General features: G+C 38.1%; 1 protein-coding gene across 1 annotated transcript; it reads left to right on the top strand.

The window, feature by feature from the left end:
- Nucleotides 1-36429: 36429 nt before the first annotated feature.
- On the top strand, nucleotides 36430-54350 carry TIM8 (translocase inner membrane subunit 8). The gene is made up of 2 exons (XM_089402785.1): nucleotides 36430-36610; nucleotides 53843-54350. Exons 1-2 carry the CDS (start codon nucleotides 36566-36568, stop codon nucleotides 54029-54031), a joined length of 234 nt encoding a protein of 77 aa, XP_089258911.1. The 5' UTR covers nucleotides 36430-36565; the 3' UTR covers nucleotides 54032-54350.
- Nucleotides 54351-72089: the final 17739 nt, after the last annotated feature.

Here is a 72089-nt window from a genome sequence, read left to right as displayed (position 1 = left end):
CTATTTTTTTCAGCAATCTGGCAGTCGGCGGCATGCATCATCAAGTAGGCTGCTTGCCTTTAAATCTGAGCTGACTTATCGCAAGCATCGGCTCCACTTCGGGTGGTCTATTGAGGCGAGAGTTGAGCTGGGTGGCATAGGTGGCATCCTGAATATCGGGGATAATATACCCGATTGCATCCGTAAGGCACTTGAGGGCGGCTCTCTGTGAGTGTGGTTTTACCAAGAAGAACCAATAGGTGTCCCAGGTTAAGCTGTTAATCCCAGCAATTAATCTTCCCTTCTCCTCTAAATCTGGATAACATGATTGCTCCAATGTTTTCATCGTTGTCAATTTTCCTGGTGTGCACTGGGAGATCATGTTTGATAAGTAGAGAGTGTTATTGACTAATTCAACTAAATTGCTTGAAGTTGATTTGCATCTTGAGACTGCCCTTTCTGCTTTCATTAACTGGGACTGCCATTCTGTAAAGAGTATATCTTTATGTGACTCTAAGATTCTTGGTAAATTTGCCGCTTGTCCTTGATCAGAATCTTGCCAGTCGAGAAATGCAGCTATCGTTTCTTCAGCTTGATCCAATTCAGTTCTAGCCTTGTCTACTTTAGTACTTATGGATGCCGTTAATTCACATAGTGGCTCTGCTTGGGCGATTTGGTGACATAGAAGCTTAATTTGGGTTATTAATGCAGTATTTATCTGTAGCGCTTCTACTCTGAATTCAGCCACTTGTGGAACGCCCTTTGTCTTTTCAATCTGTGCTGATAGTTGAGCAATTTGCTCATCTTTTGATTTCAGCATTTTCTCATTCGCTGCCTTTAACTGTGCCAATGCCTCTGATAATTCTTTCTGCTTTTGGATTGCGCTTTGGTCGATTCTTTGTTTTTCTGCCTACAATTGTTGAGTTAGTTGACTGTTTAATTGCTGTTGTGTCAACAATTGCTGCTCTGCCTGCTCCGCTTTCTGCTGTGCTTCGGTCAGCTGTGCCTGTAGCAAGAAAATTTCCTGGTCCTTTGTTTTCAGCAAAAGACTCACCTCCGATGCCTTATCTATTGTTGCTACCGAATAGGCTCCAGCATATTGTGACAATTTTGTCAGGTCATCGGAGGGGTCGAATTCCTCCTTCCAAACCACATTGCCCGTGATCGTCTGCTCTGGGAAAAGGGAAGGTTGATCGATCCTTCTTCTCTTCCTCTGTCGCTTTACTACAGCTTTATGTCTTGGGCTGTAGAAGACATCCAAGGGAGGAATCTCTTCTACCTGCAAAATGATTTGGTCAGAGGGATCCTTTGGTATTACCTCTACTTCTTTTGAAATGGGTGGGCCGCTGGTTCCACTTAGAACCTGTGTTGAAGTGGTTTCCTGAGTGTCTGTTGCCTTTGAAGTTTCAGTGTCCTTTGAACATTCCAAGCCACTGATAATAGAATCAAATTGCTGCCATTCCTGGAGCAATTTTGGGTCAATATGAGTATCCACGTTTACTTCAGTGGTGGTCTGTTTCTGCCCTTTTATCTGGGTCTCCTCCTGCACTTTCTCCTGTTCTTTCTTCTGATTTTCCTCCTGTGGCTTCTCCTGTTCTACTGTTGTAACCGGAGGCTCCTTTGGCTGTTGCCGTTCAGGCTCGCTTGTCGAAGTTGTTGGGGTTGTTGCTAATAGATCTAGAGGCAGAGTTTGCAACCTCTGTTCTCTAAGTTTGTTAAATTCAACCAGCCCTTCATCGTGATATTTCATTCTAGCCAATGTCTTAACCTGCATTATTGACTCAGCGGAGGAGAACAGGTCATCAAACATGTCCTCTTTATGATCAAATTTTGACAATTTGGCCTGCTCTAGTGCATTATAGGCAACTTTATTGGGATCAAATTGCCTATTAGGGAGAGTTGCTAGAGTTAATGATTTAATCTTTGTAGCTTCTTTTTCTGCATGTTTAAGATCATGCAAGGTATAGACACCGCATCTAAAAGGAAAAGAGGGCCAGCCCTGCTTCTTATTTTTCTTGAGGGTCTGTGTAACACTCTCAGCCATGATCTGGTAAGCGATTTCCCTTGCCAGCAGTTTATCAGGTATGTATAAAGGGAGGACATGAGGTTTGGCTTGGCTACCAAAAATTCTTATATAAGTGAACTTCTCCTCCCCGAACCATCTTCCTATTGAGGTTAAGTCAATTCCGGCTTGATAAGAAATCTTGGGAGCAGGTTTATCAAAAATAGAATAATGAACAGGTAACATAAAGCCATTGCAGACTTGGTACAAATGGTGCTTATAAGAGGATTTCCATAATTTCTGATGGTATATGTGAATAGGCATGGGGTCTTGTGGTTTCCACCTCCAGCCGAGCACAGGAAATTCAGAATTAAAACACAAGGTATCTAAGATATAGGCACTGTAATAGAATGGGGGAATTATCCTTTCAGAAATGCGAGTCTTACTTCTAAAGTCAAGAAGAGCTGTGGCTAGTTTATCTGAGAGAATAGTGGCCCAATCCATTATTACACTGTTGCATGCTGCTTCCATTAGGGGAACCATTTCTATAGTGAAATTAGCAGAGTCGTGCAATCCCCATAATCTACACATCATTATTCCAGCGTAGCAATAAGGAGAAGCCAGGGAATCAACCGAGTACTTACTGGAAGATTCATGTTTGTGCTTTGCCGGATTTTGCCTCCAATCCCGGATGGGTTCGGATTCAACTTCGTTCTCATTTCGGAATTTTTCCAGGAACGCCTTATTGTATTTCTTCTCTGGCTCAGGCAAATGATACATTTGCCTTAAATCATCAGCCCTGAATGACCCGAAAATTCTCCCGTCTCTGGTGCTGAAGGTTCTATCCATAATTGGGATTTCCTCAATTGCCCACTGCACTACATCTGTATATGGGAGAATTTGTTCCCTAGCTGCTATCCGATGAAGGAAGGAGTCAGCTAAATCCTTTAGAGTACCATCAGATTTCCGAGTTAAATCTACAGTGGCTTGTACTGTTGTCACTTCCGGTTCTTCGGCTTCAATCAAGTTGTAGGTACCTTGCCAAGTAGTTCTGACGAGACCAGAACATGTAGTATCAGATATCAATCCCTTCTTTTTGTTTGAGGGATCAGCGACAGCTTGTCCTATGGCTGGTGCAACGGAAGGGCCCGTGGTTTTCTTAGATTTCTTCCCCATTTTGCTTGAGCTTTCTTCTTTGGATGAATTCTGCACAGAAGCGAAAATAAACGTAACACAGAGAATTGGCAATGAAAACTCCAATATGGTGAGATATATTGATCAATGCGTGATGAGAGAAAACTTTTATAATGGCCGCGGATACAATCCATGGGAGATTTTAGGACTTACAATTACATTAAATGGCCGTTTAAAACCTGCCAATCCTTAAATGCCCATTATATCATTAATCGGCCGAATGATTCGTTTAAGCGTGCTATAGATGTTTTTGGCGGTTGAGCGCAGGTGAATCATTGTTCGACAGATCAAGCTTTTAATATGAATTGATCGTTATATCCCTCCATTTTAACGGCTTTTTTGAAATCCGTGCTTTATCGCAATCGGGCGTCGGGAACACTTAAATCCTTATGTTGACATTTTTTGAAACCCCCGATTGCCGATTGCGATATCGCATCGCATCGGGAGTATGAGCGTTCTATAAACATCTGGATAGCATACCGCCGATCGCCGATAGCGAAATCGCATCGCATCGGGGTGAATGGGCATTACATGAGACATGAATAGTATATCGCCGATTGCCGATTGCGATATCGCATCGCATCGGGGGTATGGCCTGGGGCGCTTAAAAAATGTGCATAGAGTATTGCTGATAGCCGATAGCGATATCGCATCGGCGGAAACCAATGTGCCATTTACTTATGTTCCATATGTCATTGCGATATGCGATCTTGCGATCGCTTTATCGCAATGATATAAGATTGATTTATTTGATCAAAATGGGTTTTTCAAAAAGGTTTTTATAATGTTTTCATTTGGTTTTCGGACCTTTTTAAATAATACAATATTGATACCAATTAAAATCTAAAGGGACCCATTTCACATGATAGTTTTGTGAATAAAAATATTATGAAATTGGGGGGTTGTTGTAGAGCACAACACATAGCTATAATTAGATCTAGGGTCAATCAAAATAGAAACAAGTTGATCACAAAGCTTACTGTCCATCTCAATAATAGATGCTTGGTAATCTGCTGCCTATTATCCAACACTGCATAGATTCGAGGAATGCTCTGCCCAACATCCTCAACTATCTACGCTTCCTGTGCAATGTAGATTTGAGGCCTACCACCCTGATATGGCAAACAATCCTTCTTGAGATGCTCCTTGCCACATAACCAACACTATAATTGTCCCTTAACCTCACGTTTATTTTGCTACCCTTCAAGTTGTGACCCATGTCCCTGTCCAACCACATTAAACTTCTTGTGAGGAACAACGTTCTATTTCTCACTGGCATCCTGAGGTCTTGTTCACTTCGGCGACCACTTTTCCTTAGCTTTTTCCTTCCCTTTCCAACCTTGTTGAGACTCTGACGTATGCTTCGATTGCTTGTAACAGTGCTTCAACTTTCTGATGGCTTCCTCCAACGATCTAGGCTCATCAACTCGATTCTATCTTTGAATGCTACATGTAACCCACTAATTAATCTCTGAATCTTTGCTTTCTCCTCCTTAAGATAAGGCACATACCTCAATAAATCCATGAATCTTCCAATATACTCCTCATCAGTCATAGATCCCATTTTCAACTCATAGAACTCGTTCGCCTTGTCATCATACTATCTCTTAGATAGATACTTATTCTTGAAGCGTCTTTAAAACTCCTTCCAAGTCAACTCCTCTTCCTGAATGCCTCTGACACTCTTCACGTCTTCCCAACAAATGTTTGCTTTACCTTTAAGACTGAAGTTATCTATCCTAGCTTTCATATTCTTTGAATAATCATACAATATGAAGAACTTATTCATCCCAAGCGACTAAGCTTTTGCATCCTATGACTTCTTCATTTCTTCATCAAATGTAGGTGGCTTTACTTTCTTGAACTCATTTGGAAAATATCCCATGTCACTCCTTCTATAAGGATGATAACGATGATGACCATGATACATGTCTGAACTATAACTAGAATAAAGCCCATGTTCACTTGATCCAGGAGGATCTTGTCAATCCAGCATAAGCGGAGTCTTCAGTGGTTCAAAGACGAAGTGATCTTCAAATGATCATGGTCGATGAGGTCTTGAACTTTATCAACTTCACCAATATTCATCATCAACATCCAGTGTCTAGTATCTTCAGCTTCGACAGTGATGTTTATGGTTCAGGTTGTTCGGTGATGTCAATGGTTTTCATGGTGTTCGAAGGATATGTACCTAGTTATCGACATATGGTTGTCGTCAGTTCCGCCGGGGTTTGGTTGTCAGGGATGGAACAGGTCGTCTTGTGGGGTTTTTATGTCACATTGTGACAATTGTTGTAAAAGGAGTTCTTTTGTTCATTTGACAAAATCCAAAAGGCTAAACTCTAAAGACATCATATTAAAACCCTAATGCATAACCTAAGTCCTAGCCCTAACACCTAAAAACCTAACCTATAAACTACACCATGTATCTAAATACATTAAACCTATGCTTTAAACCCTCTCGGGCCATGATATCACATAACATATGAATAAACAATACAATGTGTTTCATAAGTCCCTAACCGCAACTCCCTAACCACGTTGAACTATAGTTATGTTCACATGGGCGAAAGGGAACCGTTAGGGTAACCTTCACCATATCAGCGCAACTCCAAACCATGACCATAGTCGTGTCCATGTGACAGGCGGAAAACTGTAATAGGTTATCGGAACTGCCAAGTAAGCGTCATTGCCGAAACCGCCGAGAGGAATCTACGTTCACATGGCATGCTGCTGACTGTTAGTCAAAACCGTCGGGAACCAGCGCCAGGGTTCAACCTCCAGTTAAACCGCGATTAGTCACATGTGACTGTCACTCACCTCCGCGTCGTTTGCTAACCGTTGGCAGATAAGCACTTATCTAAAGTCTAAAAGTGGGTTTTAGTTGCAGTTTGGATAAATCAATTAAATCCTAAGTGGTGAATGTCACTATGTGACATTAAAACTTAACCATAAACTCTAATTTAACCCTAAAGATCAACTACTTCATTTCTAAACTTAGTATGAAGGATTTTGAATGCATCTAGAGGGTTATAAAGATATTTTGGCTCGTTGAAGAGTGGAAGAGTGGTTTTAGAGTTTTGTGTGCAGATTCTAGAGGACATAGACAGTTTTGTTTTCAGTGTAACAGGAGCATTCAAAGTCATAATTGGGAACCGTGATAGGCATTGGAAAGCTAATTCAGAGATTTTTCTTGTGAGAGTGACGAGAAGTTCCTACGTGCACAATCAATCTGGTTAATTTTCTATGAAATCGACCTCCTTGGATTCAATCCTAATAAAGTGGATGCCCATCTTGAAAGCGGACCTGGAGACGTAGTCCATCAAGGACGAACTTCGTAATCAATATTGTTGTCTGGTATCGCTGTGTTTTTGTTGATTTTCACTTCTGTTTACATCTTGCTTATGTTTTAATTATGTCGTCAATTCATCCCTTTTCAATCGATTCTCACGGTTAAAGCACTTTAAGTTAACATTCAGTTCACTATTATCATTAATCAATTCTACTTAGTTTAACATATGATCATTTCAGATCATATAATTTGGTATCAGAGCAGGTTGCATTTGTAGAATTTTTCCAGTGAATGTTAACCAGGTCTAAGTCGCAACGTGGAGAAGGAACCCTCGAGGAGATTGATCCAGAGATTGGAAAGTGAAGAGTTGCTCATAAGTCGATCATGACAGGATCTGATGCAGGTGAAACTCTTGAAACTAATATGAGCGAGGAACAGTTTCAGCAAGCATTCTTGAGCATGCAACAGATTTTGGGAGAACTTTAGGAAGATAAGAAGGTGAGAGATGCAGCTTCTTCTTCAAAGACATCGAATAAGGACAAGGGTAAAGGCAAGGCTGACAAACCTCCTTCATCTCCATCATCTCCATCATCAACTTATTCTTCTTCTTATTCTAGTGTAGAATCTGAAACATAAAAGAAACCTAAGAAAACATCTCTATTGAAACTTGATGTAAAATTTGAGTTATCTATTTATGATGGCGAAATGAATCCTGAAAAGTTAGATAACTGGATTAAGCAGTTAGAAGTGTATTTTCGTATTCAGAACATTTCTGATGATAAAACGAAAATTCAGTTAGCTACACTTAGAATGTGGGGATCAACTTTAATCTGGTGGGAAAGTAAAACTCAAATAGATGTAAAGCGGAAAGGTAAAGTCATCTCTTCATGGTCCAAGTTTTTAAAAGCTATTAGGAAACAATTCTTTCCTTTAGGATACATGCAACAAGCTATTATTGACTGCCAGCACCTGAGGCAAGGTAAAGGGCAGAGTGTTCAGGATTTTACTCAGGAGTTCAAAAAGAAAGCATTGGCACTTGGTATTTCATTGGATACACGTGAAACTTTATTAAAATACATCGACAATTTACATTCATATTTGCAGCATACATTATTGATGTTTAATCCTGATGATTTTGATGAAGTGTGTGTTCAAGCCATACATATTGAATCAGGTGGCAGACCATTCAAGTTTTCACCACAATCATCCAAAGAGTTGGAAATCAAGGATTCCAATGACAATAAGAGGAAGAACAATTCGAAGGGAAAGAAATCAACGACAACTCAGAAGGAAAGACCTACTTGTTCTCATTGCCAGAGAATCGGTCATGATGAATCTAGGTGTTGGAAACTTCATCTAGAACTTGAGCCCAAAAAGTTCCTCAAGGAGAAGGATGAAAAGAAAGCAAATGCAACAATCCATCAAGATCTAGGCTCTAATTCAGGTGATGAAAGGAGGATAACTGCCATAGTTTTGACAGGTAAAACTTCTGATGTTGGTTCAAGTTCTAATATGGTTGCATCTTCATCAAACATAAATCCTTCAAATGAGGATAAAAGAGTTGAACTATTTAACATAAGGATAACTTCTAACCATACAAAGATAGATACAATGTTTGACAGTGGATCACATGCAACTTTAATATCTAAATATTTAGTTAAGAACTTGGGTTTGGAGACACAGAATCGTCCAAGACCTTACCCATTAGGTTGGCTGAATAAATCAACTTAGATAAAAGTCACAAAGCAGTGTAGATTAAAATTTGCCATTACAGCTAATTACATTGATCAAGTGGAATTAGATGTGGTTCCAGTAGACATATGTGGAGTTGTCTTCGGAAGTCCTTATCTTTATGATTGCGATGCAGTATTTTATAGGAGAGAGCATAAATATCACCTTAGGAAAGATGGGGTTGAATTTATTGTTAGGGCACATCAAAGTAAAACTCACTTGAATTTAGTTGTTGCTAATCAAATTAAGCGATTAATAAGTTTAAATAAGAGATTTGTACTCATGTGTGTAAAAGAACAACATAAGGATCTAAGGGATACTTGTTCAAGTTGTGAGTCTCAGTTTAAAGATAGTTTGGTCAAGAAGGTAGAAACTTTTTCAATTCTATTTAAATAACCTAAACATCTTACTCATAAGTAAGGAATACAACATGAGTTACAGTTGATGTCCAAATCTCCTCTTCTTAATGTCAGAATGTATCATTTCAGTCCAAGTTTGGGAGTTATAAGTTACAGGGATGCAGGTCAGTATTGGGGAAAGACAGTGTTACATTTCTCTTATATTGTATCATCATTTCATCTTTTAAACAATTTTGAAACCTCTTTTCAAGTGGAGAGGAAGCCTATTTGTTTTCATGTCAAAGCCTTTTCTAAAGCAGTGTCAAAGTATCTAGTACATCTAAGGGAAACTTATGCATTAAGGGAAAGTGTTAATTAATGGAGACATCATTTAATGAATGAGGAAACAGTGATTCAAACAAATCAGCAGTCACTTCAATAATTTCAAAGTAAAACTAAGTTGCAGCAGTCTTCACATTACAGTTTGACGGGTTTATTGCAGCAATTTCACTTAGTAATAGGGAATCAGGAAAGTATATCAAGTCAAGTAGCTGGTACAATGTCAAGAATGTCTTTGAATGTTTCTGTCATTCCGCAAAAATAGATTGTTAGTACATGTCAATAGTATTGAACAAGATTCTACAGAGATTGTTTTCAAAGATGTTTATGAATCAATAATTCATGGTACTTCATGGAAAGAAGTCAATTGCCATGTTCATAACATGTTGTTTAACCATCTTCGCAAGTTTTACATACTGTGGATGGATGGAATGGTTCATAGATTCAAAATGCACCATGATCAGTATCATCAGGGTCATCACTTTCAAGTTGGTGATTGAATGTATTGGTACATCATCAGGGCAAGGTGGAGAGTAAGGGAGCTCTACCCTCATATGCTATCTGTCTAGCCAAACTTTTGTGGTCCAAAAGCTTTCAAGTGGGGAGGATTGATCCAAGAGGATATTGCCAGTCCAGCATAAGCAAAGTCTTCAGTGGTTCAAAGACAAAGTGATCTTCAAATGATCATGGTCGATGAGGTCTTGAACTTTATCAACTTCGCTAGTATTTGTCATCAGCATCTAGTGTCCGGTATCTTCAGCTTCGACAGTGATGTTTATGGTTCAAGTTGCCTGGTGATGTCAATGGTTTTCATGGTGTTCAAAGGATATGTACCTGGTTGTCGACATATGGTTGTCGTTAGTTCTACTGAGTTTTGGTTGTCAGGGATGAAACAGGTCATCTTGTGGGGATTTTATGTCACATTGTGACAATCGTTGTAAAAGGAGTTCTTTTCTTCATTTCACAAAATCCAAAAGGCTAAACTCTAAAGACATCATATTAAAACCCTAATGCATAACCTAATTCTTAGCCCTGACACCTAAAAACCTAACCTATAAACTACACCATGTATCTAAATACATTAAACCCTCTCAGGCCATGATATCACACAACATGTGAATAAACAATATTTATTTTTTATTTTTTATTTTTTATTTTTTTTGCGTGTATAGGAGCATCGAGAGTCATAATTGGGAACCGTGATAGGCGTTGGAAAGCTAATTCAGAGATATTTCTTGTGGTAGTGACAAGAAGTGTCTGCGTGCACAATCAATCGGGTTAATTTGTTGTGTAATCGACCTCCTCGAATTCAATCCCAATAAAGCGGATGCCCATCTTGAAAGCGAACCTAGAGACGTAGTCCATCGGGGACAAACTCTGTAATCAATATTTTTGTCTGGTATCTAACACTGCATAGATTCGAGGAATGCTCTGCCCAACATCCTCAACTGTCTACGCTTCCTGTGCAATGTAGATCTACGGCCTACCACCCTGATACGACAAACAATCCTTCTTAAGATGCTCCTTGCCACATAACCAACATTGTAATTGTCCCTTAGCCTCACATTTATTATGTTGCCCTTCAGGTTGTGACCCATGTCCTTGTCCAACCACGTTAAACTTCTTATGAGGAGCAACATTCTATTTCTAATTGGCAACCCGAGGTCTTGTTCACTTTGACAACCACTTGTCCTTAGCTTTGTCCTTCCCTTTCCAACCTTCCTGAGACTCTATCTTATGCTTCAATTGCTCATAATAGTGCTTCAACTTTCTGATGGCTTCCTCCAACAATCTAGGCTCATCAACTCGATTCTATCTTTGAATGCTACATGTAACCCACTGATGAATGTCTGAATCTTCGCTTTCTCCTCCTTAAGATGAGGCACATACCTCAATAAATCCAAGAATCTGCCAATATACTCCTCATCAGTCATAGATCCCATCTTTAACTCATAGAACTCCTTCGCCTTGTCATCATACTATCTCTTAGATAGATACCTATTCTTGAAAAGTATTTAAAACTCCCTCCAAGTCAACTCCTCTTCCTGAATGCCTCTGACATTCTTCACATCTTCCCAACAAATGTTTGCTTTACCTTTAAGACTTAAGGTATCTATCTTGGCTTTCATATTCTCTGAATAGTCATACAATCTGAAGAACTTATTCATCCCAGGCAACTAAGCTTTTGCATCCTATGGCTTCTTCATTTCTTCATCAAATGTAGGTGGCTTTGCTTTCTTGAACTCATCTAGAAAATATCCAATGTCACTCCTTCTGTAAGGATGATAACGATGATGACCATGGTATATGTCTGAACTAGAACTAGAGTAAAGCCCATGTCCACTGCTTCGTCTATCAGGTGTATCCAAGAACCTGCCATCTCTAATGGTATCTTCTCTATCTAACATGTGCCCACCATGAGACCTGCTACCATATCCTCCATTAGTCATGCCCTCTGCAAGTCTGACAAATTTTGAAGGAAACTACATTAACCTCTACTTGTTTCTCCTATGCCCTAGCAGGTCTCTCTTGTGACTTAATTATTTTGTTGTTATTTTCTTTACAAATTCTTATATTTGTCGTCAAACTTCTCAAAGTGTCTTCTATGTGAGGGGATTACTCATCACCATGTCGTTCATTTGATATGTAGGGAGAATCTCGTGTTCTATAATCCACCACTTTGCTAGTCATATTTGATCCTCTTCTTCTTGCAAGTCTATCATGTTAGCTAAACCAAAATATAAACATAACCAACATACCTCAATATATTTTAGGGGATGATATCTCGTTTGCAAGTTCAATCAGATTAGCACAATACATATATAATAATAATCATAACAATATATATACATCATCTCAATCATCATCCAGTTTCCATGCATGATGCCACAAACTATAGCACCAACTGGAAGCAATGCATGCATAACAACATATAAACATTGACATTCATAACAAATGCACATACAACTCACATGCATTAACGACAAACACATCCCAACGACAACATATTCAACTTCCACATGACAACACAATTGCAATAATGACCATCACCATGCATACATAACAAGCACATATACAACCTTCATGCATGCATGACAAACACATTCTGCCCATCCATTCCAAGGGTTGAACCATGCTTTGATACCAATTTGTAACACCCTCCTCCCACACTTACCCAAGCTTACTGGTCCACCGGGGTAAATATGTGATGAAGAGTTACTATGATATGATTCAACTCCCTAAGTACAGTTAAGGAAGTGGAATCGATGAACCAAAACTTTACTGACCTCCCTCAGGTGCTGCAGGACCCCCAAGAGCCAACCAACCACTCTAGGTGCCCAACCCCTGAGTTAACTTATGTTTTTACTGACTTGGGCTCTGAGTTTCTCCCATGACAAGGCAAGCAAGTGGTTGAGACCCTTCAGTCGCTCCCATAAGCCTAAATCCCAGTGATTGTAGACTTTTTCACTTAGTTATGTGCCAGTGACCCTAAGATATGAGCCACTTTTTTAGGGTTAGGACCGAGGCCTCTGCCCATAACTTAATGAAACTCTAAAAATTGATAAATAATAAGGAGACAAGGCCTTTAATGCAAAACTTGAACAAGTACCTAACCTGGCCCATCCTAACCAAGACAGACATTTCGTCAAACACATCATGGCCATGTAATGTATAGGTCATAAATATACATTTGAACATAGGGGCCTCATACTTATCTAAAAATCATTAAGAAGGTCTGATGCCCTCTCACAATAGGTGCATTGTCATCTATTAGGTCATACATTCATTAGCCATTCACTTACTAAACAAAACATAATGAGATCCATAACTAAATTATGTCATAAAACCATTCTTATAACCAACATATGACCATAATAATAACAATGATAGAACAACCATCAAGGTCACATAATAACAAGAATATATACTTATGAAAATATAAGGGAAAATAGATCTTATTAACATATTAAAAAGCCAACCAACTCAGGGACTTCCATGTACCACCCGACCATAGATTGGGCTAAATCAAATCTTTCTTTCAGCCAATCACCCTCGTGCCATATTCCAAGCATGAATGTGGGACTCATACTTTACTTTGTATCCCGCCATTACTGGTCAAGGGATTCCTAGGCTTGAAACCTCCATCTAAACAACCAAGCTTTACTGTGTTTCCCACCATTCCCAGTTAAGGGATTCCTAGGCCCAAATAAAGAAACATACACTACACGCTTTACCACAATCTCTCCATCACCGATCAAGGGATTATTAGGCCTACATAAGCATGGATGCCTCCAAATTTCTTCACCATTATCTTGAGGAATTTTCCCGTCTCCACCCTCAAGCTTTACTGTGTATCCGGCCATTATCAGTCAAGGGATTCCTAGGCCTTTGGAAATTTTCCTGAGACCACCTTACCTAGTTCTAAAACCATCCGAAAAAATCAACCAAATGAAAGAACCTCATCACACCATTGGTATCCAAAAATGGAAAGGCAAGGCTATCATACCTGGCAAGACCCATGCCAATGACAACAAGAGAACCAAATATACACATGCAGGTGCCATGTATGCCAAAACTAGCAAGGAAACCATACATGCAACTCGATACCTACAAGTAATCCCATTGTAGCCGCTCGATCCAACTCTTCCTTGCTTGATATTTACTTCCATTTGCTTTCTTTTCCTTCCTTTCCCTTCCTTCCTCTAATGTTAGAGTGATCCAAGAATGCTCTAAGTGTGCAAGAGTATGAGAGAGAGAATAGAGAGAGAGCTCCAAACCTGAATTGACAAAAGATGTGAACTGATCCTTATAAGCCTTTTTATCAATGAGGCCTCTATTTTCTTCAATTTTCCATTATTTTCCTTTAATTTCATCCTCACATGCAACTTGTGATCTTTCACCTTCCTTTTCTCCTAATTTCCTTTATTTTCATAAATAAAATGCCTCTTGCTTTCCAAAGCCTTTTCCATTTCCTTTGTCAATTTCACTTAGCCATAATAAACCAAATGAACACCCACTAGGATGTTTTACCCTACATTCAACTTGGAATAAGTGGTCTTATTTTGCCTTTATTAACTTTATTACATGAACTTTTGACTCGGGGTTGTTACATAGAAATATAATGAAATACCTCTTAACACATGAAATAAATGCTTAGTTGTAAGATCTATAGCCAAATGCGACCAAGTCTTACATCATTACAACTTTAAATTTGGCCTATTAATGAAGTAAGGGCTGCTAATTTAAAGATAATCCATCTACCATCAGAACTTTATTCCTAGCATTTGAATGACTTATACTCAAAGTCAAAACATCATGTAAGTCTACATATTGGCAAGGTATGAATTAATAAGTGTTAATGTTCAATGTCATGGTGTAATGAGGCAATCAAATTAATGACAACAAATTATAATTTATGTTTATATCCTTTCATTGTAAATGCATGTGTATAATACTAATGGGATCCTTCTCAAGAGGCAACACATTTCTCATAAAACAGATGCTTCATTGTAAGTCAAATACGATCTATTATTTTTTATCAGTATACTTACCTTGTTTTTGTCAGAGAAATAAGGAATTACTACTTAAAAACAATCCATCCTCCATTAGGACTTTATGCTTATTGTTAGAGTGACTTTATACCCATAGTAAGAGTAGCATATCAGAATATATGTTTAAAGGAAACAATGTGTGTATTTACAAATCGACAGAATGTAGCAAGAGTGAGCTAGCAAATGTCATAATGTAAATATCATGGTAAAAAATGACACCTTTCTTGTTTTTCTTTTTAACTCGCACACATGAATTATACACTATGATAGTAAAATCTTGTATTATCATTAGTCATTACAGGAGCTTCATGTCGTCATCAAATTCAATATAAACTTCAATAGTTTTCATAGAGATTAATGAAAGCATAAGTCACCACTATGATTATCATATATTAGTAATGCCTAGAATAGAGCCACATTGGACCACAGTCAATAAAGAAATTACCTACCTGACTCGTGAGGTATTTTACAACACCAAGCTTTCACAGTGCCTGATGATCTAGGGTCATTAAGGCCTAAGGCCTTATAACAAGGTTATTAATTAGTAAGCAAAATTACCTCTGGAATATAGCCTACAACATATAACTCATTCATGGCTAACCAGATCCATTGGACCACCCTCTACCGTGTAAGTAGAGATTTCATTTTTTTTATGGTGTACATTCGAGGTAACTCACATTTGTTTAATTTTGTGTAAACTAGGCTGCTTCAAGAATAAGGTCACCAACTCTCCTCCAAACCATTAACAATCTCCTAACATAGCAATTTCCACCCCATAGCTTAGGACCAAACCAGGGATTCCAGAGGAAATCCTCCTCCACCTCGCCTGCAAGTTTACACAGGGGTTCCAGAGGAAGTCCTCCTCCACCCATCAGTCATTGAAGGAATTCAAGATTCCAGAGACTTTCTCCACCCTTCAGGGTATCAAGAGATTTTATCCACCCTAAAATTCTAGTTTTAGTACCTCCACCACATGTTGGGAATATGAAGGGTACTAAGTCTGATTATTTAGCAAAGGAAAACTAGTGCAGGTCTTCTTCTAGCCTCCACCTATTTCATGTTGAGGGACTCCTAAGTGTATCCTCCACCCTAAGTTTAATCAAGAACCCTTGGAGAACCAAGAAATAACTATGCTTAATGAAAGACAAAGGTTTCTACCGTTATTTCACGCTGTTATGGAACATGAGCGCTATCTCAATTATTCTTTATCATAAATGACTACCCAACAGGATGGCTACAAGCTTCCTGCCATAGTGAGATTAATTTTATCCAAACATCAGTACACTACGACATAAATAATAATCATTTAATTAACATTGTTGAAGGTTCATTCTTCACACACAAAGATTAAAGGTTACATTCTCCATCTACATAATGTACATAAGCAACACGGATAATGTTAAACATAGCATACACAACAAGAGTTATGCCTAGAGAATTATAAACAATAGAAAATTATAGGCACAATTTCAGTTATTAGTCCATACACTTTTCTGATCCTTGCCCTGGGGGTTTTCATTGATTTTAATGAACTCCCAGATATCAAGAGAGGAATTAAGTGGATTAAACTCACCTCTGGTGTAGTGAATTTTTGAGTTTCACGGGCCTATCCGACTGTCTTCATGTCCTAGGAACTGCCACTGATATACTTGTAATTGTTCCTCGATTACTTCAAACTCCTATGCGCTCCCACTACGTTCTTTTCCCTTTGCGTTCGTCTTGTTTTTTTTCTCTCTCCCCTCTGCCCATTCTCACTATGTTTCTATTGTTTACTTCTTCTAATTCACCCTCTCACTTTGTGTCCTTGCAGTTCTACTTCCTCTCCTTTTATACTACCAAGATCTTAGTTAGAGTCCAACCTTTATGGACCAACAGAGATATTTCACTTGTCTCCTTGGCCTAGTCATTGTTGATTAACCTTGTAAGTCGATCCGTGATATGCCATATGGCCTCATTTCTCCCTTACTTCCTGCCATCTATCTTCTTCCAAGACTGGTTCTAGAACCAATAGAGTGTGAGCTGGAAAAATCTGCTCAACAATATGCTAATATTCACATGTGTTCTGTACATGACCTTCTGGACGAACTTCCTGCAATGCTGATGGTTGAAGGTTGTTGCATCATGGTCATGGGTTTGGGTTTCAAAGGGCTTCTGGCCATTGAAGGTTGTCAAATGCATAGAGAGGAACATAATTATCGTGAGCATATATCACATCCATAGTGTTCATGATCATTTTTAGAGTTAGGTTGATGCAATAGACTTAACTAAGTATATACTTGTATTATAAATTCTTACATCAAATGTGATGGTGTATATTCATGCAAGTAAGGAGATTTGAAGGAATGAACCTTCACTTTACATGTTGTAACCCCCTCTTTTATTCATTTTAGCCTTTTCAATTATTAGTTATACCCTTCTACTTAGGATAGGGTAAGGACATGTAACTTGGGCAGGTGAGGGATGTTACAACCACTTTGCTCATCTATGGAATAAAATGCACTTGAATAGAATGGAACCCCTTTTTCTCTTAGTGGTATGGTTATACACAACCTAATATCCTACTAGTGGTTAAGTTTGACTCCTTTAACTCTTAACTAGGGTAACATTATTGACTCTTCTAGAGCCCTCTTCATCATGATCATTTGGCTAGCTCCTTTTCCGTGAATAATGGTGGTTGATGTGACATCCTCTAAAATCATGGTTGTCAAAACAAGAATGTCAACTTCCAGGTGGCATAAATTTTGCATATGGAATCTAAAGTGGTGATACTTGTGTCATTGGAAATGTATCCCTATGTAGAATAACATTAGGGGTTGCCACATTCAAGCAGAACAAATTTACCCCTTAAAAAATTATCATTTTATGCTTCAAACTTCTTCTAGAAGGTTTCAAACCCAATTTTCCAAATTAGGAGTTGTTGGTAAAAATGGTCATGTGAGCTAATTCCTCCACTTTTCCACTCTGAAAGCATTGAGATGGTTGAAAGATATTGTAATGGTCCAATTCAAATCAAAGTAACTCTCTCTAATTTTTGCATGAGATGGAAATGACAAATAATATAATGATCCAATCTAGGTCAAAGTAACTCCCTCTAATTTCCCAACAAGATGGAAATTCAACCTCTCCCAATTTTGATAACTCAAATTCCACCATCAAATGATATCTTAAACGTCGTCAAGATTCAAAACAACGTAGTATTCAAATAGATTAGCCACTTGAACATGAGATTAATTTTATCCAAACATCAGTACACTACGACATAAATAATAATCATTTAATTAACATTGTTGAAGGTTCATTCTTCACACACAAAGATTAAAGGTTACATTCTCCATCTACATAATGTACATAAGCAACACGGATAATGTTAAACATAGCATACACAACAAGAGTTATGCCTAGAGAATTATAAACAATAGAAAATTATAGGCACAATTTCAGTTATTAGTCCATACACTTTTCTGATCCTTGCCCTGGGGGTTTTCATTGATTTTAATGAACTCCCAGATATCAAGAGAGGAATTAAGTGGATTAAACTCACCTCTGGTGTAGTGAATTTTTGAGTTTCACGGGCCTATCCGACTGTCTTCATGTCCTAGGAACTGCCACTGATATACTTGTAATTGTTCCTCGATTACTTCAAACTCCTATGCGCTCCCACTACGTTCTTTTCCCTTTGCGTTCGTCTTGTTTTTTTTCTCTCTCCCCCTCTGCCCATTCTCACTATGTTTCTATTGTTTACTTCTTCTAATTCACCCTCTCACTTTGTGTCCTTGCAGTTCTACTTCCTCTCCTTTTATACTACCAAGATCTTAGTTAGAGTCCAACCTTTATGGACCAACAGAGATATTTCACTTGTCTCCTTGGCCTAGTCATTGTTGATTAACCTTGTAAGTCGATCCGTGATATGCCATATGGCCTCATTTCTCCCTTACTTCCTGCCATCTATCTTCTTCCAAGACTGGTTCTAGAACCAATAGAGTGTGAGCTGGAAAAATCTGCTCAACAATATGCTAATATTCACATGTGTTCTGTACATGACCTTCTGGACGAACTTCCTGCAATGCTGATGGTTGAAGGTTGTTGCATCATGGTCATGGGTTTGGGTTTCAAAGGGCTTCTGGCCATTGAAGGTTGTCAAATGCATAGAGAGGAACATAATTATCGTGAGCATATATCACATCCATAGTGTTCATGATCATTTTTAGAGTTAGGTTGATGCAATAGACTTAACTAAGTATATACTTGTATTATAAATTCTTACATCAAATGTGATGGTGTATATTCATGCAAGTAAGGAGATTTGAAGGAATGAACCTTCACTTTACATGTTGTAACCCCCTCTTTTATTCATTTTAGCCTTTTCAATTATTAGTTATACCCTTCTACTTAGGATAGGGTAAGGACATGTAACTTGGGCAGGTGAGGGATGTTACAACCACTTTGCTCATCTATGGAATAAAATGCACTTGAATAGAATGGAACCCCTTTTTCTCTTAGTGGTATGGTTATACACAACCTAATATCCTACTAGTGGTTAAGTTTGACTCCTTTAACTCTTAACTAGGGTAACATTATTGACTCTTCTAGAGCCCTCTTCATCATGATCATTTGGCTACCTCCTTTTCCGTGAATAATGGTGGTTGATGTGACATCCTCTAAAATCATGGTTGTCAAAACAAGAATGTCAACTTCCAGGTGGCATAAATTTTGCATATGGAATCTAAAGTGGTGATACTTGTGTCATTGGAAATGTATCCCTATGTAGAATAACATTAGGGGTTGCCACATTCAAGCAGAACAAATTTACCCCTTAAAAAATTATCATTTTATGCTTCAAACTTCTTCTAGAAGGTTTCAAACCCAATTTTCCAAATTAGGAGTTGTTGGTAAAAATGGTCATGTGAGCTAATTCCTCCACTTTTCCACTCTGAAAGCATTGAGATGGTTGAAAGATATTGTAATGGTCCAATTCAAATCAAAGTAACTCTCTCTAATTTTTGCATGAGATGGAAATGACAAATAATATAATGATCCAATCTAGGTCAAAGTAACTCCCTCTAATTTCCCAACAAGATGGAAATTCAACCTCTCCCAATTTTGATAACTCAAATTCCACCATCAAATGATATCTTAAACATCGTCAAGATTCAAAACAACGTAGTATTCAAATAGATTAGCCACTTGAACATGAGATTAATTTTATCCAAACATCAGTACACTACGACATAAATAATAATCATTTAATTAACATTGTTGAAGGTTCATTCTTCACACACAAAGATTAAAGGTTACATTCTCCATCTACATAATGTACATAAGCAACACGGATAATGTTAAACATAGCATACACAACAAGAGTTATGCCTAGAGAATTATAAACAATAGAAAATTATAGGCACAATTTCAGTTATTAGTCCATACACTTTTCTGATCCTTGCCCTGGGGGTTTTCATTGATTTTAATGAACTCCCAGATATCAAGAGAGGAATTAAGTGGATTAAACTCACCTCTGGTGTAGTGACTTTTTGAGTTTCACGGGCCTATCCGACTGTCTTCATGTCCTAGGAACTGCCACTGATATACTTGTAATTGTTCCTCGATTACTTCAAACTCCTATGCGCTCCCACTACGTTCTTTTCCCTTTGCGTTCGTCTTGTTTTTTTTCTCTCTCCCCTCTGCCCATTCTCACTATGTTTCTATTGTTTACTTCTTCTAATTCACCCTCTCACTTTGTGTCCTTGCAGTTCTACTTCCTCTCCTTTTATACTACCAAGATCTTAGTTAGAGTCCAACCTTTATGGACCAACAGAGATATTTCACTTGTCTCCTTGGCCTAGTCATTGTTGATTAACCTTGTAAGTCGATCCGTGATATGCCATATGGCCTCATTTCTCCCTTACTTCCTGCCATCTATCTTCTTCCAAGACTGGTTCTAGAACCAATAGAGTGTGAGCTGGAAAAATCTGCTCAACAATATGCTAATATTCACATGTGTTCTGTACATGACCTTCTGGACGAACTTCCTGCAATGCTGATGGTTGAAGGTTGTTGCATCATGGTCATGGGTTTGGGTTTCAAAGGGCTTCTGTCCATTGAAGGTTGTCAAATGCATAGAGAGGAACATAATTATCGTGAGCATATATCACATCCATAGTGTTCATGATCATTTTTAGAGTTAGGTTGATGCAATAGACTTAACTAAGTATATACTTGTATTATAAATTCTTACATCAAATGTGATGGTGTATATTCATGCAAGTAAGGAGATTTGAAGGAATGAACCTTCACTTTACATGTTGTAACCCCCTCTTTTATTCATTTTAGCCTTTTCAATTATTAGTTATACCCTTCTACTTAGGATAGGGTAAGGACATGTAACTTGGGCAGGTGAGGGATGTTACAACCACTTTGCTCATCTATGGAATAAAATGCACTTGAATAGAATGGAACCCCTTTTTCTCTTAGTGGTATGGTTATACACAACCTAATATCCTACTAGTGGTTAAGTTTGACTCCTTTAACTCTTAACTAGGGTAACATTATTGACTCTTCTAGAGCCCTCTTCATCATGATCATTTGGCTAGCTCCTTTTCCGTGAATAATGGTGGTTGATGTGACATCCTCTAAAATCATGGTTGTCAAAACAAGAATGTCAACTTCCAGGTGGCATAAATTTTGCATATGGAATCTAAAGTGGTGATACTTGTGTCATTGGAAATGTATCCTTATGTAGAATAACATTAGGGGTTGCCACATTCAAGCAGAACAAATTTACCCCTTAAAAAATTATCATTTTATGCTTCAAACTTCTTCTAGAAGGTTTCAAACCCAATTTTCCAAATTAGGAGTTGTTGGTAAAAATGGTCATGTGAGCTAATTCCTCCACTTTTCCACTCTGAAAGCATTGAGATGGTTGAAAGATATTGTAATGGTCCAATTCAAATCAAAGTAACTCTCTCTAATTTTTGCATGAGATGGAAATGACAAATAATATAATGATCCAATCTAGGTCAAAGTAACTCCCTCTAATTTCCCAACAAGATGGAAATTCAACCTCTCCCAATTTTGATAACTCAAATTCCACCATCAAATGATATCTTAAACGTCGTCAAGATTCAAAACAACGTAGTATTCAAATAGATTAGCCACTTGAACAAGTGGCACTTATAAACCTATATAATTCAGATTATTTGTTAATATGAATTGCACCCAAAAAACATTTGAACACCCTTTTGCTTGCATGGTTGACAAAGGCATAGGTAAAATTGCACATATGTGGGAAACCACGTGTCTTCATGGAAAGCACACTTTTTTCTCTCTCTCATCACTAATTCCAAAGATTAAGGTTACCAATTAAGTAAGATTAAGTACCTAGGCTTATCAATGAAATGATTTTTTTTTAAGCTCCTTTGAGCCCCCTAAGACCCCTTTCTTTTTTCTCTTGTGGAGTCATAACCTCCCAATCTTTTGTCTTTCTCTTTTTTAGCTTGTTACTAAGATATCACATCGTTTGACACAATACAAATTTGAGATGGTTCATCTTCGGTCTCATTCCAAGAATGGATTTTTTATAAATCAAATCAATGGTTAAATGTAATTATAGTTATCTCACCATACAATGTTGTAACTATAGGGAGACAAGGGAGACCAAAATACATATAATATTGATCATAAATGTATCTTAATCAAACTAACTAAGGGTACACTAAGGAATTTTTCCTGTGAGTGCTAACTTGAGATTAAGAAAGTGTGAGAAAAAAACTTAAGCATTTAATGGCATTTGTGAAATTAAACAAGCATTCATTCAATTTAGTTTTTGAGTCAAAAGTGGCTTTTTGGGTTAATGGAATATAGGTGCTAATATTGCTTCCACCAAGGTTCAAGTGTCATTAGTGACAAACTCATGATTGTGCTCATACTCATTGATGCATTAGGATACACAATAATGAGTGGGGCTAGTTGGAATTCTTGGTAACTTTGGTAGAATAAAGATCCTCCACGCACAACCTCTCAATTGAGAGATTGTAATTTGAATGGTGTTAGTTATACTTTCTCCCAAGTAAGGATAAGGTGTGCTAGTCACATTATGATAAGAAAAGCCAGTTTAAAAATAAACATTTATGTATTCCAAGTCATATGTAAGTAAATGCGCTTATGCTTTGTTACAATCTTGAGCCATAATGTTTCATTGACAAAAGAAGTAGCAATTTCATTGAAGAAGTGCTACCTAACAAAAGGAGCAAAAATCATAAAAGATTCATCAGTAGGCAAGTGCACTTTGCAAATCCTCTATAATCATAAGCTTAAAAAACATCAGATTTTGTCCATATAAATCGTCTTGTGATGAATGTTAGGTTATATGTTCACCCTTAACCTAATTAGATGGATGTAACTTCTAAAAAATCCTTCATTTGTTAAGACAATACCCTAAAAAGATCCATGGATTAATCCTTAATAATGAAACCTTATATTGGATGCTACACAAGTTGTAAGAGTGCGATAACGAAGTATATCTTCTAAGAAATATCTATGGAAATGAAAATAGCTATTCTTTATAATTTAGAGCCAAGACACACTAGCATCCAAAGGTCATTGTAACTTATCGACAATCCTTCTCTGTGATAGATAACAACAGTGGGGAGATGCAATCTCTAATGGCAACACAACCTTCTACAACTAATTTAGCAAGTAGGGTTACATCAACACGTGTATGAATATTATCGAAAACCACAAATAACCTACAAATCAAGGAAAAAGGATGAATTACATAATCAAGGGAACAATGGCAACTATAAGGACTCAAGTAGTTAAAAGTGTTAGGAAATATGTTAGAATGCAAAACAAAGTACATAAAATTTCCTAAGTAAAGAAAAACTCTTCAAAAATATATATGTGTCTTATATATATGTGTGTGTGTGTGTGTGTGTGTGTGTGTGTGTGTCTTTATATATATATATATATACATTTTTTAATAAACAAAATGAGATTTTTTGTATGAGATCAAAATATGTGTTTGGTTCATGGAAAATACATTAGGAAATACATCATCATAAGTCTAAGTCTTTCAGACTAATCTTTCCTATCCAAAATAAAAATCGTCCTCTCGAGAGGTACATTATCCACGTAGACAAGGGGGGGGGGGGGGGGGGGGGGGTGGAGGTGAATACCTTCCAATAGAGCCCCAAAATAAAGCAAAATTTATGGTATATACACTCCTAGTTTATGATGTAGTCTTTCATCATCATATGCTTTCCTAGATTGCTGGTCTCATTTAGGTCTCGACATTTATTATCCACAGGGTCACTAGTACTTGCAGTTGTAACAACCCTAGTGAAAATTCCATGTAAAAAAATATAAGACCACGGTTGATGGGACACATATTCCAAGCTGAATGGTGAGAAAGACATCCTAGTGGGTGTTCATTTTGGTTATTATGGCTAAAGGAAATTGGCAAAGGCTTTGGAAAGGAAAATGACATTTTGGCGCATTTATTTATGAAAATAATGGAAATGAGGACAAAAGGAAGTGAAAGGTCACAGGTTGCATGTGAGGAGGAAATTGAAGGAAAATAATGGAAAATGAAGAAAGTAGAGGCCTCATTAATAAAAAGGCTTATGAGGATCAGTTGGCAAGCTTTTGGCTCAGGTTTTACATTGGATCAAGAAAGACAAAAAAGACAAGAAGAAGAAAGGAGCAAGCAAGGAAGAGTAGGGTCAAGCAGCTACAACAATATTCCTTGCAGGTATCGATTTGCATATGTATTTTCCTTGCTAGATTTGGCATGCATGGTATTGCATATGGTTCTTTGTTGTTATGGCATGGGTTTTGCCAGGTGTGACAGTGTTTTCAGATTAGCCTTGCCATTTCTGGATAACCATGGTGTGATGGGGTTCTCATGTTTTGGTGAGTTGGATTGCTGGATGGATTCGAAGTTGAGTGAGGTGGATATCCGAATGATAAACACATGGCTCGGTGGTCCTTGAATCGGACTGTGGCTCACGATAAAGCCACTAGCTTAGTAACCCTTGAGCCAAACTATGGGTTGTGGTAAAGCCAAGATTATGTTGCCTCGGTGGGCCTAAGAATCCTTACTAGTGAATGGCAAGATCTACGGTAAAGCCAAGAGGTGGATTTCTCTCCATTGGGCCTAGTAATATCGGGATGGGATATGCGGTAAAGCCTAGAGAGTGGGTCTCGGTTTAGGGCTTAGTGATCTGGGGTGGATTACGATAAAGCTTGGTTTCTATTGACGAGGGTGATGTAGTTTAGCCTCAGGATGCCCTGGTTGGTTCTTTTGGTTTGAGTCCCACATTCATGCTTGGAATATGGCACAAGGGTGAATGGCTGAAGAGATATTTGACTCAACCATTCTATGGTCAGGTGGATACCTTCCAATAAAACCCCAAAATAAAGCAAAATCTATGGTATATACACTCCTAGTTTATGATGTAGTCTTTCATCATCATATGCTTGCCCAGATTGATGGACTCATATAGGTCTCAACATTTTTTATCCACAGGGTCATTGGTACTTGTAGTTGTAACAACCCTAGTGAAAATTCCATGTAAAAAAAATATAAGACCACAGTTGATGGGACACATATCCCAAGCTGAATGGTGGGAAAGACATCCTAGTGGGTGTTCATTTAAGTTATTATGGCTAAAGGAAATTGGAAAAGGCTTTGGAAAGGAAAATGACATTTTTGGTGCATTTATTTATGAAAATAATGGAAGTGAGGAGAAAAGGAAGCGAAAGGTCACAGGTTGCATGTGAGGAGGAAATTGAAGGAAAATAATGGAAAATGAAGAAAGTAGAGGCCTCATTAATAAAAGGGCTTCCGGGGATCAGTTGGCAAGCTTTTGGCTCAAGTTTTACATTGGATCAAGAAAGAAAAAAAAGGTAAGAAGAAGAAAGAAGAACGCAAGGAAGAGTAGGATCAAGCAGCTACAACAATATTCCTTGCAAGTATCGATTTGCATGTGTATTTTCCTTGCTAGATTTGGCATGCATGGTATTGCATGTGGTTCTTTGTTGTTATGGCATGGGTTTTTCTAGGTGTGACAGTGTTTTCAGCCTAGCCTTGCCATTTCTAGATAGCCATGGTGTGATGGAGTTCTCATGTGTTGGTTGAGTTAGATTGCCGGATGGATTCAAAGCTGAGTGAGGTGGATATCCAAATGATAAACACATGGCCCAGTGGTCCCTGAACCAAACTATGGATCACGGTAAAGCCACTAGTCTATTAACCCTTGAGTCAGATTGTGGGTTGCAGTAAAGCCAGGACTGTGTTGCCTCGGTGGGCCTAAGAATCCTTGTCGGTGAATGGCGTGATATATGGTAAAGCCAAGAGGTGGATTGCTCTCCGTTGGGCCTAGTAATACCGGGATATGATATGCGGTAAATCCTAGACAGTGGGTTCGATTTAATGCTTAGTGATCCGGGGTGGATTATGGTAAAGCTTGGTTTCTATTGATGAGGGTGAGGTGGTTTAGCCTCGGGATTCCCCGGTTGGTTCTTTTGGTTTGAGTCCCACATTCATGCTTGGAATATGGCCCAGGGGTGAATGGACGAAGAGAGATTTGGCTCAGCCATTCTATGGTCAGGTGGAACATGGTAGTCCCATCCTGGGTTCGGATTTTGCATAATCAATATCAAGTTATTTCTCCTTCTAATTATATGAGTATTATATTGGTTTATATGTGGACCATATGGCTGTGATTTCCTTGGTATTTATGTTGTTATTATGTTGGTTATGTATATGTTTATGAGAATGACTGTGTATGGATCTCATCATGTTTTTACTTGTAAATGAATGGACAATGTATTTATGACCTAATAGTTGATAATGATGCAAATGATATAAGGGAACAATGCTTCATACTGATTCTAAGATAAGTATGAGATCCCTAAGCTTAAATCTGTTGTTTACACCTGTAGATTACATATTTGTGATATGTTTGACGAAATGTCTGTCATGGCTAGTAGGGGTCTGGTTAAGGGCTTGTTCAACTATTTTCTTTTACATCATTGTTTCCTTGTTATTTTATTGTTCTGGATATGTCATTCAATTATGGGCAGTGACCTGGGCTCTAGGCCTGAAAAAGTGGCTTAAATCCCAGGGACATTGGCACATAACTAGACAAAATAGTACCTGGATGCTGGCATGCCTATAGCATGAGAGTGTCCAAATCCTCCTGGACGTTGGTAGGCCTATAATATGAGAGCATCCAGAGGTCAAGTGGTCAAACACTTCAGCGAGACCCAGGGGCTAGCTACCTGAAGTGTTGGGATGGTTCTCAAGGGTCCTGTAGATGATGTAGAAGGTCTGTATGTTATGTTTATATCGATTCCATTTCCTTAAGGTCACAAAGGAGGTTGAATCTAATCATAGTATCCTCTCGTTACATGTTTAATCCAGTTGGCTGGTTACTTGGATAGATGTGGCAGGAGGGTGTTATAAAGTGGTATCACATGCATTGTGAAGTCATTGTATAGAATCAGGTCATCATGATGATATTGGTTTGTTATGATGCTAATATGTTGGCTGAGATAGAGCAGTAGATGCAGATCATCAAACTGGAGTTGCAACATTGGACCTCAAGCAAGAGCATGTTGTCATTCACGTTTGTACATTGTGTATGTAGGTTAAGGATTGTTATGTGCATTATGGTTATGTGTATGTATTTCATTCTATTGATGTTATGGTTACATACATGATAGATGCTAGTTGATCAGTGTAGTCATATGCCCATGTGTCAAATAGTCATGAATGATAGCAATGTGTGGTTGTATGCATTGTTATTGTTGTTTTATGTTAGATAACTTGATGATTATGTTATATTTTGTTGATGAGTATGTTATAGGTTAACTTGTTGTTGTTATATTATAGTTAGCTTGATGATTAGGTTCTATATTGTTGATGAGCATGATATATAACTTCTTGTTGTTATATGCTAGTAAGTTGACTATTAGGGTTATTACATTAAGATCTTGATGTTATGTGTATCATACTAATTTGGATTGGTCTATGCAAATGGTTAGGGTTATGACATTAAGGTATGAGTTAATATGTCGTGATATTATGTCATGACTAATCTAGATCGATTGTGTGGATGTGATTATTATGCATGAATGAAAAATGTTTATGAGCTTATGATGTAAACATGTTATGGATATCATGACCTTATTTATGTTTGTTTAGATATGTTGTGAAGTTATATTGTGCTAATCTAGCTTGATTGTGCAGACAAGATAACCTCCCCTGAGATACATTAAAGTATGAACTTTCTTATGTCGTCTACTTTGTGCTTGCATGTTTGATTATGTCGTTTATTTGGTGTTTGAGTGTTTGGTGTCTATTATGTCGTTTATGTGATGTATGGATGTTTGATTACTTGAATGATGTGAGTATGTGTCTATAAGATTTCTTGTCGAAATGATCTTTTTTTAAGATGGTTTTACTCACACATGTGTTGAGATAGTTGATATGTACTTGAGTGTAGTAGGTGACAATTGTAGCATTATGTCTAAAGACTATGAGTTGACAATGGATTATGACATGATTGCTAGTCTTGGTAAAGGTTGATTTCAAATTGATAAATACAATTGTATTGATATTTGGAACATGTGTTTGACATGTGTAAACAATGCATGAAACATGCTTTGGTATTAGCATGACAAGGTAATAATTGATATGTTTACATAACTAACAGTTTGGTGATGTGACAATACATAGTAAGACTTGGTTGCAACAAGGTAAAGGTAAAAGAAAGGAATTGGGCAAGAATTCTTTTGGCTATGTTTGGAAACCCTAATTCCAAACGAATGAGTGCTTTGCATACAAGACGTCTTCTTAACCTTCATATTTATTTTTATTTTTATTTTTTTTTATTTTGTTGACATTATGTGGATATGTTATAGATTCATGAACTTGTATTTGACAAGTATATTAGCTAATCTCTACCTACAGGTGGATCTATCTAGGGAATTGGAGTCCCTTGAGAGATGGCGTGGATGTGTTCAGTTGCAAACAACGTTCTTGGCACAACAAGATAAGGTAAGTGGTGTATTGTTATGTTTATTTATGCACTAAAAATTATGCGTTTATGGAAATATGCTGCAGGGGATTGCATGGCAAAGAGACTGCCATTAAATTTTGAAGAAGGCTCAGGTTGAGCTTTTCTTTAGAAGCACTAGGAACCATGGGGATTAAGTCATGGTGTTTGTTATTAGTCATGTGCTTTTGGTCTTTTGTGTTTTGCTTGCACTTGATTTGTAGTTTTGTTATGTCCAGTGCATGATCATGCCACTTTGTTTATGGTGTCGTATTGTTGTTGGTTTTCATGGTTTTCTTCTTGTTTACTTCTCAGTCTTTCCTTTATTATTTTGAGAGTCTTGGAAATTGTTTAGAAAAGAGGAAAGTTAGTGGATCTCAGGGAGGGTTGACGGAAATCTAACAGGCAATGTAAGACTCAGATGGAGCTGGTGCATGTAGCTAAAGGTAAGAGTATGACAACCAGTAGGACTAGTTGGGTCCATTGGTGTAAATGGACGATGACAGGACATTCATGGGAAAGGTAATTAAGAAAGGTAAGGTGAATGGATTTGAGGTGTCATATGCCTTGGCTATGTTGGGATTTGTTGTTCTCGATGTTGCGCATGCGTTACACAGATAAAGGAAGTTCTCTTAACCTCGACCTTGTGCTATTTGGTAATTATGTTATGGTCATGATTATGTTGATGTTTATATATGTATACATGTATGTATGTATGTATGTCATGTCTAACAGGGTCATCATGGATCATGATTGTTTAATGCTAATATTGATATGTATATGTATGTATGTATTTATGTCATGTCTTACAAGGTCATCATGGATCATGATTGTTTAATGCTAATATTTATATGTATATATATGTATGTATGTATGTCACTGTCTGACAGGGTTTTCAGGGATCATTATGTGGAGGAATTATTGCTTGTGCAAGTGAAGGGCATGAAAGAGGTTCCTGGTCTTATGGGGAATCAAGTGGGAAGAGTAGCCTCGACAAATATATGAGGTCAGTATCATGTGGTTATGACTTGATATTATGTGATTATACTATGTCTATATTTATGCTATTACAGGTAACGCTGAAGGATACATCAACATAATGAAAACAATGTGCTTTGCGGCATGCTAGGAAGCATGGATGACAGAGAGACATTGGAAGCAAGGTTTCTTGGTAGAGAAAGTGTGGTACTACTATTGTGCATGTGCGCATGTTGGATATGCAGTGTTATGTACATGGGATGCTATGTACATGTTGGATATGCAGTGCTATGTACATGTGGTGCTATGTACATATGGTGTTGTGTGCATGATTGTACAAGTGGTGCTGTGTACATTTTGTACAAGTGGTGCTGTGTACATTTTGTACAAGTGGTGCTGTGTACATTTTGTACAAGTGGCGTTGTGTGTAGGCGGTACTGTGTACATGTAGTGCTATGTACATATGGTGTTGTGTGCGTGATTGTACAAGTGGTGTTGTGAACATATGGTGTCGTGTGCGTGTTGTACATATGTGCGCAGGTGGTGTTGTGTACATGTGGTGTCATGCATGTTGTGTCGTGTACGCCTAGCGTTGTGTACACGTTGTACAGGTGGTACGATGTACATGTGGCATTGTGTACACATTGAACAGGTGGTGCAATGTACATGTAGTATTGTGTACACGTTGTGCATGTGGTGCCGTGTATGTGTGATGTCGTGTACACGTTATGCAAGTGGTACTGTTTACATGTCGTACATCTGATACTAGTGTAAATGTGGTATTATGTGCATGTCAAACATGTTGTGTTGAGGCCATGCAGTACTATGTATGTGCATTGTGTAGTCGTGGTATCGTGACATGTGTATTCATTGTTTTGTACTATGTGTACGTGTATGTATTGTACACCAGGTGTATGCACGTATTGTGTGGTGTTGTACATTGGGTATAGATGTATGTATTGTGTTGTACACTAGGTGTAGGTGTATGTATTGTGTGGTGGTGTACATCAGGTATAGGTGCATGTATTGCATGGTGTTGTATGTTGTGTGTGATGCACACTATGTGTATGTGCACATGGTTGAGGAGAAGGCACTGGGTATTTTTCAGGTGTGGCAATTGATATGGTGTGCGTATGGAATAAGGACAGGGTAGAAGCTAAGGATTGATTAAAGGATAAGTATCAATATTTTATTTCAGTTTTATTATGCACGAGATTTATGATTTCGGTCTATGATGATTACAGAAGATCTATGATTATGGTTTATGATAGTTAAATGTAATTTATGATTTTGATCTATGATGTTTGTGTTTTGAGCTAACCTAATGTGATATGTTTATACATGATGATTTGGGTCAAAGGTTCTAGTTTGACTTATTGTGACAGGAAGCGAACATAATTGCAAGTATACCTTATTGACGGGCCATCGATAAGGTATGATTTGAAGTTATTTCAATTTATTTGAATCTAATGGAAATTTTGTGCTTGGTATAGGAAAGCATGAACATGCCCGATTGGGTGATTGAAATCAACTGCAAGAATTAGCAACAACAATGAAAGGAATTGGAATAAGCAACAATATGCTAGTAAATCACTTCAAGAGCAGGGCCATTATGGAACACTGGTACCTAATAGTGTCCACTGATTTCCATGAGCATGCTATGACCGATATTATGGTTTTGAGGCACGTATATGCCTTGGTTGTTTGACCCTCTGATGCGAGGAATCCTTGCCAAGGGATGGATCACCTGGGATAGGGGATGTTGACGAACTTGGAAGGTGAGTGACTACATGGAAGGGGGTGACCGGATTTCCCGAGGGATTGTGTAGCAGAGAAGGGAAGGTTGGGGATGGATTTGTTTTGGTCATTAGCATTTTTAGATGGAATCAGATGCACATTGGGAGTGCGCCCTGAACGATGAGTTGTAACTGTTCATTGAGAGGAAAAGTGGTGCTGGATTGTAGCGTTGGACATTGGACGCAGATTTGACCTTGCAGTGGAATTTGTAATTCCTGGGAAGGAGGTGAATCCTGGTGCTACTTTGAGGGTGGAGGTGTGAGCCTCTGGATTCCCTTGTTGTGGATGCAAGCATCATATCCTTTTATTTGCTGGTTGAGCAAATGTGCATATGTGTAATTATTGTAAACACTGTATCGAGTTGGATTTATAAAGCTCCACAGATAATATAACTATTTGCTGGTTGAAACAAATGTGTATGTGTTGTATGTGTGTATATGTGGTTATTATTATAAATACTGTAATGAGGTGTGTTATAAAGCTCCAGTAAACGATATGATTGTCATGGTTTAGTAGTGGTCATTGTAAATACTGCAACAAGATGGTTTATAAAGCTCCATGGGCAGTGTGTTTTGTTTTCAATAGTCTTGTTGGTAAATAGGTGCCATTGAACACCGAGGACGGTGTTTGCCAAGGGGAGGGTTTCATAACAGCCCTAGTGAAAATTCCATGTAAAAAAAAATAAGACCACGGTTGATGGGACACGTATTCGAAGCTGAATGGTGGGAAAGACATCCTAGTGGGTGTTCCTTTTGGTTATTATGACTAAAGGAAATTTCCAAAGGCAATGACAAAGGCTTTGGAAAGGAAAATGACATTTTTTGCACATTTATTTATGAAAATAATGGAAATTAGGAGAAAACAAGGGTGAAAGGTCACAAGTTGCATGTTAGGAGGAATTTGAAGGAAAATAATAGAAAATGAAGAAAATAGAGGCCTCATTGATAAAAAGGCTTATGAGGATCAATTGGCAAGCTTTTGGCTCAGGTTTTACATTGGATCAAGAAAGGCAAAGGCGGTAAGAAGAAGAAAGAAGGAAGCAAGGAAGAGTAGAATCAAGCAGCTACAACAATATTCCTTGCAGGTATCAATTTGCATGTGTATTTTCCTTGCTAGATTTGGCATGCATGGCATTGCACATGGTTCTTTGCTGTTATGGCATGGGTTTTTCCAGGTGTGACAGTGTTTTCAGCCTAGCCTTGCCATTTTCGGATAAACATGGTGTGATGGGGTTCTCATGTTTTAGTTGAGATGGATTGCCGAATGGATTCAAAGCTGAGCGAGGTGGATCTCTGAATGATAGAACACATGACCTAATGGTACCTGAATCGAACTGTGGATCAAGGTAAAGCCACTGGCCTAGTAACCCCTGAGCAAGATTGTGGGTTGTGGTAAATCTAGGATTGTGTTGCCTCGGTGGGCCTAGGAATCCTTGACGGTGAATGACACGATATATGGTAAAGCCAAGAGGTGGATTGCTCTCCGTTGGGCCTAGTAGTCCCGAGATGGGATATGTGGTAAAGCCTGGAGAGTGGGTCTCAGTTTAGGGCCTAGTGATCCAGGTTTGGATTGTGATAAAGCTTGAGAGACTAGGAGACAGGAAAATTCCTCACGGTATAGGTGGAGAAATTCGATGGCATCCATGCTTGTTTGTCCTAGTGATCAGGTGGAGATCATGGTAAATTCTGTTATGACATGTTCATTGTGTTGGCCTAATAATTCGGGGTGGATCTGGTTTCTATTGATGAGGGTGAGGTGGTTTAGCCTCGGGATAACCTAGTTGGTTCTTTTGGTTTGAGTCCCACATTCATGCTTGGAATATGGCACACGGGTGAATGGCCGAAGAGAGATTTGGCTCAACCATTCTATCATCGGGTGGAACGTGGTAGTCCCATCCCAGGTTTGGATTTTGCATAATCAATATCAAGTTATTTCTCCTTCTAATTCTATGAGTATTATATTGGTTTATATGTGGATCATATGGTTGTGATTTCTTTGGTAATTATGTTTCTATTAGGTTGGTTATGGATATGTTTATGACAATGGCTATATATGGCTCTCATCATGTTTTTACTTGTAAATGAATGGACAATGTATCGATGACCTAATAGATGATAATGCATCAAATGATATAAAGGAACAATGCTTCATCCTGGTTCTCAAATAAGTATGAGATCCCTACGCTTAAATATGTTGTTTACACCTGTAGATTACATATTTGTGATATGTTTGATGAAATGCCTGTCATGGCTAGTAGGGGTTTGGTTAAGGGCTTGTTCAACTATTTGCTTTTGCATCATTGTTTCCCTGTTATTTTACTGTTCTGGAGATGTCATTCAATTATGGGCAGTGACCTGGGCTCTAGGCCTGAAAAAGTGGCTTAAATCCTAGGGATGCTGACACAGAACTAGACAAAATAGTCCCTGGATGCTGGCATGCCTATAACATGAGAACGTCCAGAGCCTCCTGGATGTTGGCAGGCCTATAACATGAGAGCGTCTAGAGGTCAAGTGGTCAAACACTTTAGTGGGACCCAGGGGCTAGCTACCTGAAGTATTGGGATGGTTCTTAGGGGTCCTATAGCTGATGTAGAAGGTCTGTATGTTGTGTTTCCGTCGATTACATTTCCTTAAGGTCACAAAGGAGGTTGAATTTGATCATAGTAGCCTCTCGTTGCATGTTTAACCCGGTTGGCTGGTTATTTGAGTAGATGTGGGAGGAGGGTGTTACAACAACATCGTTTAAACTTGAGGTTAGTCTATTCATTCAATTGCACCCAATTTTCCTTAAGGGATAGTTAGTGAAAGGGAAATTTCCCCAAGGCCAAAATTTGAAGAACTGCATAACCTCCAAGAGTGGCATAAGAAGCTCTCTTGAGTCATACGATGCTGGAAACAAACAAGACCTCCTTCTAACAATTCCAATAATCCCACACATCCAAAAATTCATGTCACTGTCTTACTTCATTATGCCAACATTCCAAACCATGAAGTATCCACTCACAACATTACAAGAATATGGGATATGGGGCTTCGACATGACTATTTCTTGATTGTAGTATGTGGTAGAGGAGGGATATCACAAACTTAAACTTGATGTTGCATGGCTTATCAATGGAACTATGACTAAGGAATGAAGGATGGCCTTAATTGACTATTAACCACCAATTCACCAAATTTCTGATTGCATCCTAGATTGGCACATCCATCCGCTTCCATATTATTATCCTTTAGCATGTGCTTATAACTCATAATAGGGATATCTTTTTTTGCCTTCTTAACATGTTTTAAAATATTATCCAAAAACTTATCTCTTGGAGATGAATATTTAACCATGTGTTAAATGATAATAAGAGAGTCCCCAACACAATGAGAAGGAAACCTATTTTTTTTTTAACAAGGAGGATTCTATGTAATAAGCCACAAACTTCCGCGTGATTATTTGTCATCTTGAAAAGTAAGAAAACTTTCGGTAAAAATCCCATCATTAGAGTTTTGTCGATGCGTTTCGAACCATCCGATGTGGTTCATCGTGAGGACAAGATGAATAACAAGATCTTGACATCAAGTTAAATAGATGAAGATGGATTTGTTTAGACGTTATAATATAACAGTTAGATTTGACTAAATAAATAATATGTTAATATAAAGAACTAATTGTTAGAATATAATTGTTAATATTGAATTAAGGAAAATAATTAATCAAAAGGAATTTTTTAATGAAATGAATATCTAAAAAAATAATAACGGAAGCTTGAATTCGAAAAATATTTTATACATTATGATATGGATCACAGAAGTCTGAATTCGAATAAAAATAATATTTAAGTCAAATCTAAATAATCAAAACAACCAAACAATTAATAAAATCAATATAATAGTATAATAAAATAAAATAATATTTGGGTCAAACTTAAATAATTAAAACAATTAATTCTAAAAACTTAAAAATAAATAAAAATAATAATGGTCAAACTTAAATAAAAATATTTGGGTCAAACCTAAATAATCAAAACAGTGAAATAAAAATAATATTTGGGTCAAACTTAGATAATCCAAACATTTTTTTAAAAATAATAAAAGGTCAAATCTAAAATAATAATAATAATTAATTAACTAAATAAATAAATCAATAATGAAAAAATAATTAGCCAAGATAAAAATACAAATAAATAATAAAAATTAAGAAATTTATATATAACTTAAGACGAAATAACAGGTACCCAATAACTGTTAATTTTATAGCGATTGTCTCTATTCAGATTGCTTGGTCTCCTTTCAATTTCTGTAACTCCCCTAAACTTATGGTGATGGAAATGATCTATCTTAGCAATGACTCGAGTGCCTTTAATGCAGATGTGGTGTTTTGTCTTTTCTGCATATTCTGCTAAAGCTGAGGAGTAGGTCCTCCCATGTTTGATGTTTGCGGCATGTTCCTGAATCTTTTGATTTGCCGCATGTTCCCGAATCCTTTGATTGATTTATTGAGCGGCCAGTTTCACCAATATAAAGTATTCCACATTAACAAGAAATTTCATAAACACCTTTCATATTATTAAAGTCCACCATATCTTTTACAGATCTTAAAAACTTTAAAAAATGTTAAGGGACTTAAAAATTAACTTTAAAAAAATATACTTTCTTTAAAACATAGTATTTATTTATACCATCCCTAAACTTCTAATTACAACCACACCATGTGATAATAAATTAACACCACTAACATTTTATTTTGATAAAAGCTCTTTTGTTTTGTTTATAATATAATTGTTATTATACTTTACATTAGAGATTAAAAAATGAAACCTTGACCATTTTTAGTAGAGAGACCTAATACACCACAACTTAACGTACCATGATCACTATCTCAAACAAAACATAACCTCACAAAAACACCCATATACTTTTATATAGTTTTAGTTTAATTAGATTATTTTTTTTCCCGGAAAATAATGGAAATTCTATTAATATTTTAAAAATTTGTAAATCTAAATTATATGAATTAAATTTTAAATATTTTCAATACCGAATCCATTTCCACCATCAAAATATGAATAAACAATATTTCTCCACATTTTTGGAATTTTTTTTTAACAGCACCACTTTTAGCCGGTTCGGTCAATTCTTCCTCCGCTTCGTAGACGACTCCCTTTATATATACCATAAAGGACGCTATAAGGGCACAGTAGAGTCACACATATATACCATAAAGGGCATTAGAAGGTCACAGTAGTGGGCAGTGTTGCTTTGAGAAGTTTTGTTCTGGTGTATTTTGCGTTTTAGGGCTGAAGTGTGGGAGCGCAGACAATGGATTCTTCCTCAATGAGTTCGGATTTGCAGAGCTTTCTCGAGGTAATGCATTGAACTTTCTAACAGTTTCAAATTTTAGCTTTTTATATTTTACGGGTTCCCTTTTTAATGTTTTGGATCATTTAAACACACCCATTACTGCGTTCTGAATCCCCTTCCTTATTTTTTTCGATCATTTAACGTCGTCCGTTACGACTTTCTGATTCCAGTGGTGTTAGGGTTAATACAAGGAGTAGTGTTCAAGGTATCCATTATTTGTCTTCAGTATCGATTCCCCTGGGCGTTTTCTCAACCAAACCTTCGCCCTAATCAAGCGGGGTTGTGTGCCCTAAAACCTAAGTTATTTCGATATTCTTTGATTAATGCATTGCCTGAAGGATGCGCAGACGTTTTGCTATTCTATGACGTTTATTTTTTTTAACATTTTTTTTTGAGAAACAATGGGGGTCTAGGGATAAGATTTAGCTGAAAGGTCCAAATGACCAACTTCTTAACCCTTTCAATGGTATTTTTTGTGCGTATATGCGCGATGATCTAGTCAATTTTTTTGCGTACTTTCCCATAAATTAGTCAAATTTTAAGCTCCTTAGTAAGGAGGATGTAGGCAATTCGGACCCTTTTTTTCTCATGAGGTCTGCATTTCAATCATCCTTGTTAATCCCCTGATGATATCGCTCATAGTCGTACACTCTAAATCAGTCCCCACTCCTCTCTCTAAGTGACTCAACGCGCTCTCTAAATCACCTCCCACTCTCACCATCCATGTGAGCCAACGTGTTCTCCAAATCAACCCACTCTCTCCGAGAAAAAAAGGGGAGTAGGGAAGAGGGTTGAACAGTAAGACCTTGCTAGTCCACCTTTATGTGCCTTGCGGATATGGCAGACTCCTAAATATAGGTTTTCACTCATTGGTTGTTCCAACATATAACTGTCTGAGATTTTTGAAACTTTTCATTTATGTTGACTCATCGTAAATGCATGGTAACGTTGTGTAGTGCGGAATTGAGAATTGCATAGCTATTTTATCTTGTATTTACATAAATTGATAGTTTAACTTTCCATTAATGTTGACTCATCTTACATACATATTGATTTTGTGTAGTGTAAAGTAGAATATTACATATTTATTTCAGGTTGTCTTTAAGAGAAACTGTTCGAGAATTGCATAGCTATTTTATCTTGTATTTACATAAATTGATAGTTTAACTTTCCATTAATGTTGACTCATCTTACATACATATTGATTTTGTGTAGTGTAAAGTAGAATATTACATATTTATTTCAGGTTGTCTTTAAGAGAAACTGTTCAGATGGTTGCCTCTCAAACATGTTGGAAAACCATCTGATTTGTGAACTTATAAAGTTACTTAATCAAACTAGATTGACAATTTTTTTCCAAGGAAAAAACCGTAATTTCATTCATATTTCCAAAACAAAATTACATTTAGCAGATACATCGTAGTTTTAGTGCATTCCTCAGGAATTTGTCCATATCCTGTCGCAACATAGGCTGTAAGGCCCATCACTGAGATACAAAAATGCTGTAGGCAGTAAAACAGAAGAGAAATTGCCACAAAAAGTACATCACAAAAACAATTCTGTCCCACATAAAGCCATAGAGGCACAACTAGACAGTACATCACAAAAACAATTCTGTCCCACATAAAGCCATAGAGGCACAACTAGACATACTGTATGGTAAAACTGACCCTCTGAGCATAGAGAGTCACCAGAAACCCACGCTGTTTAGTGGCACAATGCATAAAACTGATAAAAACAACGTGTATTGTCAAAAAAGGGACGCAAAATGACCTGATAATGCTTGGAACAGAGTCCAAGCCTCAACCAATCTGCGCTTCATCCATGTAAGGTTGATGATAGTACTCAAAATGGTCCAATCTGTGAAGCTCAGGTACCTGCCAAGCCCCCTGGTCCAGAAGAATGCCATCCTTAGAAAGCCTGTCGGCTTTCTGATTCCTTGGTCTGTAGACGTGCTCGCAAGAAAAGTGTGCAAAATCAAGGCATAATCTTCGAATATCCTCCACAATGTTGACCAAATGTATCTTCCTACATTGTTGAGTAGCATTAACCCAATTTATCACTAGTACGGAATCTCCATAGATTTGTATGATAAAAATGACCACAGAGAGTCACCAAAAACCTGCTCTGTTTAGTGGCACAATGCATAAAACTGATAAAAACAACCTGTATTGTCAAAATAGGGACGCAAAAAGACCTGACAATGCTTGGAACAGAGTCCAAGCCTCAATTAATCTGTGCTTCATCCATGTAAGGTCGATGGTAGTACTCAAATGGTCCGATTTGTGAAGCTCAGTTACCTGCCAAGTCCCACGGTCCAGAAGAATGACCTCCTTAGAAAGCCTGCTGACTTTCTGATTCCTTGGTCTGTAGATGTGCTTGCAAGAAAAGTATGCAAAATCAAGGCATAATCTTCGAATATCCTCCACAGTGTTGACCAAATGTATATTCCTACATTATTGAGTAGCATTAACCCAATTTATTAATAGTAAGGAATGTCCATATATTTGTAATCTATCACAACCCTTCTCAAGAGCAAAAGCAATCAAAGATCTGCATGCAATTTTAACATGGAAAGCATGTTGTTCAAACATATTAAGAATAAAATCCCCTCCAACCTGACACCCAGCTCCTTGAGATGCCCCATCGAAATATTCCCGTGGCACGAGCATATCTAGCATCTCCTTTGTAGCAGGTCTAACAACGTATTGGTCTTTAACTTGAGGGTATTGATTGAGAATGGTTAGGCCCTTAGCAACGATTTTTCTTGGAAATGAGGACAACTCCTGGAAAATTTCTTTGGTCCACGCAAGCCATATACCCCAGCTGATAATTAGAGGGAGGGCTCTGATAACGCTATTAGCCCGAACCTGGAGCCAACTTTTCCAAGTGGTTGCGAAGTTTGGCCCATTCCACCTGCACTGTAATCCTAGACATTCCCTGCATTCGTTCCAAACCTGTTGAGTGAAAGAACATGATACAAAAAGGTGATCAATTGTTTCATTACTTCCTTTGCACAAAGTGCAACACCGTGGGCCACCTCCCAAGTGGGGACCTTGTTAGCCACGATGCACCATCCCAACAACTTAGACTTCAGAAGGCACTTAGCCTTCCAGGGAACGCACCACCACCACTCTGGGTCATCCAATTGAAGCTGTACATTCAAATGGATATATCCCATCTTTGGAGTGTAGATGTAGACCAAATAAGCTCATTGTCGTGGTCATTTAACCTAATGTGAGCCCTAGACAACGCTTGAATATATTGCCTTCATTCATCCTGAAGGCCTTTCAGAATGTTTAAATCATCCACAGAGCACCATCCATGGCTCCACAAATTTGTAGCAATAGGATTTTTAATTTGATTCAACCTTGTGTATCCTTCATTATGAAAATGTTCTATGAGGTTCTGGGATAGGATGTGTCCATCACCACTTCTTGGCCATGGATCGTAACCCAGGCATACTCTATGCCCATTCTTGATTTTCCAAGCTAACCCCAAAGTAATTAAGTTGAAGGAACTCAAGACAGACCTCCACATTGTTGAGAATCGAGGTATTGCCTCTTGCTTTGTTCAGAAGTCTAATCTAGTCTTCCAAGGAGTAAGGCCTCATGTACTTCTGAGAGACTCCATCAGTTCATAGACTTTTTGTAGACAGAAGCCTCCATCCTGATTTTGCTGCTAGGGCTCTGGAGAACAAAGAAATATTTTTTAAGCCCCATCCCCCTAAAATTTTTGGAGCTGCAATCCTTGACCATTTTACCCAGGGCAACACAAAGTTCTCCTGTGTTCCTTCCCAAAGAAATTTGAAGTAGATCCTCCTAGCCTTTTCCAGAATTCCTTTTGGAATCCACGCTCATGACATCTGATAAACATGGATTGCTTCCAACACTGATTGAGCCGAGAGGCTCATTCTACAACCTAGAATGAGGGGGATGTGTAAGCTTGTCCGTCTGTCCGCTTATCAAGTTGACATATGCCCCTTTATAAAAATAAAAATAAATAATTATGCTCTAAATAGAAAAATAATGTCAGCTATAATAAAAAAATGAATATGTTGTAAAGTAATTAGAAGTAAAAAAAAGTGCGAGTAAGATGTTTAAACTTTATAATTTAATTTTTTTTTCAACATGAGATATAAATAAACTATTGAAGATCTATGTTAACTAATTTATGTTGATATCAACTTCATATATATCTATATATAGAAAACAATTGTTAAAATAAAATATTTTAATGTTGCATATAAAAAAACATTCAGTGTGGGTTATCAATAAAATATTTTAATACCAATGAATATTGACATATAGTTAAAAATATATTAATAAAAAAACCATTTGAATAAAAAATTAAGTTTTTATTGTTAAAACGTTTATTTGGTCTTATATATACTCTATATAGCATTCAAAAATACAATTTAAACAATGAAAAATAATACATTGTATTTTTCACTCTAAAGAAGTTTGCACGTGAAGAAATTTGATCCCTCTCGGCTCATGTTAGATTCGTACTTAAGATGGATCTATGCTGGTTTTACCAACAACAAACGACCCGCTCTTGATACCCATTTGTGGCTCCAACATGAGAGCCTCTTTTCCAATTTTATGAGAAGCTAAAACCAATCTTCATGTCTGTAGCAGTTAGGTTTCAAGTGGAAGCTGAGGTATTTGAGTCTGGATTCAAAATGCAAAATCAAAGGGGAAGATTGTTGTGATGTTATTAACTTCCTAGACCTCCATATTATGAATAGTGATTGCAGATTTTGTTACATTAATATAACCATGCTAGTTGCTCTGTTAAATAGATCAAGAATTTCATGAAGAGTTTGCAAGTCTCTAACGACCCATCACAAAATATTAAAATATCATCTACAAAAAGTAGATGAGAAATGGTAAGAGCACGGGCAACACTTACACCTTTGAAGTCTCCTCTTCACTTGGCCGCCTTTAGCAACTAGCAAGAACAAAAGGGGAGATAGGGGACAACCTTGTCTAAGACACCTCTTAGCTTTGAAGAATGGAGATGCTGCTCCATTTACGAGAACAACAAAAAAGACAGTCATCATACAACTCTTGATCCAATTTATAAAAGGGACCTCGAAACGCACATGAGTTAATAGGAGTCTAATAAACAACCAATTGACTCTGTCATATGCCTTGGAGAGGTCAAGTTGGATGACTACCCCTTTTAATTTCTTAGCCCTCCCTGTGCAAACCTTCTTGGGCCACCCTTATCGCCTCATGGATTTGTCTTCCTTCCAAGAACCCAAATTGTTTACTGGATATAGTCTTTGAGAGAGTGGATTTGATCCTTTGGGCTATTACCCTGGAAATAATTTTGTACAAACAATTGCATAGGGAGATAGGGCGAAACTCCTCAAGGAGGAGGAATTATCGACTTTTGGAATTAGTGCGATAAAAGTTGAGTTGAAAGCAAGAAGAATTCTTCCCTCCTCCTTGGATTCATTAAATACTTTCAAAAGATCACCACCTACTTGGTCAGAGAGCTCGATGAAAAATTCCAGAGTCCACCCATCTGGGCCTAGACTTTTGTACTTTTGGAATCTTGAAAGGATAGACTTGAGATCTTCCTTAGAGACCTCTTCAATGAGTGATCAATTTTCTTCCTCCTTCACAAACCTTGGGAAAAATATTGTCACTCTAATGACTTCTGTAATAGAAGTCCCTGCAGGAGCTTTAAAAAGATTTTTGAAGTCGTCTCTGCCCAGAGCAGCCAAACCTTCGAAGTCTGGAACCTCTCACTTGGGAATCCAATAAAAATATCAATTGCATCATATGAGCTGTCCAAGGTGGAGTGTGGCCCTAGTTGCCAAATTTAACACTCTCTCTCAACTATGGAGAATTCCACCTACCAAACCATCTGTCAATCTGTACCATCTCTGACATCCTTGTTATATTCTGCTTTGCTCTGCTGAACCATGAAGAAATAATGAAGAAGAAATGATCAAGAATGTGTCATACCATTCTCCATGGACTCGAAGTCGGTCTCTAATAATCGAGAGCGTATCATACCACTCTTCATTGACCCGAGGTTAGTCTCCATTGATCCCAGATTAATATCAAACATCCTAGCATAGGGAGTACGGTAGTACACGATGCGTCCATCGGTAGTACTATGGTCTCTATCCTCATTTCCCTACTCATTGGCTAGATGAGAGGTACTTCCTCCCATGAGTCCCAAACTGCATGGGTAGGATGTATCGACAGGAGAAGGTGAACCACTCATCTTGGGACCTGCTCATATGCCATAGGAGAAGGTGAATCACTCATCCTGCTCATATGCCATAGGAGAAGGTGAACCACTCATCCTATGCTTATCTCAACCATCATGGGGTATCACAGGGGAAGGTGAACCCCTCACCCTGTACACAATGCACCACTAGGGGAAGGTGAAAAACTCATCTTATGGTCGCTCATCGCTCTAAGAAGTACCCCAAGCCCTCGGAGCTCGTAGAGCTCAATATCTAAATCAAACGAGACCCTCATAAGAGGGTCTCTCCACAACTCTAAATTGTTCATGGAAGGTTAAGAATTTGACCTTCCCTAGTGGCTTCGTAAGAATATCTGCCACCTGATCATTAGTCCCAATATGACGGAGCCTTATTGCACTCCTTTGTACCATATCCCAGATAAAGTGGTACTTGATATCAATATGCTTGGAGCGGTAATGAAACTCGAGATTATTAGAAAGAGGAATCCCGCTTTGGTTGTCGCAACAGATCACGATGGTATCCAACACATGTCCAAACAGCTCACTAAAGAGCTTCCTCAACCAAACAACTTCACATGAGGCCATACTAGCAGCAATATATTCAGCCTAAGCGGTGTTCAAAGCAACCGACTTCTGCTTCTTGCTCATCTAGGATATCGAAGTAGAACATCCCGAGAAGCAACATCCCGATGTGCTTTTACGATCCACCACACTGCCAGCCCAGTTAGTATCAGAATAACCACAGAGCCACACATTCCCTACAGTATATCTCAGTCAATAGGTGATTGTGCCCTGAAGATATCTCAAGAGATTCTTGGCAGCAATCCAATGTATGTGATGAGGCTTGACATACATCTTTGAATCCCGGTCTTCCTTGACATTGCTTCTTTGAACCGGCATTGTTCTTCTTTTTAGCATGAGCAGAGAATGCAGTAGGACCATTCCTATTTGAAGTCATGTCTCTCTCCATCATCCTTGTCTCTTCTTGAGTGCTTCTAGTCAACAATTCGTCAAAACCTGGAATCCTGTCATTGTTGAGGATAATATTGTTGAACACATGCCGTTCACGAGGGAGTCCTCTAAGGGCAATGAGAGTGAGCTCCCTATCAGCAATAACTTCTCCAATTGAAAGAAGATCATTTTTGATCTCAATGATCCTCATGAAGTAGGATTGGATATCTGCACCTCTTCCCTTCTTTATGTCCTTCATTTTGTTCTTGAGGAAGAGAACTTGGTTTGCATTGCTGACTTTGAACTTGCCAACCAATCTGTCATACATCTCCTTAAATGTGTTCAAATCAGAGATATATGCAACCAAATGCTTGTTAATAGAATCCTTGATGATATTCTTTGCTTTGACTTCACCTTTCTTGTACTTTGTCTTAGCGGCAGTCAGTGCATTTGAAGGAGGTTCAGTAATATTTCCCTACACATAATCCATAACATCCTGCTCTTCCAAAGTCCAATCAAGAGACATCTTCCATTCATGATAATCAGACTTATCATTGAGCTTGTCATTAGGCTTGAAGTGAGATGCAAAGGCCATTGACTCTTGTCCTTGTCCAACAAATCCCAATGATTGCTCTTCTCAGTGATTTCTATTTTCAGTCTTGCTTGGGTTTTGTCTTCACCTTAGCTCCGATACCATGTCAATTTTAGATAACAATGATATGTTCTATGCTATGCTTAAGAGCAATTTACTTCAATTTTTCTTATTAGCCCAATATCAATTTCCATATTAGCAATCACACTAACATGATAGTAAATGCAGATAGAACATATATATAAAGAAGAAGACAAGCCAAGACAAGAGGACAAAAGATGTGGCGCATGCCAGGGACAAACACCAATGTGGAGAAACCCTTTGATCAATTCTTCTTATTATTCTTCAAAAGTTCAGCAGAGAGAGAGCACAATATACAAAATTCACTTGCCCAATCACAGTTAAATTTGTCCAGTCAAGCTGCAGTCAACAGGATGCCCTAACCAGAAAGTCAACGCTGGTCAATTTAGCAGAATTACACCTCCAAATCAAGTCGGTCAAGCCTAGTCAATTCAGCCTTTGAGGATATTTCGAATCAGCCCAAAACAGTCCCGAAAATATCAGTGAAACTTGGTCAACGCAGAGTCAAACATGCAGTCAATGTTGGTCAGACAACTCAGAATGCCTTGACTTTTGTGCCCAGAAATGCGGTGTGCCCAAACAGAATTTATCCAAGAAAAATAACAGTCAAACAAGGTCAACTGCTGCCTAGTCAATGTTGGTCAAACCTTTTGCAATTTGGTCAACGCATAAAACAGATAATCACAGTCTGTCCTTCACACGTATGGAGGAGAGAGGCTACCTAGAAATCCGTACACCCAATTAGATAAGGAGAGAGAGATATGTGAGTGATGATGAGTGTCCAAATGAGGTAGATGCTCCTTCTATTTATATGCAACGTTGAGGATGAAAAAGCATGACTTTTGGGCTTTTGAGCCTACATTAGTTTGCTAGTCGACTTGGACAATTTGTCCATAAAAGAAATAAATTCATAATTCCATTTGTACATGTCAGAATGAGATGATCTTTAGATCAATCCTACACCTCTCGGAAAGAGGAATCCATTAAAAATATCAGCTGCATCATATGAGCTGTCCAAGGTGGAGTTTGGCCCTAGTTTCCAAATTTAACAAAATGTCTCTAATTTGTTTTGACCAGATTTTTGAAATCCTCATCGTGTAACCACTTGGCATTCATCTTAAAAGGGCTTGTCTGTTTCTAAGCTTGCCCCTTTATTTCTAACATAACCGAAGAATGATTTGATTCTTCTCCCATGATCCATTGGCGTAGGAAGCCAAATCTATGCACCAAATCCTCCACAAGCAAGAACCTATCAATTCTTTTATCCACCCTTCCCTCCTTGATCCTTTGATTCGTCCACATTGGTTTGATTCTGATAGGTTCCAAATCAATGAGATTGCAAGAGCCTAAATGATGAGAGAAGAAATCGAAAAGTATGTTGGGTTTGGCCCTCTCCCCCCATGATTCAGTGGCCCCCATAGAAAAATTTAGATCCCCTCCCAAGATTAAATTGTCCCTCTTCAACACCGACTTCTGAAACAGATTAGTCCAATAACCAATCCTCTCCTCATTCGACCCATAGATATTGAGGAAAGTAAAGTTTGTACCTAGATCCACCGAGAAGCTTCCATCCCAAGGCAAGAAAAAACACTCCACGTGTTTTGCATTTGTATCTTGTGAATGTCCCACCCCAGGGAAATGCCCCAAAAATGCCCTCTAACATCCATTCCAACAAAGTTCGAAAAAGCCAGGGTTTGTTCCAAATACGCTGTAATGCATTCCCCCTCCCCCAATGTTTCTTGTAAGGAAATAACTTATGGACCTTCAATTTTGTATTAATCTTTTGAAGTCAAGTTTTTAGGGATTACTCGCTAACCCTTTGTAATTGAAAGAGAGGACTTTCATTGGGGAACCACACATTGGGCCTTCAAAGCTCTAAGGGCCCTCTCAATTGAGGATTGTTTACCTACAACGAACTCTTCTTGTGCTTGAACTTGCGCCAATTAAATATTTGATTTCCTCCCCCTACCTTTTCCTTGACAGGTAGGAACAAGGAGATGGCCTAACCCTCCTACTGTGGAGCTGACTGAGGCATGGCTATTTGCCTCGACCTCAGGTTGTATCGGATATTATTAATATCATCTCCCTCAGAGAACTCATAATCTATAGAAATAGATGGAGATGAATAACCCACCGAACCACTTAGAAGAGAACATGAGACTTGTGTGAGAGATAGAGAGGTAACTAGGGTTTAGATCAATGTTGCGAACATCAGCATCGAGATAAAATCGGCAAGGGTCTGAAAAACCAAAAAAGCGTAAAAATCGGGAAAATATTGCTAAAAAATTGGCAAACATCGACAAAATTAAGATACCATAAAAATATCTTTAAAAATCGGCAAACATCGGCTAGGCCAAAAAATCGTGATATTTGAGATAAAATCGGGATGTTACCGAGATGTTCGCAACATTGGTTTGGAAAGCCTCAACCTTCTGGTTAACAATAGTCTTATCCCAATTCTTCCCTAAAATTGATGCAGGACAAGAAAATAAAGAGATGGAAGGGGAGGAAAGAGATGTACCCATCAAATTGGCGCCCTTCCTCTAGCTAAATGTCCATGTACGCGCCCTCCACGGTTACTAGTCTTTGCTCTTGATCATTTGTGTTTGGAGCTTCCATTGCACTTGCAGCTTGATCCCCACTCCCCGATGCTCCCACTACCCCCTCTGACTCAGTCTAAATCCTCGCACTTGCCACTAGCAGCCCCTCTAACTTCCTTGCCTCAATTTGCATACTTGGACTTGAAGCCCTTGCCCCCCGAAAATTCCTCTGCTTTTTGTTAAGCATGGGCTGGAATTGTTTAGGGTTGAATGGCAGTGTGCAATTGTCCGATAAATGTTTGTATTTATGGCGTCTGTTACATCTGAATGGAATCCCTTCTTAATCTAGATCCAACAACCACTCTGAATCCTTCCCCAAAGGTTCGTCCTCAGATCTAGGCTGACCAAAATTCTTGCCACTGACCAATCCTTTGTCTCCCTGAAAGAGTAATCTGCACCCAATAATTTCCCCAGCATATTTCCAATATTCATGAAACTTCGCAGGTTCCGCATATGCATGGGTAGACTTGGAATCCAAACCCAGATGGGCATCACATCCATTCTCTCCCTGCGGGCATAGAAGGCGGGGGACCAAAATTTGAATGCGACTTAAGTAGAGTCTATGAACCATATCTCTTTAACTATTAGTTTTGCATTTGCTTGACTTTGGAAGATCAGTGGAATCCAACCTTTTGCTAGCTGTCTCACTTTCGGGGATGCCAACATCTTTGTATTTATCAGTGTTCCACTGGGACTCGCGCCCCTCCCTAGGGGTCTAGTTTCCTCGCTCCCCCGTGCTCCGGGGACTTGGGGACGAGTAGGGGACGTTTCCCCACGCTCCCAAAATGGAGGAAACTCGGGGGGACGTGCCAGGGAAACGTTTCCCTTCCCTGAGGGGACGTTTCCCCACGCTCCCAAAAAAATGGCCTTGCATATAGTTTATGATTTAATAGACCTAAAGTGGTACAAAGCTACTCATGTTCTGTATGGGGATAACGTCTTGTGTTGTCTTTTGGTTTCAACAAGTGTTATTTTAGAGGGTCAGTATCATGGAAATTTGCTGGACCATATAGCACGTACATGAATTTTCCCTTTTAAAACTTCTCCTTTTTTTCTCAAGTGATGGCTGGATTACAGTGGGGAGATAATTGGAGTGACAGGCAAAGAATATGAGACATTCAATTTGTGTTTTTAATTTGCATGACATTTGACATACAAACTATGGAAGCAGCACCTATGTCATGTGGGAAATAATTGGGTGGACTATAGACTAACATGCGTTTACTGCAAGCATGACAAAATACTATGGGCAACAAGAAATCTCAGGAACTGTCGTTATATATGAATTTATACAGTTACAAAATTTACACAGAGCACAGTGGCTTAGCTTGAATTCTCAGGTCTGAAAATTATTTTCACCCCTGAAATACACTGCTAGTTTGAAGTTTGAACTGCATGGCATTGCTCTAATAAGGTAGACAAATTATCCATGCCATCGTTGGTCACCCAAGTTGGTTCGCAGATGGTCATCCTGCAGTCAATGTCATTTGATAGTAAACTGTCAGAAACTCTTTCATGTGATCTTCTCATCTCTCCTAGAACTAAAACTCTTCTTTCAGCATATGGTGTACTGTCTATATTAATACAGCTGGACAACCCATTGTAGTTGCCCCTTCTACTGCCAATGCAGTGTTCCTGATCTGTTAATTTACCTTTTCACAGAATTCAGTGGCTACCTTATCAAGCTGAAGCTCTCCCTCTGTCTGACTAAAATCTAAATTAGAATTTGACCAAGCTGAATTAGAATTTTAAATTTATTATTTTATATGATATTATAAATTTGGATAATGTCAAATGATATTCATATCAATGATCATGCTTTGCAGCTTTTCAATTCAAACCAAATTGTCATAGTGGACTCAATTAATAAATTATATTTTATATTTATAAATTTTTAAGACCCTGACGCTCCCCCACGTTTCCTAAAAAATGGTAGGGAGCTTTTGCATAGGCCGCTCCCGCGCCCCCTCGCTCCCTCGCCCCCTCGTCCCGGAACCTTGGTGGAACATTGGTATTTATGTTTTCATCTCTCCATGCATCTAGGGATTCCACACTAAAAGGCCTCCTTCTTGCCCTTCCAACTATAGATTTTTCAGCTAATTCTGTTGCTTGTTCCATCTCCATGTCATCCCCTACACAAAGATTGTATTGTATTGACCTGGTTGCACTTTTCAACATCTTATCTTTCTTCTTATCCTTTTCTCCCGTACTGCAACCCTGAGTTTGTCCAACTGTGTTTGCTTTTTCCCTTCTCACCTCTGCACCCCTCCCCCCAATCCTTTGTCTCCCTGAAAGAGTAATCTGCACCCAATAATTTCCCCAGGGTATTTCCAATATTCATGAAACTCCACAGGTTCCACATATGCATCGGGACCCAGATGGGCATCACATCCATTCTCTCCTTGTGGGCATCAAAGGCAGGGGACCAAAATTTGAATGCGGCTTGAGTAGAGTCTATGAGCCATATCACTTTAACTATTAGTTCTGCATCCACCTGACTTTGGAAGATCAGTTGAATCCAACCTTTCGCTAGGCGTCTCACTTCCGGGGATGCCGACATCTTTGCATTTACGTTTTCATCTCTCCATGCTTCTAGAGATTCCACGCTAAAAGCCCTCCTTCTCGCCCTTCCAACTATAGATTTTTCAACTAATTTTGTTGCTTGTTCCATCTCCATGTCATCCTCTACACACAAATTGTATTGTATCGATTTGGTTGCACTTTTCAACATCTTATCTTTCTTATTAGCCTTTTCTTTCGTATTGCAAACCTGAGCATATCCAACTGCATTTGCTTTTGCCCTTCTCACCTCTGCACTCTCCCCCCTCCCCACATTCTCCCTCTTCCAAGGTATGTTTTAGTTGAGGAACGACTGCTCCAAGATCTTTAATGGTAGACACAAGTGTGCCACTTATTGGAATAAGCTGCTCCAACCACTGAGGAACCTCAACAGTGGGCTAGACGTGAAGAACATTCGGGTTGTTACTCACCACATTTGATTCTGATACTTGTCCCTTCTCCACTATGACCCCAATTGCCTTCCTTGGGCCAAAATTATCTGCAAGGCTACCTCTCCTCACTGAATCAAAAGGCCCGAGATCCTGAGGGGCTTCGTATTGGACTCCCTTGGAAACCCTAGCACCATCAATATCTTCCACCTGCGCCTTTGAGGTGTTAGCATTCAGTAATCTGTGAAGGAAACCAGCAAAAGGCGAGAGAGTACTACTGCAGTCATTCAGGGCCACTGCCTTCCCAGTGGGGTTCAACGCTGCTTCCACTAGGTGGTCAATGACATGCAACCATAAATTGTCACGGACTCCCACCTGGGTCTTGGAGTTCCAGCCTGGACAACGACTTCTTGCCCCCCAGCTCGAGAAACCCCAAACTTTGTCAGAGATGTAAAGGTTGACCCTTTGACAGGGCTCTCCTATTCAAAATCCACCAAATCCATCGAGAGCAGCTTCAGAAAAACTTGTTCTGCCTATGGGAGAGATGCCGGGATTGAACAATAAAAATAACTGTAAGAAAACTTGTTCTGCCTATGGGAGAGATGCTGGGATTGAACAATAAAAATAACTGTAAAAAAAAACTCTGTAAATGGTAAAAAAATTCCACCACCCGCTCCTCATGAAAGTTACCATAATGGACTCTTGACTTACCAGTTAACCCCCCTCAACCCCGTCTGCGCACTACCTTTGCTGCTAGCAGCCTGATCTTGTGTCAAACCCTAGCCGTATTGGTTTTAGCCTCCTTCCATTGCTCCTCCAGTCCCCTCCCACACTCCGCAAACTAGATTGACATATATTAGCCAATTGGATTATTTATAGAATGGCTAAGTCAACATTAGGGATACAAAATATTTTCATACTATGGATTTTTGTGCCCTCAAGTGATGTTGGGCATTTGTACATCTTAATTTTTCTAGTCATTTTTCCAATTTATTCTCTATTTTTTTCCTTGGAAAGAAAACTGTACTTCCATTTGTAAGTGAAAGAAAATACATTTTGCATATACACACTTACGTGTGCATTCATCATGATGTGGCCCAGATCCTATAGTGGCATACATAAAAGAAAAATAACAAAATACATCTGAATAGTTCTTACATTTTATGTACATCAGCACAATATAAGACCACTGTATTGCTGTTCAAACAGCATAAACTAATAACAGTCACAAAAATTAAACATAATATATACAAACGAAAACTGCTGTAAGGCAGCCAAAGTATAAGTCTGTAAAATGTCAATATCAAACACGAAGCTACAATTTTTATTCTATTTTGTGTGCATGTGACCAAATCGTTGTTACGTTCATCTTCCCATTTTGACCTCTATACCAAGGTTTTATGCCAAGCAATTGCCCCTTGTTATAGATCTCCTATTTTTTTTAGCATTTTCTTGCATGTATATTAGACACTAGAAATGAAGGATTTATTTGCCTAATTTTTGATAGGAGTGTGTTCTAGTAAATCTAGACTATTTGAAGTATACGTCTGCAGATAAAAATAGCTTACCGGACAGCAAGTTTCACATAATATAAAATCTTCCCATTTTGACCTTTATACCAAGGTTTTATGCCAAGCAATTGCCCCTTGTTATAGATCTCCTATTTTTTTTAGCATTTTCTTGCATGTATATTAGACACTAGAAATGAAGGATTTATTTGCCTAATTTTTGATAGGAGTGTGTTCTAGTAAATCTAGACTATTTGAAGTATACGTCTGCAGATAAAAATAGCTTACCGGACAGCAAGTTTCACATAATATAAAATGTGATCACCCTATTTTGAACCATTCGAACTACAATTTCCATTGATTGTTTCGAGACCCTATTTATCATCATAGCTGCTTGTTGAATTATTGTTTTCAGTTCACCGTATTTTATTTGTGCATCATTGTTTTAACTTTTCATTGAAGTACATCGTAACATAATTTAATTGATAAATAATAAGTTGGATATTTCTGATATGACTGACGTATTGAGGGACTTGTTTTGTGATTTTAGTACTTGTATTGAGAATGAAAACCATGTATACATTGTTTTTGATTCTTCAAAACATTGTCTGGTGTTGTGCAATTTCAAGTCAATATCTGCAGGTTTGTTATTTATCAAGGTAAGGTCAACCATTCAAAGTCTCCATTAGCCAAATGCTTGTAAGATACATGTCTGTGACCAAGTTAATTGGCAGAAATTTGTTGAGATGGTTTAGAAGTAATCAGACAGTTTAGCAGCCTATCAATTCCCCAAGTTTTCTAGCTAACCCAACTCAGAGAAACCACTTAAAATATAAGCCATTTCTCACCCCAAACATCAACCCAACTCAGAGAAACCACTTAAAATATAAACCATTTCTCTCCCAAATTCCATGAGCCAAATGCTTGTCAGATTCATGTTTAAGACCAAGGTAATGGGAGAAATCTTTGGATGGTTAACAAAATAATCGGACTGTCTAACAAACCACGAATTCCTAAAGTTTTCTAGCAACATTATCCCAGCTCAAACAAACCTCTCAAAATCTCAACCACACACCTTTTCCTAATCTTCAAGTCATATGCCCTATGGCCCACCTCTACCTTTGGATCAACTTCATTCCAGGCAATCTTCCTTCAACTTCACTTCTCACAAATCCCTGTGTTAACCACATGTAAGTTCTAGCGATTCGGCAGAACATTGTTCATTTTTGTGCAATTGTGACAAGGTAATGCCCAGTTTTTCAAGTCCATATATGTAGGTTTGGTATTCATCAAAGCAAGGTCAATGTTTTAAATTTGCCACCCAGAAGTTTCGGCAAATTTTCAAAACATGGTCTTTTTTCGTGCAATTGTGATAGGGTAATGTCAAGTTCTTCAAGTCAAAGCAAGGTTTAATGTCTTGGATTTACAATGAGTTTGTGCATGCTCTATTCTTTGGTTTTTCACTGAAAGTCAGTAAGGGTTGCAGTTCTTTTGCTCTGCAAACCCTCCCTTGCAATGACCTTGGTCCATCCGTGATATCTTTAAATGCGTGTGGAAAGTTAACAAAATGACAATTCCCTAGACAGAGGGGGTTTGCTTGCAATAGTGAACCAAAATGGGTTTGGAAGGCAAGAAGTATGGATTACGTTTTTATCTTCCTTTACAAACATGCCAATACACATTCATAGATCAGACATTTTGGATGCCTTAGAAGTATATCAGTTCAACTCTTCGTGACAGGTGTGCACACCCAGTTTCAAACAAGAAAATGAATTCATTGTCTATGTTTGCAACTTTGCATTATGTGATACATGCAGTAAGGTTGCACAATGGCTTAGCTGACTTATGATATAATATACAGATAGAAAGAGTTGAGGACAAAAGCTGTTTTAAATTATACTGATTTTCTGGTTGTGGACATTCTCAAGTATGGTTGGTAGTTGGAGTGGTGTTAGTGGACATTTCACTTTAAACTTAGTGGGTAGTGTATACCACCTCTCAATTTTGCAATTGAATAAATCATATTCGCATAACATATAATAGCAATTAATTTGCTTGATTTTAGACTTCTGTGATCCATACTGATTTTGATGAATTCTTTCGGATTAATCACATCATGTATAACAAATAGTTTTTTTGTTTGATTATACGAGTGTAATGTGCATTTTATTTCTAATTATTATCACTTTATTTCTACTGTACAGGGCATAGTTTCGTTTATACGTCCTAAGTTAATTTAATGTTATCATATAAGTTATGGATTTCCATGTTTTTATGTAGAGCTAATATGTTTGGGTGATTTATTTTCTTTCTGGTATGTGCAGCAAGAAAAACAAAAAGCGATGATGAATGAACTCGTAGGAAAACTGACAGATGTTTGCTGGGATAAATGCATTACAAGTGCTCCTGGGAGCAAGTTCAGCTCCAGCGAGACGGCCTGTCTCACCAATTGCGCTCAACGATTTTTAGACATGAGTGCAATAATCATTCGACGGTTTCAGAGCATGCACTAAGTAGAGAGCAGAGTTATTGGGAAGTTGGTTTTGTGGGTCAGAAGATTGTAGTTTCAAATGCATTAAAATGCAGTTAGAAAAGGTGGATTGGGCAATTCAGCTGGAAAAATCTAATTTTGAATACTTTTTAAAACTAGTCATAATATACTCCCAAATATTTTGAAGAGTTTGAATTTTTCATTGAACCCAGTTTAACATTGCATAAGTCGAAGAATTTATTTCAAAAGGGAGGCCACCGCAATTTTTTTGTGCGAAAGTCTAACTTTTTCAGGGTTTATTATGATTCTGTTAATACCTAATCCTAAATCCTTTCCTTTTAGTTGGATTGTTTATTTGAATATTTGGGGTTTGCCTATGTTTCTTAAAAGGTACATTGTGACTTAGTTTCAATACATTGATGGTTTTTGTTTCAAGATGAAGATATTCATGCACGCTATTCAAGGAATATAGTTATTGCTTAGCAGATTTTCCAGTTAATTGTGAAGGGAAATATTAATTGTCCAATGATTTTTTTCCTCTGGTTAGTGTGTGTGAGATTTGTGGGACTAGTTTGTGGTCTAAGAGACCTGATTCAATGGTATTTAAGTTATCAAAATCACTTGGGGATTACCCCTGACTTGGATTACATCAACACTTAACATGGATGAGTCTTTTGTTGTCTTCTCTGGTTACTGAGTTTTGAACCTTAGCTACAAAATAAAATCCTCAAAATCCAATTGCATTAATGGAATTAGACCTTAAAATAAGGAAAGACATGAATAAACTTTTATCCACTTATGTTTGCACGAGAGACTATTGATACAAACATGTCAACTCATCAATTAGAAAAACAATGCAAAATTGACGATAGATATAACAAGGCAGATTAAGACAATGCTTGTGCTCTGCTTGGATTCGTTGGATTGGCATAGGTGCGCTTCTTCCAAGTCGTTTCGTTTTATACAAGCGAGGAAATCAAGTTTAAACATGTGGATTGGTAGAGGTGGCCTTCTTCCAAGGCGTTTTGTTTTATACAAGAGATAAAGCCAAGTTTACACTTGAGAGGTAGACCCAACACAGATTGGAATGTTGATTAATCTGGAAAGACATGAATAAACTTTTATCCACTTATGTTTGCACGAGAGACTATTAATACAAACATGTCAACTCATCAATTAGAAAAACAATGCAAAATTGACGATAGATATAACAAGGCAGATTAAGACAATGCTTGTGCTCTGCTTGGATTCGTTGGATTGGCATAGGTGCGCTTCTTCCAAGTCGGTTCGTTTTATACAAGCGAGGAAATCAAGTTTAAACATGTGGATTGGTAGAGGTGGCCTTCTTCCAAGGCGTTTTGTTTTATACAAGAGATAAAGCCAAGTTTACACTTGAGAGGTAGACCCAACACAGATTGGAATGTTGATTAATCTGGAGGCTTTGAAATTCCCATATTCTTGTTTTGGGAACAGTTGTTGAAATAATCTGAGACTTTAATCATGCCACCTTCTCATGATCATGTATACCATATTATATAACGTTGTCAACAGTTATACGTCGGAAAACATGATAAAGAAACCTGAAAGATGTAGATACTATTAAGAGGGAGGATGCCAACATATCATACGGGGATGTTATATTGGTATATAGGCATACAATTTAAAAGAAACTTGAAGACAACATATGGATTGAACGTCAAAAATGTGTATATTCTAATTCTATAGTTCTGTAGTCCTTGAGCTTTCGTGGATAGATCACGGTGGATTTGACATGTAGATTTGCATTGGAATTGCAGGTCAGCTTTAGCTCTTTTGTTCTAATTTTTTTATCATATATTACATGGTAAGGAAATTGACCTTTCGCATAGGCATGCAATGCTATGCATACTTCCTTATGCTATTGATATCAACTTAATCTGAGAAAAAATACTATCGGAATGGATTTGGAGGTTAGCTTTAGTTTCTGTTTAGAAATTCTAGTATTCGTTACTTAGCAGCTCATACAACTTTACGTAATAAGTTCAGAGAGGGAAATCTAGGCGGATTTGACATGTAGAAACTAATTGCGTAGTGGAATTGGACAAGATTCCACAAATCGTGGTAAATGAACAGTGAATAGATTTAGACTTCTTGTGGAATTGGACAAATCTTGGTAATGAACATTGAAGAGATTTATATTTCACCATATATATGTTGACATGTTGACTTGGTCATATATGTTTACCTTGAGCTTTGAGCAGAGAAGGAAGAGAATATTGAACAGAGAAGGAAGAGAATATTGAATTGTCTGGTACCTTACCTAAATTAGTTACTCCTTTCTTGTTTCTTATAAGTGATCTATGGAGCAACAAAGGAGGCAATAGTGGGGTGGGGCAAAGATTGTGCATTTCGGCCATTTGTCGTGATGAACAGGAAAAGATCTAGATCCACTCTTATCTCAAATATTAGAGGGTTGAGGGTTAATATGGTTTGCATGTGATTTTGTCGTGAAAATTGTTATTGAAAATCCTTGTAGATCATAAACGTGAGAAATAATTTGAGGATTGTAGCATAGAGAAGGGGATTTCTTTTTTGGGATGGTTCATGAATGAATAAACTGTGAAATTGGCAGAAAATTGTGTTGAGAGAGTGTTAATTTGAGGATTGTAGCATAGAGAAGGGGATTTCTTTTTTGGGATGGTTCATGAATGAATAAACTGTGAAATTGGCAGAAAATTGTGTTGAGAGAGAGTGTTTATTTGCCCTTGTGGACTTGTAGCCCCAACTGCTCTTCTGCTTGTTGGGATGGTATGGTACTTGGTAATGTCACCATTTCTTCCAATTCACTCATACTATAAACTAATGCATATAGAATTCCTAGAATTCACACGAGGATGTTAAATTATAGGTAAACAATAACATAAGCATAATGATCAAGATATTTATCTTTTAAATGTCCATTCGCTAGTGACAAGTCTCAGACATTCCACTTGGTGAGACTTTGCTACTCTAGCTATTCCAATAGTATGTCACCTTTGATTTGGGGTTACGAGTCCAATAGGTCCAAGTCCACTAAAATCAATTAGGTCTCGTGATCATCGTGATCATTGTAAGTGAGTGTCTAGATTAATGGACGAAACTCCCATACAAATTCCAACAAGTGACTCCCATTCCCTTTTGTTATGAATCAACTCCACAAATAGTACAAGAATATCAAGAATAAGAAACTCCACTCCTTGAAAATGATAAGAAGTTAATTTATTACAAACCATTTTGAGGTAGGAGCTTCCTTTACAATAAATTCAATGTTCAAGATTATATAAGAAACTCCACTCCTTGAAAATGATAAGAAGTTAATTTATTACAAACCTTTTTGAGGTAGGAGCTTCCTTTACAATAAATTCAATGTTCAAGATTATATGCCTATACAAATGAATCTCTTTTATTATAAATAGGAGGTAAAGTAAGCATGATATAACCTACTACTAAGATAACCATAATAAATGAATTGACAATGAATCTATTGTAGAGCCTCAACATAGCTTTCCTTTTTAAAAAAACTTTGGCTTGAAAGCTTGTAATTGAAGGTGTTTATCCATGAATTGTTCATTTTCTCTTTTAGCTTCTTTTGGAGGTATATTTCTTCACTTGGTTAGCTACTTCATAGTGGTTCTTTTTTTTCCAAGGAAAGAGACTTAATTTTATTAATGAAAATAAAATTACATGTTGCATTCGCTGATAACCAAGCAGTACCAGGCCATTGGCTGATGATAAGCATAAACAAACAAAAGAAAAAATGGAAGAACTAATGTACAATGGGCAAGGAAACAAAGTTTTTCTCCTTTTTTTCTTCTCAACCTTGCACCAACCCCCTTGTAGAGCTTCAACATAGCTTTCCTTTTTAAAAAAACTTTGGCCTGAAAGCTTGTAATTGAAGGTGTTTATCCATGAATTGTTCATTTTCTCTTGTAGCTTCTTTTGGAGGTATATTTCTTCACTTGGTTAGGTACTTCATAGTGGTTCTTTTTTTTTCCAAGGAAAAAGATGTAATTTTATTAATGAAAATAAAATTACATGTTGCATTCGCTGATAACCAAGCAGCGCCAGGCCATTGGCTGATGATAAGCATAAACAAACAAAAGAAAAAACGAAAGAACTAATGTACAATGGGCAAGGAAACAAAGTTTTTCTCCCTTTTTTCTTCTCAACCTTGCGCCAACCCCCTTGAGACGACGAAGTGGTGACAAGAGCGAGCTGAGTCTCTTCAGGCTGAAGAATGCCTTTATCCGAATCTAAATTGTCTGATGAATGTGTACGCTTGTACCCACTAGGTCCCATTGAATCTGGCATATCTGTTGTTTGAACCTAGTTGTTTAGTGATTCCATGGGTTCTTGTGTGTGTTCCCCCTGGGTTTTTGGTGCCTGATTGCCCTGAGTTCCCTTGGGATCCTGTGCGAACTCCCCCTATTTTTTGGTACTTGTGATGTTTGGTTGATCCCAGGATGTGGGGAATCCTCCTCAGCTGCGTCTTCCTCCACTTCCTGTTGGGTTGGATGGAAGTTCGATCCTTTTGTATGCTTCCCATTCTTTTTCCTTCGGATGTTATCTTTTTTGGCTTCCGAGCATATATTTTGGAGATGTCCTGTTTGTCTGCAAATTCTACATCTGAAGGCTGTGTTTTCATAGTCAAGACTCTGAGTTTAGTTCACATGCTTTTGGATCAGTTGAATATGGTCCGACAAGCCTTTGCTGAGGTCTACATCCACAAAAATCCGGGCATGTGTGTAGATCCTTTCATCCAATCTTTGGGTATCCATCTTGAGGTATTTCCCAAAGCTGTTCCCAATATCCGAAAGTATGCACTCATCCCAAAAATGAAGGGGGGAGATTGTACAAATGAATCCACACTAGCATTCTGAACCATGATGTTTGCATCGAAAGCAGGGAACCAAGGAGTGATGAAAAGGCCCGTCGTTCCCCATAACCATGGCCCCTCATGCAATATACAGTCTCTGGTCTCTGGAGAAGGGAGTTTTACTATAAAAAATCCTTTAGAGCAAAGGTGTATTTCACAATCGAGGGATCAGTTGGTCAAAATCCAATGTAAGAGTTCTTCAGGTTTTGGCCAAAAACAATTAAATCGACAAATAATAGCTTGTGATTTGAAAGAGGCACATTGCACATCTGCTTCGGAATCAATTATATTTAGTTCTGGGATTGAGTTCATTAGCTCCACTATGTATGGGCTAGAGACAGAACCTTCCTGTTGTTTTGTTGTTTTTTTTGTTGCTGTTCTATTCCCTTGCAGAATATTTTTAAATGAGGGGCCTTCATTTATTTGGTTCTTATTGACTTCTGAGTATTTCGATGTATAGCTCCCGAAACCTTTACTTGCATTGGAAGGTTTTTTGACAGACCCTGCCCCCCCCCTTAATCTCAGGTTGAGGACAATGGTGGATGCCGTTTGTATATAGTAATCCTGCAGAGACCTGCAATCCTATAAAGCTCTGCCTCCATAAATCAGATTTTGCACATATGATGGATATCCATCTTTCTGCATAATGGATTGCTTTAGGAAAAAAACACTATTTGCTTGATTAACCCAGATCGATAGGGTAAGCCCCTCTGGAGATTTTATAAAAAATTGAAAGTTGGAATGGTTTACTCGGAACTTGGCGCCTTCCTCCCGCTTCTTGCCCCTAGGCTGTGTGGGGAAGTGCGTGAGCCACCGAGGGTTGGTCTGAGCAGATGATGGCACACGAAAAATTCGGGGCCAACGCCTCAATAGCCAAACCCAACAAGCAGATCAGCGGCATCAAGGGAAACCTTGGACTGTAAAGGGACAACGTTGAGAAGAGACAAAGCACCTCCTCTGTTTTTCCGGAGTCCAAAACCGCCTAGAGAAGGAAAGAATCGTCCCCCGTAACGTCAAGTGAACGATGCAGACAGAGCGTCTGACAAGCGCCCACCACCGAACCAGAATTTCTGTTGAGAAACCCTAGCACAACCCCCTGCGACATACCTTGGGCAGACAAAATCCCATACCCAAAACCTGGGTCGTCATCAGATGCATACCTTGCTTGACCCACTTCCTGAGCACGAAGCAACTTGTGGAGGGAAGCCCGCTTCAGCCGTTGGGACTCCAAAACCGTTTGGATCAACGAAACACAAGGCACCCACAACAATCCAGTCGGCCTGTGAGAATAGAGCACCGAAATCCCATGAGGTAAAAATAAACCAGGTAGACAGGGCAAGGACAATGAAGCCACATGGTATAAACCCCTCCATCGCCTCCATGAAACATGACCACCATGACCACCCTTCAATCCATCTAAAGGATAGAGTAAGGCGGCCACATCCATAAACTCATTCTTGCGTAGAAAAAACCTAGCTCCATATTTCGATTGTCCGGGAAATCCAAATAATCGACGACTCACTTCATAGTAGTTCTATTTCGAATGTCACTCAATAGTTTTTTCTGGTTCAACAATCAATTTGGGCAAGACAAATAACTTGTTCCAAAACTCTGTTTGGGCAAGACAAATAAAAAACCTTATAAAGGATTTTGTAGGATCCATAAAAGTTGGGAGCTAAATTCTGATTCTTCTTTTGTTTGAGGGTAGATTGGTTATAAGGTTGTGTGTATGATCACTCTTCTCATATTTTCTTTTACTTCGATGTTGATTTACTTGTTGCTTTATCCTATTTTGCATCATTTGAAGGTTTTTCTTAAGTATTTTTGAAGTTTTTAAAGTCTTTTCCCTATGTAAATTTATTACTTGCACTTTGGATTCATTTTGAAAAAAGCATAAGATACTAGAAGTTGGATATTCATGAAAGTCCTCAAATGAAGACATTATAGTAGATGTGTGATAAGTGGTATTATACTTAGAACCACTTTTCCATTGAGATTGCTTGTCTAAAGAATATTATCGTAGATAACCCTCTAAACTTTTATTAATTATTCTTGTTTGACTCTCTATTTGTTGATGATATGTTGAGCTCATGGTCAATGTTGTTCCATTCATCTTTCATAATTTTTTCTAAAAATTTATTGGGAGTTTTTGATATTTGTCACTTATTATTACTTAGGATATACATGAAGTCTATGAATTTTCTTCATGAACATTTTTGTCACTTGGCTTATTGTATATACTTTGAATTCCAAAAAATGTGCATATTTTGTGAGTTTACACACGACTACGACAATGGCATCTTTACCTTTATATTTTGGCAAACTTGTGATGAAGTCCATTGATAACTCTTTCCATATTTAATTAGGCATAATAACTAAACTAATCATGAGATTTTATTCTCCTTTATTTCTTTAGCAAACTTGGACACTCTTACAAATCTTTGAATATTTTATTTCATTATTTTCTAAAACAATATTTTTTGATCCTTTGATATGTTTTAGGAAACTTTGAAGTCATACCATCATAGAGTCATGCAATTCCTTTTGTTCACACCTAATCTTCAACGGTTGGGTAACCTGGAACGTGAACAGTCATCAAGAAGATGAACTGATCCGTCCATTTTATGTATATAAACAATAGCTGTTTAATGAAATAATCAATCAATTTCTTCTGCCCATTCTGGAGTTACCTTGGCCTGACATGGTATCAGAGCGCAGGTCCCAGATTCCTTGTAACTCCTCTGGCCATAACGCCTCTGTCTGAACGTTTGCCTGGCGCCTCTGCGTGAACGTTTGCCTGGCGCCTCTGCGTGAACGTTTGCCTGCCCAGAAATGATGGTGCACTGCACCACCTCTGTCGCTGCCCAGAGATGCGTTGGACCCAACGTTCATTGAGGCGGTAGACGGTTCGCTAGCTGCTGTTTCGTCTGAGGAGGTAGACGGTTTGGGCGAAGAATCGAGTGTTGCTCCCATTCTAAAAATCTCTCACGTCACGGATTGACAGGGACTTGCTGGTGATCGAAGGTGGGAAGCGACCGGTGAGGAAATTCGCTGTTTGGTATCGGCTCTTACCTTTAATTGCAAAATTTTTGATAGATTTTCTGGAGTTAAGGCGAATTTACACTCGGATTTATGAACTGAGTATAGTTTTTGAGACTTTGAAACTAAACTCGTGGTATTCCAAGAATGCTGGCGACTCCGCATACGACTGAGATGTGAGACTGTGGTGCGTTGCATTTGTCTTCTGCGAGGAGTGTTATGTCTTGATCCTCTACAGTGTGCAATATATATTGGTCCTCAGGAACCCAGAACTTGTGGACAGTTCCTCTCTGTCTGTCATGGACTGTAACCAGATGCTTTGGGACTTGAGGTAAAGTTGCGGACTGCTCATTTGAATTGGAATGAGTCCTATATTCCTGAAGTGCTGCACTGGTTTTGCATGTATTTCGACTGATAACTTTTTTTGCTTGGAATTAAGTGAGTTTTTTCGATCGTAAGTTTGGTAGAAACCCAATTGCAGGAGACCTGCTTGAGTCCTGCCACTGCCATTCTCATCAAATTCGCCTGGACTTTAGCACTCGACCAGGTAGAGACTCCGCATGAAAAGGCGTTGCATTTGTTTTCTGCGAGGAGGTATAACGTGTCCCTTAAGTTTGAGAATGCCGATATATGACAAGAGAGATGATTTTAGCTTCAGTATGGCGGTTCTGATATAGTGTTGCACAGATGATTTTTTCTTCAGTGTATATTTATGATAGCAGTTTTGGTATAGCGTTGAGCAGTTTGTTGACTTCATGATATTACACAGTTTAAACAATTCAAAGCTTTTGTATGTCATTCAAAATATTGCGGTGTTTCCAGAATGTCTTATATACCAAAGCATTTTTTCAATTGCATAATATATTGATATATTGAAGTGATATATTAATAGAATGAAGTGATATATTAAAGTGATCCATTGCGCATTTCTCAAAACATAGTAGTATTGCAGTGATATGTACAATGAAATGCTGATGCTTTTAGCAAATATCAGAAGGATTTGAAGGCTGTAACATAAGGATTTTTTTTTTTTATCAGCAGAAGTAATTTTTTTACAAAATGCATTCAATCATCTCTATGGTCGGAATAGTTCTCACTGGCAAGGAGAACTATTCTGAATGGTCTCGGATGGTAAAACACACCCTCATCTACAATGAGTTGTGGAAAGGAGTGTGTGTCGGAGAAGAAGACAAAGACCCTGTGTAGCCTACATCAGATAAAGAACTTGTCATTTGGGAAAACAAGAACATCAAAGCCTATGCATTGATCGCAACATCTGTAAATGAAGAAGTAAGTCGCCATATTTCATCCTATTCCACTGCCTTTGAAGCTTTACAAAAGCTGAAAGAACTCTTTGATACACATTCTGCACTTGAAGTTGTTCAGCTCATGATTAAACTCTTCACTCTTGAACTGAAAAATAATGATCCTCTTGCTCTTGCATCTGAAATAAAGTCTATAATGCATGATATTAAATCCACTAAGGTTGAGTTGGATATCTCTCTTATTGCCTTTCTCAAAGCACTCTATCCTACCTACTCCAATTATCTTGAGTCATTACAAGCAAATGGAAATCTTAAAGATATAACCTTTGACTCTCTTGTGAAAAAGTTTGCTGAAAGAGAGAAAGCCTTTGGAAAGAAGACAGTCCCTGAATCTTCTGAAGAGACTGTTTGCCTTGCTCATAAAGAAAAGCATCCTGCTCAAGATTTTACAAGAGGAAGAGGTGGACGAAGAGGAAGAGGAAGATACTTCAGAGGCAGGGGGGGCAGACATTCTCAAGCAGAAAAGGCAGATCTGCATTGCATTCGCTGCAAACGAAATGGATCAGATGATGCTTCTACATGCAAGCTACCATGGGACAAAATTTAGCAGAGAAGAAATCAGCAGAAAGGTAAAACTGATGACACAGACAAAGGTAAAGCACCTGAATCCGCTCACTATATTGAGGCACAATGTAACATTGGAGTAAATGAAGATTTGTTTAATGCTTCACTTGCTTCTTTGAAAAATGATTGGTTGCTTGATTCAGGAGCAACCTGTCATATGACTCATAGGGAAGATTTTTTTGAAGATTTCACTGACAATGTTGATGGAGCAGTATACTTTGCAGATCAGTCAAAAATCAAGCCATCAGGGCTTGGCACAATCAGGGTTAAACTGCCTGGTCTTCCAGACTTTCTTCTGGATCATGTTCTATATCTCCCACAGCTCAAGAGAAACTTGCTGTCCTTGGTCCACATTCGCCAGCAAGGTCACTCCATTCATATGTTTGATGGAAAGCTTGAGGTAAGAAAGGCATCTGACCACTCACTTGTCATGAGGGGAATAGAAGAAGAAAGACTTCTTAAACTGCAAAGAACCTCTGCTCATGCACAACATTTCTCATATATTTCTCATCATGAAGAAGGTACACTTCCATCAAGTTTATTATGGCATGCTAGATTTGGACATTTAAACTATGACAGTCTCCGCTTATTAAAGAAAAATGGTGTTGCTGGTTTGCCTACAATTCCTAGAAAACATAAGCAATGTGATGCTTGCATTCTAGGAAAGCATAGCAAACAGTCTTTTCATGATTCACATTCAAGAGCACATAGGAAGCTTGAACTCATTCATTCAGATTTATGTGGTCCAATGCCTGTTCCTTCTGCAAATGGAAATAAATATATCATGACATTTATTGATGATTACACCAGAATGTGTTGGGTTTATTTATTGAAGAACAAATCTGATGCTTTTCAAACATTCAAGAATTTTCATAAGTGGATTGAAAATGATGCACAATCTCATATTGGGTCTATTCGCACTGATAATGGAAAAGAATATACATCAAATGAATTTGAAAACTATCTTCGCCAACATGGGATCAAACATCAAACAACTGTGCCTTATAATCCCCAACAGAATGGTGTAGCTGAAAGAATGAATAGAACAATTTTGAATATGGTACGATCCATGCTTTTCTTCAAAAATGTAAAGATAATGTTTTGGGTTGATGCTGTTCTATGTGCTGCATATATAAAGAATAGATGTCCATCTAGTGCTATAAGAAACAAGACTCCTTATGAATTGTGGTATGGACATGTTCCTTCGGTAAAACATCTCAGGGTTTTTGGTTCCACCTGTTATGCTTTAATACCAAAGGTACATAGAAACAAACTTGGTGCTAGAAGTCGTAAGTGTATCTTCCTGGGGTACTCAAACACCTATAAAGCATACCATCTCTATGATGAAGTAAATAAAAAGTTTGTTGTATCTAGAGATGTCATTTTTCTTGAATCATCCAAATCTGACAGTGTTGTTGAGCGGCAACTTGATCGCTTGGATAGATTCACAAAAATGAAATCATTTCAAGAGTTTGATAATCAGATTCCACATCTTGAAGGGGGGATTCCTATACTAGATCAACATGTGGAATCTTCTTCTGAAGAACAATCTCCTGTGCATGAAACTCCAACACCGGATGATCCTTTAAATGATGTAATTGATAGAATTGGGAGACTCAATCTTGATTCAGTCCCAACTCAATCAACAAAGCAGCCTGGACCATCTCAGAAAGGTCCCCCAAAATGGCTGACAAAGACACTTGAAAGTGTTCATCCCGATGAAATTGGAAAAACAGGAACCAGAAATACAAACCGACAAGATGGAGGTGATGTAGATAACTCTAATTCACCTGTTGATATGGATGTTACTTATGATTGTGAATTGAACTTGTCTACAGATTTTGAACCAACTTCCTTCAAAGAAGCTGCTTCTCATGATGAATGGAAAGAAGCGATGCAGAAGGAATATGATGCCCTCATAAAGAATGGCACTTGGAAGCTGGTTGATCCTCCATTTGGAACCAAACCAATTGGCTGCAAGTGCGTCTACAAGAACAAGTACAAAGCTGATGGCTCACTTGACAAGCACAAAGCTAGGCTTGTGGAAAAAGGTTTTGCCCAGAAGGAAGGGGTCGATTATGAGGAAACTTTTGCACCCACAGCAAAATGGGCCACCATCCGGACACTCTTTGCACTAGCTGCTCAGAACGGTTAGAAAGTCCATCAAATGGATGTAAAAACTGCATTCTTGAATGGAGATCTAAAAGGGAATGTTTTTATGTCCCAGCCTGAAGGATTTGCTATGAAAGGACATGAACACAAAGTATGCAAACTTGTGAAGTCCTTGTATGGCCTCAAACAAGCACCACGAGCCTGGTATGAAAAACTAACTGAGCATCTTCTGAAACTCAACTTCAAACATTTTGATCTTGATGATGCAACTTTATTTGTCAAGAAAGTTGGCAAAACGGTTGTATATCTTGTGGTATATGTAGATGATCTTTTAATGACAGGGAACAATGAAAGCTATATTGCATCCATAAAGAAAGAATTAGGAAAAAGTTTTGAAATGACTGATTTGGGCTATGTTCATTACTATCTTGGCATTGAAGTAACCCAACATCCAAAATCCATATTTCTTTCTCAAAAGAAATACATTGGAGATTTGTTAAACAGATTTGGCATGACAGAGTGCAATCCTCTTTCTACTCCAATGGAACAAAACTTGAAGCTCACATCTATTGAAGGAAAGGAATTTGAGGATGCAACAAAGTATAGACAGCTTGTAGGAAGTCTCATCTACCTCACTACTACCAGACCAGACATTTCATTTGCTGTTGGAATTCTCTCCAGGTTTATGCAAAAGCCTTGTGAGGGACATTGGTCTGCTGCAAAAAGAGTTCTAAGGTACTTGAAGGGAACTCAAGACCTTGGAATCAAGTATACACAGGTGGACGACTTCAGCTTGATTGGATACTCTGATTCAGACTTCGATGGAGACAAAGAAACTAGGGTATCTACTTCAGGATATGTTATGAGTCTTGGATCAGGAGCTGTCTCCTGGAGATCACGCAAACAATCAGTTCCAGCAGATTCCACAACAGAAGCAGAATACGTGGCAGCAGCTGAAGCAACGAAAGAAATTGTGTGGCTCAGGAAAATTCTTGAAGATTTGCAGGTAAAACAAGTACAATCAACTGCACTCATGATTGATAACACCTCTGCAATAAAGTTGGCCAAGAACCCAAAGTTCCATGATCGTACTAAGCACATCAATACTAAATATCATCTGATCCGACATCATGTTGAGGCCAAAACAATCCATCTCTGTCATTGTTCCACAAATGAGCAAATTGCAGACATCTTCACCAAAGCGCTTGGAAGAGAAAAGCTTGAAAGATTCAGAACGATGCTTGGACTCACCAACATCCCTTCAGATTAAGGGGGGGAATGTTCACACCTAATTTTCAACGGTTGGGTAACCTGGAACGTGAACAATCATCAAGAAGATGAACTGATTCGTCCATTTTATGTATATAAACAATCGCTGTCTAATGAAATAATCAATCAATTTCTTCTGCCCATTCTGGAGTTACCCTGGCCTGACACCTTTAATATTTATTGCTTCAATTTTTTATTAAAGGCATAAAAACATTATATACTATACTAAAGCATATTTTCTTCTACTCCTAATATTCTGCAGAGCTCGTTCCTTTGTTATCCATTGTAATTTCTATCTAATATTGTTGTCATTTTTCCATTCACGACCTAACTTCTTCTAGCCACACATGGGTAGATGTAAAATAATATAAACTTGAGTCTTCTTTTATTCTAGAAACAGTATATGCTATTGCATTGTCTTTCTCCTTTGTGTAAATTATTTTAAAATCAAACTTTCACATTTTTGTTATCCATTTTTGTTGCTCTTTCTATGATATTCATTGATCTAAAAGGTACTTAAAGCTATCATGGTCTATCTTGACTTTAAAGTGCCTCCCAATGAAATATTGTCACCATTTTTTAATTGCATGTAAAATTGTTTATGTTTTTTCCATATGTAGATTTCATCAAGTCTCTTCCCTTTAATTGCTCACTTTCAAAAGTTATGGTCTCCTTTCTTATGTGAATACTACATCAATTCCTTGTCCTAATGCATCACATTCAAGTATGAATGTTTTTATCAAAATTAGGGGTTGCCAATATTGGTGTGAAAGACCTTGCATTCTTTAAAAGAGGGAATGCCAAGGTAGCTTTGTTTGTTGAGTTTTAGGTGCAATTAAGATGAGCACAATTTTCTGCCAAGTAATTACTTCCAATCATACAATTTTTCTTCTTAGCACATTGAAATCATTAAGCAATTATACTTTTGAAAATTTCAACTATAAATACAGTAGGGCAATAAAGATCACAATGAATTAAAGATGCATAAGAGACACAAAATTTACCCTTGGAAAACCCCAACTAAGGGAAAAACACAACAATCTTTTCTTAGGAGAAACTAGTTAATTCTACCAATTCGTATATCTGAATTTCCAGTCAAACAAGTCAAAATAACCATACCACTTTTCCAAGTCAAATATGGTTAAAGGAGAGAGAAAGTCAAACTTATGATCATCATGTCAAACTTGGTCAACAGGTCGAATTTTGACCTTCTTTTGATCCCAATAAACTATAGTGAATTTTGGCTTTGAAATTTTGATTTTTTTGGGTCAAATTGATAGAGTTGACTTGTGATAAACACTAGTTAAATGAGGGTTGGTCAACTCAGAAAAACTGCTTAGAAATTTGGTCAATGTCTAGTCAAATTTTCCCAGAATACATGACCTTCTATCCAGTCAAAGATGTGGTCAACAATAACTCCACAAGGTCAAGGTCAATGCTGGTCAAACATAGAAAATACTTGGTCAAACTTCATTGGCCAAATTCTCTCTCTCCTCCTTCACGTGTGTGAATAAAAGACACTTAGAACATGTCCGAATTGTTGTTATGATGGATACGAAACGAGGAGGATCACTTGTCAATATATGCATGTTCAAACAAGCGGGTTTTGACCAAGGGTCAAAACCCTTCATGAGGTGGGGCTAACATGTCAAATTGGGGCTGACTTGAACAACAAGAATAATAATTATTTTTCTTTTGATTTGTAGGGTTCAAATACCCATTGTAGCTACATATTTTCAACACTCCCTCTTAGCTAGGAGGTATTCGTCCTTGAGTTCCACAAATGTACATATGATGAATAAAATTTCTCCATTCCAAGAAAAGGTTGAAAGATTGAAAGTATCCTTGCATCAACATTCAATAGAGGAACTAGCTACCCACTAGTCCAACAAGTCGTCACTTGGAGACATGTCAGGTACCCTAGCGGACCCAAGGTGAACCCGGGGCCCATTTACCATTCCCATGTTGTCACATGTCATGAATGGTAAATCCCTGTTCGATGCTATGAGGCACATTTTGAAGAATCTAGAGCAAATGGGGTTAATGAGATTCTTCTTGTCATGATAACTATTTGTGAGGTTCTTTTAACTTTTCCTTATTAGTACAATCTTCTCTTATTATTAGAGCGTGCTTGCTTAGTTCATCAAATAGTTACCAAAAACAAAAGAGACAATAACACAAGATGTTGGCTTTCTGCCAGGGCCAAAACTTCTCACTCTTTGAGAGGAAAACCCGCACAAAATTCTTCTTATAGAGATTCCAATTGACGAATACCAAGACCATGACCCATTACCTACTAAGCCACTCCAAGACCAAGACACCAACCCTCTTCTTTGTCACTGCTCTGATCATCATCATCACTGCTGCTACACCAAGGTCATTATTATTGCACCGCTGAGGTCATCATAGCTTCACTGGGAATATCTCTGTACCTTCACTGAGATCATCACCATAATATTGAGATTTGTATATGTATATGAGAGCTGCACCGAGATACTTTTCCTGATCATGACTTCGTAACTCTGTCTTCATCAAACTCATCACTGAGACTGAGATCAATATATGCCGAGCTAAAGCGTGTCTTTGTGAGATCTGTTCACCACAAATATGATGAGACTGAGTGTGCTACTATGGGATCATCGAGATTCTCTTCATCATAATTATGTGGAGACAGAACTGTGCCTAGATAGTATGTCGAGAGTGTATTACTGAGAGATCACCGAGACAATGAGTGCATTTAGTCTGCCGAGATAGTGATCATGAGGAGGTCGAGACACAGAGATACTTGTCACTGTAATTACCTATCTCAATTGCAGAGACATCCGAGATCTATACTCTTGTAATGTGGATCTCAGACCTTGTATCCATCCGAAGATTGCAGAGAATCCGAGCTCTGTAGCTTGTCCTTTTGCGAAGACCCTAGGTGGGTATTTATAGTAGTTCGACCCACATATTGAGCCAACATGACAGTGTGAAGAGATGTGTCCTTTTATGCAAGCCGACATGAGCGTATTTAATTCGATTTGATGGCTGGCTTCTTCAAGAGGGATTGTGCTTGTCTTTGGAGGGAGGTTAGACATTTCTATAGACTTGTATACATTGAACAAAGGCTCAAGAAGAACTCTTCATACATGACATGTCATTATGAAGATCAAACTTAGTTACACTTTCTTCAACACTCCCTCTTAACTAAGGAGGTATTCATAATGGTACTTGGTCATTCTCAATCTGAAGAATTTTGCATAAGAAGAATCATATTGGTAACCCATCTGTATAACATCATAGTAACCAACATTGTTTCCACAACAAGGCCTTGACTGACATCTCTATCTCTCATCAAATCGGAGCACAATGTTGGTGAGACCAATGATTATAGACACTTTCATCATTGTCTCTCAAGGTACATACCCATCCAGGTGTTCACTGAGTATGACCTTCTAGGACTATTATTATCTTGGGTTCCCAGCCCTCAAAGAATATCGGTCCTCTTGCCTACTCTTATCTTGGATGCCCTACCCATCCTCAAAGAGCATCTAATGCCAGATGATTACCCAATCCTCCATTCTTTCTTCCCAAGTGAAGACAAGAATGTTGTGTCTATCTCTCCCTCTCAATTAGGGAAGATATGACCATTCTTATAAAGGAATGTACCCAAGTTCCTTTGTACCAGGAACTTGCCCAAGCTCCCTCTTAACTAGGGACTCTCCTTTTCATCATTAGCTTATTCTTCGTGGGTCCTTCATCTACTTGATCAACTTCTTTCTTTGATGTCATGAAATTCAGTTGAGCTTCTTCCTTGTAGGGCATTAGCCATCCATCACTTTCCTTCTTGGATCATCATGTCATTCCTTTATTCATGGAAAGTGGCCTTCATGATACATATATGGAACCTTTGTCATATGGCTACTTCTTCATCATGTTTCTTTCAAGGATTTCCATCCACCATATGAATGCTAGTTGTACTTGTACTTGCAACTCTTGTTCCAGTAGCCCTGCATGAACTCATCCAGATATTATTCAAGAAATCAAAACATAACATTAAATCAAATTGTACCTTTCGAGATGGATCTTCATCATGACATCTTCCTGTAGGTATCAACATCCTGCATACATGTTGACACATCTCCAAAAATATCTGTTGTCAAGGGTATCCCATCTTTCATCAGAGTCTTCATATCTTTCCGATAGAGTTCCTAGTTAAATCTTCTTGGTCTTTTGGATGTTGATTTCCTTCATCATGTTTGCATATCTCACGATCTCTTCCTTCCTCACACATTCCATTCCCAGGAGATTTCAATCCGAGTTTCTTAAATGTACTCAACCGCCTCATACTTCATATGAGGACATATTATGTTGATGTCATCTAGTGTGACTTATACCTTCCTGCATCCTTTTAGAGGAAGAGATCATTTTTCTCTTGATCATGCTTCTCAAGATAGAAGTAATGATCCATGTTACCTGCAACCATACGACACGACATTATAATATTAAACACAAGCATACATACCTCATTTTACCTTTACTTCATTTAGGCTTCTTCCAGCAGCGTCCTTGATTGAAAAGATCTTCAATCCTTGATTTGCTTCATCATACCATTATCCCATGAATTCCATAAGGTGGAGTTCCTGATGAAACATTTTCTTCCTCTCTAGATTAGTGAACCCTCTGATGAGGATTCCATTAAAGAATCTTGGGGATCTTGCATATCACCATATGGCAGATGTTTTCCCTTTTGTTTGATGAGCCTTGTCCTGGACGACTTCTTCCTTTCCTGTAATGTCCAATGAAGTTCCCAAGAGCTATATCCTTCATGTTTTACTGCCATAGATTATGTCCTTCATGATTCCCATGGTGATGTCACGAGCTCTTGTTGCTAA

This window comes from Pinus tabuliformis, chromosome 2_1, assembly GCF_031772625.1.
Source record: "Pinus tabuliformis cultivar Carrire ecotype Pingquan chromosome 2_1, CPIR1, whole genome shotgun sequence".
Lineage (NCBI taxonomy): Eukaryota > Viridiplantae > Streptophyta > Pinopsida > Pinales > Pinaceae > Pinus > Pinus tabuliformis.
The sequence above is the reverse complement of the archived record's forward strand: the minus strand, read 5'-3'. Positions and strand labels throughout refer to the sequence as shown.

What these genes read in the sequence shown, in the direction of transcription:
- TIM8 (XM_089402785.1), top strand. Translation starts at nt 36,566, where the DNA reads ATGGATTCTTCCTCAATGAGTTCGGATTTGCAGAGCTTTCTCGAG. An exon ending in ATTTGCAGAGCTTTCTCGAG is followed by an intron (nt 36,611 to 53,842) that starts GTAATGCATTGA and finishes TGGTATGTGCAG; the next exon opens with CAAGAAAAACAAAAAGCGAT.